At 34.5% G+C, this 62,172-nt stretch overlaps 2 protein-coding genes across 5 annotated transcripts; both read left to right on the top strand.

The window, feature by feature from the left end:
• Positions 1–7,001: 7,001 nt before the first annotated feature.
• Positions 7,002–20,681, top strand: LOC125672815 (galactoside alpha-(1,2)-fucosyltransferase 2-like). Of its 3 annotated transcripts, none has more exons than XM_048909027.2 (3): positions 7,002–7,155; positions 15,002–15,058; positions 18,653–20,681. In XM_048909027.2, exons 1-3 carry the CDS (start codon positions 7,146–7,148, stop codon positions 19,585–19,587), a joined length of 1,002 nt encoding a protein of 333 aa, XP_048764984.2. In that variant the 5' UTR covers positions 7,002–7,145; the 3' UTR covers positions 19,588–20,681. The 3 variants fall into 3 exon arrangements, with proteins under 3 accessions (XP_048764984.2, XP_048764985.1, XP_048764981.2); XM_048909028.2 differs by lacking the exon at positions 7,002–7,155 and adding an exon at positions 7,674–7,697; XM_048909024.2 differs by lacking the exon at positions 7,002–7,155 and adding an exon at positions 9,267–9,446.
• An 8,550-nt stretch (positions 20,682–29,231) lies between these two features.
• LOC125672822 (galactoside alpha-(1,2)-fucosyltransferase 2-like) lies at positions 29,232–50,232 on the top strand. Of its 2 annotated transcripts, none has more exons than XM_048909037.2 (3): positions 29,232–29,346; positions 47,619–47,675; positions 48,013–50,232. In XM_048909037.2, the coding sequence occupies exons 2-3, from the start codon at positions 47,630–47,632 to the stop codon at positions 48,954–48,956; spliced, it is 990 nt and encodes a 329-aa protein (XP_048764994.2). In that variant the 5' UTR covers positions 29,232–29,346; positions 47,619–47,629; the 3' UTR covers positions 48,957–50,232. The 2 variants fall into 2 exon arrangements, with proteins under 2 accessions (XP_048764994.2, XP_048764993.2); XM_048909036.2 differs by lacking the exon at positions 29,232–29,346 and adding an exon at positions 37,636–37,868.
• The last annotated feature ends 11,940 nt before the right edge of the window (positions 50,233–62,172 follow it).

The raw sequence follows: 62,172 nt of genomic DNA, 5'->3' as shown, positions 1-62,172 counted from the left end.
TCAATGAATTTTAAAATAGAGCAATGAATAAATAAAGTTGACTAATAAATATTCCATGATGATACAATCTATGCATCTTTTTCCTTTATTTCCGAAGTTAAAAACTATTCATTTCCTTGATTTGATTTGATTTGAACATATTTTATTGTCTGGATGTTATTACAAACGGATTGAGCACAAGTTCTTAAAACTTAGAACGCCCTCTCCTATATTACAATTAATTACATATATGATAATGTTCAAGAAATGAAACACAAAGGTATATCAAAGGTCAAAAATGATTAGCTTTCATAAAGCAATTATATTAATAATTATATCTGTAGATATACATGTATAAGAACAATTGATTAATATATACATGTATGTACAATTGATTAATATATGCATGTAGTACGTACAAAGTAATCGCTATGTAAATTCCATCAACTAAAAACGAGCAGATCTCTTTATAAATAACTGAACATAGGAAAATAATTCTTCATTTTCTGTGGTACTGATTGCGTCATCTCCCTATAATAATACATGCGTGTCTACTATATGCAAATTATCCATTCTAAAAATAGCATTAAATAGGTCATTTCTTGGGGCGGTGTAGTTTGCACATGAGAAAAAGAAATGGTAAGCATCTTCTACTTTACCACAAGTACACAAAGGACTGTCAGTGATGTTACATCTAAATAAATATATATCCAATACACATTTGTGTCTTAGTCTCGTATGGATTACGTTCCATTAGCGTTCTCCGAAAGAAAAAAAGGATGGAAGGTGCGATTTTTGAAGGCGTAATTTTTTTTAAAACGAGCTTAGTGTCGTAGATTGCCTTGTTCCTAGGGGCAAGGAATTCCATTCACGTACCCCTCTTGATACAAAAGATGATTTATAGATGTTTAATCTGCATAGGAATGCCATGATAATTTTGCGATTGTCTTGTAACCTAATTTGATTCATGTGAACGAATATTTGGTAAAATTTCTTTCAGATACTCGGTACCATATTGTGATAAATTTTGTACATAGTTTCTCTTAATTTTGTCAATCTTCTAACAAGAAGTGGTTCCCACCCAGTTTCGAAATATAGAGATTCCAGAGTAACCAATCTTGCTGTTGCTAACTGTAGTTTTTCAGAATCTTGATTTGAACACCCATCCCATACTTCAGATGCATATTCTAGAGGAGGTCTAATGAAAGTAGTATATAAAATAGCTAAAGTTTTCGAACTGACCTTGAACTGTAATTTGTTAAGTAGTCCAAGTTTTTTTTTATAAGCATTGGCTAACAGCGAATCAATGTAAGCTGACCATATGAGATCATGTGAGGAAGTGATACCTAGGTGTTTATGTGTTGTCAGTGTTGATACAAAATCTAAATTGCAATTTTGAAAATGTAGACAAGGGAAACATGTATTTTTCTGTGTACGAAAGAAGACGGCTTTTGTTTTCGAAGGATTAAAATTTAACAGCCATTGTTTAGACCATCGTTCAAGCCGAAGTAAATCATTATTCAGCACGCATTGGATATCATAGATATTGGTAGAACAGTTCTGCAAAGAATTATCATCAGCGTAAAGCCTACATAAACTTGACATATTTTCAGCAACATCATTGACATATATCAAAAATAAAAGAGGACCTAATACGGACCCTTGAGGGACTCCAACATGTAAAGGTTTGAAATTAGACATTACATTTCTATGCAATACCCTTTGAGTTCTGAAATTTAAATAGCTTTGAAACCATTGTAATAAGTTACCACTCACTCCATAAGTTTGTAGCTTAAAAAGAAGTCCCTTATGCCATACACGATCAAAGGCCTTTGACAAATCACAAAACACCATACAGCAACATTTGCCCTCATCTATGGATTTCACTATATGATCATATGTTTCAATAAGCTGATAGGCAGTTGAATGACCAGGTAAAAAACCAGCTTGGTATTTGTAAAAAAGATCATTTGAGTGAAAATAATTGTATACATATTTAAAAATAACACGTTCCATAATTTTACCAACACAACTCAACAATGATACAGGTCTATAATTTGACAATACTGATGGGTCACCTTTTTCAAACAAAGGAAGTACGTTAGCTACCTTCCATTATTTAGGAAATGCACATTCTTTTAAAGACCGATTAAACAGAAAACACGACGGGGTTGAGACACTAAAGATTGTATGGCTTATTTTATCTGGCCCTACAGCCTTGTTGACCTGGCGAATAGAAATTATGTCAATAATATCTTGTTCCACAATTTTAATGCTGTTGAATACATTATTACAAAATAAAGAAAAAAACTGGAAGTGTAGGTTCATCTTCGTGTACTGATGAAATCGACGCAAAAAAATTATTCAACGCTTCAACCTTGTCGGTATCGCTGTATGTAATATATGTACATGTATATGTACATCGCCATTTTCTTTGATATCCTAAATCGGTGATATTTCGGTCCTGGGTTTAGTTTTAAATATATCTTTCAGAAGTTTCCAATATATTTTAGAACTTTTGATACCTGCATCAGTAAGATTGACTTCTATATTATTATGATAGTTTGATATCGCTATTTTTTTCATATTGTTAACTTTGTTACGTAGTTTTAAAAAAAAATATCCCAATCAGAATTGTTTTTTGTTTTGAGCGCTTTACTTCTCGCACGGTTTCTTAGACGAATTATTTTCCGCAGTGCTGAATCGAACCATGGTTTATCTTTAGGTCTGATGGTGATTGTTTTTTCCGGAATGTATTGTTTTACATGGTTAAAGAAAGTTGTAGAAAAATTTCTTTCCGCCTGATCTATATTTTTCGCGTCATTGATAAGTTTGTTCCAATCTGAATTATGTAAGAGTGTATTTAGTGTATCAAAATCTGCATTTTTGTATAACCAAACTTTACGCTCATATGACTGGTTTTGGAGTGAATGTGATTTAAGATAGATGTATGTGCCTTTGTGGTCACTAAGAGTGTTTTCTACAGCTATTGTCCCTGAGTTCAATACATCGTCTTGTATAGCTTCACTAACAAGAATTAAGTCTATGAGAGTAACCGTGTTTTGCGTGATTCTTGCAGCTTCTTGGATCGTGTTTTCTAAGGAATATTTTAGAAGGATTTCATTAACTATGTCTGTATTTGAGAGATTTAAGAAATTTACATTTACGTCACTAGAATTATGATTTTATCCGATAATTCAGCAGCCTTTTCAATGGACCATTCGAGTTTTTTCCAAAATGAATTTTCGGCGCTCGAAGGACGATATACACAACATAGAAGAATATTACAGGTAGGATCACCTATTTCTAAACACATGCATTCGGTATCCGTAGGTTCTAGATCATAACGTCTATCAATGCGAAATGAATCGGGTGCATATACATGTATAATTACACCGCCACCGTGTGAATTCCTATCTTTTCGAAAAATTGATTTAAATCCATCTATATAAATATCATCGTTCATAACTGAAGCGTCCAGGTGCGTTTCTGTGAAACATAAAATATCATAGTCTAACACGAAGCTCAAAAACTTGTCGAACTTATTTCTAATGCTTCTTACGTTCAAGTGGAAAATATCCAGTGTAAATTGTGTTACATGAAATGGCCCTGGGTTTGTTTCAACATCCCCCGATAAAAACAAAAGTATATTTATAATTTGAAACACGTAATTCATAAACAATACCTCTTGCACACCTTTTGACATTAAACAGTTAAACGTATGATTTTCCAAAAGATATAATTTTTAAGACACTCTTTTAGAAAATAGACAAAATCATTAACTAATGACATGCGAAATAACTGCGATTTGGTTGTACATCTACATTTACAGTAATATAGTCCAATTGCGGTTCGATATTGTTCAATTGTATTACCCATTATCAAATAAAAAATCATACATTGTATTGTCATGGAACCTACCGCAACGAAACCTATGGTATATTCACATACTGCATTTACATTTTCAATGTGACCTTTGATATCGATTAAAAAAGAAAGAACAAAGTAAAAAAGGTAAACAAACAGCAACAAAAGAAAACAGTGACTGTGTTCATCCCTAGGCAAAATCAAAAGCCTGTTGGTAGCATCTAGGTTAAATAACAAAAAAGTTATGTACAAATATACATTTTCTGGTAGGAACAGCATACTTTGGAAGGAAAAATGAGGGTTACAATGTTTTTGTAATGAGTACATATATATCAGTAAAAAGATGCATGTACAGGTGTACGTATATATACAATGCAAAATGGAACTAATAATAATAATAATATAATGGTAGTGATAATAACACAATTGCATGCTAAATCAAAGTGCGACTGTGATAATGAATACGTATGGAGGTCCATATTAATCAGATCCTGGCCTTGACACAATGTGGTAAAGGTCATTGAAGGAGCGGATCAGGTGTTTTGGCCCCTCTCTTCAAATTTCACAAAGATGCTCCCGTCATTCGTCCAGTATGAGTTCACTTCACCTTCGCGTTTTGCTTTGGCCAATTCCTGAATCATTTCCTGCCGGTACTTCGTTAGGTCCTCTGTCAAGAATATTTTAGTGTTTTTGAGTTTCCGTTTTTCTGAGTATACTCTGTTTTTGATTTTCCAATTTTTGAATTTGCAGATTATCTGTATATTTCCACTTTTGTTGGGTGTGCCGATTGGATAGGATCGGGAAATGTCATCGTCTGTCAGATCGATATTCATCTTCTTCCACAGCTCTGTAACTATCGCGTCGGTGTCTACACGATTTCGATGATGTTGCTGATGTTGTTGGCTAGGCACTGGACAGTTGTGGAACCTTAAGGAGTTTCTCCTGCCATACATATTCATTTCCTTTTATTCCAACGTGTTCGTAAGTCATCAAACTATTCCTTGTTTAAACTAACCCCAGGACGAAACATATATTGCCGAAAAAAAATCAAAGCGTGCAGGTTATGCCTAGTGTTTCGTGCAGACCGTTCACAACCCTCTTTCCGCCCCAAAATATTTCAATCTTTCCTGACGAGACTTTTCTTTATATCATTTTGTCTGTTTTCATATGCGTACACATGTGTAGGTTTATTCACAGGTCTTTAGGAAGAGGCCTGGAAAATACAAATTGCAAATGTATTTTAACGACACTCAGAATGAATGTACAAAAATAGCGGAACAAACGCGACCATTTCATACTCAGTTTCAATGAATTTTATAGAGCAATGAATCAATAAAATTTGATTAATCAATATTCCGTGATGATATGATTTTGTTTTCATTCCAACGTGATTGATCTAATAAGCAAAAATTAAATTTACCGCGTCGTACATGAGCAATCATTTTAAAATTAATCATTATCATTTCTTTCTCAACTTTTTTTTAAATATCTAGAATACTGCAATTATATTGAAATCGTGCAGACCGTTCACAAAGCGTGCAAGCCACGCCTACAAAGTGGTCAGCGTTTCGTGCAAAGCGTTTCGTGCGAACCGTTCACCGTTCCGTGCAGACCGTTCAGCGTTTCGTGCAAACCGTTCACCGTTCCGTGCAAGAATCGTTTCGTACCGTTCCATGCAAGTGGTGTAGTAGTACGCTTCAGTGACAGTTGGTCAAACAATGTGTAATAGGCAAAAATAACTAATGCATGGCGATCAACAATGCCTCCCTGGCCTATTGTAGGGTAAGACCACTGGTATTCCGTGTAAATCGAATTAGAAAAAAATTAACGCTTCCTTTTTCGTTGAGGACTCTGTTATTATTTTGAAAATTCAACGGAAAGTGTCCGTTGCTTTTTTCTGACAGTGTCCGTTTCAACAGAAAGTGTCTTTTATGTCTCAACACCGTGTGAATGGGAAAATGACATATCCTCAAAGACTTGCAATTATAGCTCTCTTACACACAAGAAAAGAAAAAAATGATGTCAACAGGCCAATTCTCACTAAAACGGACTATAAGATGATAGATAGCTTTCATTTCTGCACAAAGGTACTCATGCAGCAAAATGCAGCCATGCCATGCATGGTTTAGTAGATAAATTATCGTAGAAGAGAACAGTACGAGTTTTTAAATACATTGGCATCGCACATTCGCTGGAAGCTCAGAAGGCTGACAGACGGATTTTTAAGGACATGCGGGACGATGTGGCCAAAAATAACTAGTCAATAAATATTTTTTCTTTTTTTCTTGAAGCACCATCAGGGTGTCCTTTACAATGTGTATGCATTTCATGACCACTTCCTAGGTATACAAGGGAGATAATAAGCTTTAAATTACACCCACCCACCCTTTTCGAAAATTGTGAATTTTACAAGATTATTCCGATTTTCAATTCAAAAAATATAATTTCATGGAATTTTTATCTATATCTTTTACAATAATCTTTAGAATATATGCAAAATATAAAATGTATAATAATAACAAGCTTAAACAAAACCATATAATAAGAAATTGGGAAAAATTAAGGATTTGGGGTGGAAATTAGTCCTCAAACCAGGGTAGTCCAGATACTAAATGAATGTCTTCAATCTCTACCCAGAGTTGTCGTTTCTTGCTTTCGCTTGCATATGGTTACAGACTACGCAAGTAGTGCCAATTTATAAATAGAGGTTTTTTCTTAAAAATTCTTGGGGATGTCTGTGGGGTGGAATTGGTTATTCTAGGGCATAGATGGAAAGGAGAGGGTCTGGAAAAAAAAAATATAATAATGGGAAATTCTGCTCTGAAGTGTATAGTAGGAAGGGTGTAAATAGGCCATTGTTTACCTGCTTCTCAAAGGGAAAGGGAAATATGCAGGGTAGGGGTTACTTGCGGTGTCATAACAGGACTTGTGTGCGGTGGATTTTCCTGAGATTCACAAATATTTTTGGACTTGAATTGCTCTAAGTCTGTGCCACATTTCAGGTAAGTTGAGGTGGTGGAATTTTTTATATTAATTTTTATGTTATAAAGGAATGTATAGGAAAATAATTGGTAGTCTGTGTCCATATGTGAGTGTAAGGAACGATAACTCTGGGTAGAGTGTTACATATATGCATCGGGTTCGAACATTCCTCTGTGACGGGCTCGGCATTTGTAAGAAGTAAATACGAGTAGAAACAATGCCGTTAGTACGTAAGTCCTCAAAGCTCGCGCATACTTCACAGTTACCGTTACGAAGGTCAACTTTAAGACTAGTTAACAAATGCATATTAGACTACTATGTCCATGGGTGAGTTTACTTAAGAAATAAATTCCATGTTTTGAAAAAGCAAGTATTGCGATGCTTTATGTCAGAATACTACATACTTTCTGAACTGAAGCACTTCCTGAAAAGTATGTTGGAGTGCACGTAAAGGCTGACTCACGCCCTCATGTATTTTCAAAATCACGTTTTGATATATGTTTGTAAATATTCCATAGTCGATTCAAAAGCTTATCAAGGATTGCTCCCAAATTGTAAACTTAACTTTAGCTTAAAGTTAGGGGAGGGCAGGGTTCGACCCTCGTCAAAATCACAGGCACCTGAAGTGTGGATAGCTTATGTACATACCCCCCCTCCCTCTTCTAGAATGAAATTATTTTTATACAGAACCAATTATTCATCCAAAATATGTTACTTCCACACCGATCACCCTCATAAGTTGTTCTGAATAGTCAGTTTCTACCTTCTTTAAGCTTTCGAGATGACCACTTGTGAGATACTAATTTATAAATGTAAAGGTGTTTTACAAATCATGAAAACTCACAGGGGGCTACCTGCTTGATTCACAGGTAATAAACCAACTTTATCGAAGGAATTTCTGCAAATATCTTCTTGTCAGGCTAATGTAGTTCTACTTATGTCTTTCATCTAAATCCCATGCCATCTGTTTTATTTGTTGTATTCTGCCATTTATTTCATCGTACCCGAGCTTTTACGTTCATTGACAGCCTTAAAGGAGGTTGTGACATCACAGATAGATATATATATGTGTGTGTTTACCCATAACTATCAATTTTGTAATTGCTTATAGGAGTTATGAGATGGATCACTTTTCGTTATCTTCACCTTTCATATGTATGTATATATATATATATATATATATATTATTGTTTAAACGTCCCTCTCTCGAATCTTTCACTCATATGGAGACGTCACCATTGCTTGTGAAGAGCTACAAAATTTAGGCCTATGCTCGGTGTTTATGACCTTTGAGCAAGGAGGGACCTTCCTATTAAAACGGTATTATAGTGGCACTGTCCCACTGAAATGCTTAATAAAGTAGAACTAAATGCTCCTCCTACACAGAAGAGCTTTTATATCAAAAGGCTAATTGGATTCCTCAAAGAATCACAAACTTAATTTTGAGTTTTCTTTCATTTAACTAGTCAAAATTTGAGTAAAATCTCAAACTTAATTCCAAATTTCACCTTAAAGGGGCATGGACAAAAATTTGAGATGAAAATTTTCAAAATTTATTTTAGATTTTTATTGTCTACAATGCTTAATAACTCAAGTATTTTTAATGGTTAACCAAAATTTTAATATCAGTTGTTGAGTTACAAGTGAGAATCAGATACAACACGCACAATTCTTTATTATGTAAACAAGGCTTGTGCCATGGTTTTGTTTACATATTAGATTGCTGAATAAAAAATAGCATGTTTAGTACAAAATGAGATGTGTCAAACACTAGAAACTATTTGACTGTGTTCAGAATTAACTTGTATAAATTGAAAAAATCTGCTTTAACCAAACCTGGTTTTCTTCCGCTTTTTAGCGGAATTCCGCTCTAAAAAATTTGTGCAATCCATTTACAAATTTGTATTCCGCTTTTTTAAAATAGATATACATAACCATTTTTGTCCAGTGAATCTATTTTAGATCCTTTTATACTAACTTTCATCATTGGACGTAACACACAATTTTATTGGTTCTTGGAAGCTAGTAGTGTATGTTTAAGGAGGTATGCTACCCTAGAGAAATTTGATATGGGTGAAAAGTGGAGGATATGTACAACAATATTTTGAAATTGAATACTTTCAAATCTACTTTATTTAGTCAAAAAATGCAGTTTTAGTTGCTAACAATTTGAGAATAATTTAAAACCCCTGCTGGACTCGAACCCGCGATCTACAGTTCAGCAGTCGATGTGCTAACCTACTTAGCTACTCAACTAAGCAATGATTTTTTAAATGAATAGGCAAATATTGCTGATATTTATATTTTTATCCATATTTTAAAAGTAGGTCAGCCATTATGATGATGTAGAGTACCCCCTTAACCAATCGTTGGTAGTTTAACTGAGAACGTTGGTCGTGGTAAAATCCATAATGAATGCCAAAATTCTACGACATGGGTTGGAGAATAAAAGAGAAAAGATGAATGATGATTAATGTTAACAGGAAGGGCTTTTGCCAATTATGCCACGAAGAAATCAATTACTCGTCACATAGATGGTTGGCACTGCATGGAACAGAACATCATGCATCAACAAGAAAATTGCATGAAATCTGGTAGAGCCAATCAAAGCTTTTCTGGTAACTACAAAATAATATAATTCCATCGATTTACGATAACAATAAACAGGGATTTATCAGTACCTTCTCGCAGGAACCAAAGTTATTAAGTCTTATTTTTACCTTCGATAAGTGTACAGTACCTTTCATGAGAAAGCAAAGTAAAACCGTCATCCGTAATTCCCCCTTGTTCACCTCATTTAGCAATACTTCATGACTGATATGTTAAAAAGGCACTATGTAAACATCTCCCAACTTTTATAACCCAAATTTTCTTAATTTCCTCTGTTATGGTAATTGCAAAGAACTTAGAAGATAGCTCATGATATTATTTTACTTTCTCAGTTAACTTAAGAGTTATCTAAACCAAGAGGATCCTTATAAGGCTAAGAAACTCTATGACAAAGCTGCAAAAAACTTGAAAGGCTAGACTGACTCACATCAAACATGACAGATCAGTGTGCTGACAGTAGCTAAAATTAGGAAACAAAATAGAAAGTGAATTAAGAGTCAGAATGCTGCAAGAATTGATACACGTATAAATTTGTAAATGCATGTAAATTGTTGGGTCTATGTAATGAGGTATATTGATTAAAATCCTCTTGTACATTGATACATGAATTCATATTAATTATCATTGCTATTATAACTTAGGGGTAAAGATTTAACGTATGTAAGAATTAAGAAAGTACATGTAACATAAAAGTTTTGTATAAGAAATAGACATAAAAGTTTTGTATAAGAAATAGACAAATTGAAAGTGAAAAAGAAGTGCCAGGAAATGCTCAGAATGCAGGATTTTGCACCATTTACCCCAGACCCCCGGCCTATTAGGGGTTATCTTTAAATCAGCTTTTTATGCCCCGAAGATCGGGGGGGGGGGGGGGGGGGGGGGGGGGCATATTGTTTTTGTCCTGTCTGTCATTTTCTAATTCTGTCATTCTGTCTGAAACTTTAACATTGCTAATAACTTTTGAACAGTAAGTGATAGAGCTTTGATATTTCACTTGAGTATTCCTTGTGACAAGACCTTTCCTTGGGTACCAACATTTTTGACCCCGTGACCTTGACCTTGGAATTTGACCTACTTTTTGAAAACGTTAACCTTGCTAATAACTTTTGAACAGTAAGTGATAGAGCTTTGATATTTCACTTGAATATTCCTTGTGACAAGACCTTTCCGTGGGTACCAACATTTTTTACCCCGTGACTTTGACGTTTGACCTACTTTTTGAAAACTTTAACCTTGCTAATACCTTTTGAACAGTAAGTGATAGAGCTTTGATATTTTACTTGAGTATTCCTTGTGACAAGACCTTTCCGTGGGTACCAACATTTTTGACCCCGTGACCTTGACATTTGACCTACTTTTTGAAAACTTTAACCTTGCTAATAACTTTTGAACAGTAAGTGATAGAGCTTTGATATTTTACTTGAGTATTCCTTGTGACAAGACCTTTCCGTGGGTACCAACATTTTTGACCCCGTGACCTTGACGTTTGACCTACTTTTTGAAAACTTTAACCTTGCAAATACCTTATGAACAGTAAGTGATAGAGCTTTGATATTTCACATGAGTATTCCTTGTGACAAGACCTTTCCGTGGGTACCAACATTTTTTACCCTTGACCTTGGAATTTGACCTACTTTTTGAAAACTTTAAGCTTGCTAATAACTTTTGAACAGTAAGAGATAGAGTTTTGATATTTCACATGAGTATTCCTTGTTACAAGATCTTTCCGTTGGTATTGAACCTTTTGACCTTGACATTTGACCTACTTTAAATTTTTTTTTTACATTGGTCATTAACTTCTAAATGGTAAATATTAGAGCTTTCATATTGTACATGAGCATTTCTTTTGACAAGATCTTTCTACTGGTACCAAGATATTTGCCCTTGTGACCTTGGCCATCTTCGGAATTGGCCATTATCGGGGGCATTTGTGTTTCACAAACACATCTTGTTTTTTTTATATCATTGCACAATCAGGTCTGTTTAACAGAACTTTTACTAGTATATTTAACCTATGTAAAGAAAAAGATGGCACATAAGCCTTGTTTACATAAAGAATTGTGAGCTCTCCCATATTCCTCGAGAATTAACATTCAAATTTTTGCTGACCATCAGAAATACTTTAGTTAGGCATTCTAAACATTAAAAATTAAAAAATCGATGAAGGGGAAAAGCCTACTAAATATTTCTGTTCCTTAGAATCTAGAAATTATATTTGTAAACAAATACCTAGAATAGAAAAAGAGAATGGATCAATTATTTGTAAACAGGAGAAAATTCTTGAGGAACTAAAAGATTTTTATGAAACCCTCTATAAAAAACCAGCTGATTTAGAAAGCGATAACTTCTCTAATAATCTTAATAAATATAATGATATTCCTAAACTGACTTATGATGAAGCACAAAGCATAGAAGGTATGTTAACTGAGAAAAAGGTGCTTGACTTTCTTAAAAAAATGAAAAATGATAAAACCCCAGGCCCTGATGGATTCACATGTGAATTTTTAAAAATTTTCTGGAAAGATATCAGTTCTTTTGTTACTCGAGCAATAAATAACTCCTTTGAGAGGCACAATATTTCTGAATGTAACAAGTTAGGGGTGATCACCTGTATTCCGAAAGCCGGAAAACCGAAACAGTTTCTAAAAAATTGGAGACCCATCTCTCTTTTGAATGTTGTTTATAAACTAGCATCAGGGTGTATTGCAGAAAGAATAAAAAAATTTCCTAGATAAATTAATACATACAGATCAAACTGGATTTATTAAAGGTAGATATATTGGTGAGAATATAAGATTAATTTATGATATCATGCATTATACAGAATCCAAACAAATACCGGGGCTTCTGATGCTTATCGATTTTGAAAAGGCTTTCGATACTGTCTCCTGGAAATTTATTCAAGAAACATTATGTTTTTTTAATTTTGGTATTTCTATTCAAAACTGGATAAAATTATTTTACAATCAAATAAAGTCATGTGTCATTCAAAATGGAATTGTGTCACAATACTTCAGTCCAGAACGGGGCTGTAGACAGGGCGATCCCATATCTCCTTACTTATTTCTTCTATGTGCTGAAATACTTGGTATTCTAATACGCAAAAACAAAGATATTAAAGGCATTACTATTGATGGGGAAGAATATAAAATATCTCAATATGCAGATGACACCTCACTTATTTTAGATGGGTCTCCCACTTCCATGGATGGCATTATTAGAGTCCTAGATTACTTTGCAATAATTTCAGGTCTAAAGATAAATTTTTTAAAGACAAAAATGATTTGGATAGGTAGCAAAAAATTTTCAAAGGACGTTTTCCATCACACAAGGTGGAAATTTGATTGGAACAATAAAACATTTGATTTATTAGGAATAAAATTTAGTATCAATTTACAAGAAATGGTAGAACTGAATTATAAGACTAAACTGAAGGAAATAAAAAAAGTTATGATGCAGTGGAATGATAGAAGTCTTACTCCTTTAGGACGGTTAACAGTAATAAAAACATTACTGATACCAAAATTAAATCATTTGATACTTACAATTCCAAATCCTAAAGATGAAACCATTTGTGCTTTTGAAAGTGATTTATATAACTTTCTTTGGAATAACAAAACTCATAAAGTAAAGAAAAATGTCATAATTCAAGAATATGCTAGTGGGGGTATTAAAATGGTTGACTATAAAGAATTTATCACTGCTCTTAAAGCAACATGGATTCGACGTATTCTACATTCAAATGCAAAATGGACAAAACTACTGGGGGCAGAACTAATGACTTGTATAGAAAAGATATGGGTATTTGGAATAGATTTTATCAATAATTTAAGGGTAAAAATAACCAACAGTTTTTGGATAGATGTGTTTCAGAGCTGGTCAAATATAAATTCTGCAAAAGATAAAATCAACCCAGATTTTTATTGTGAACATATTTGTTATAATCCAAATATTACTATTGGTGGAAGATCAGTATTGTTTAAAAGTCTGCATGATTTAGGGATTATATTTATTTATGATCTTCTTGATGAAAATAGTAACTTGTACAGCTTTGATTATGTGCAAAATGTTTTGAAAGTTAAAATGAATTTTGTAGAATATGCAGGACTAAAGAAAGCAATCCAACAAAGACAATTTAAGTTCTTATACAAGACAATACAAGAACTACAAAACCACTTTTGCCTATTATTCCCTCTACTATATCAATATATTTCAAAGATAAAAAAGGTTGTAAAGATATGTATAAGCAATTGATAAGCCATAAAGCAACCAAAATTAAATCTATATCAAAATGGGAAGAAACAGAAGAAGGTTTTTCAGAGCTAGAATGGAAAAATATATTTGAACTTCCTTTTAAAACAACTCAAGAATCTAAATGGCAATGGTTACAGTTTCAAATCTTACACAGAATATTTCCATGCAACTATAACTATTTACATAAACTTAGAATTGTTGATTCCCTAATTTGCACATTTTGCAAGAGGGATTTTGAAACTATTGATCACATATTTGTAGAATGTCCATGTGTGAAAGAGATCTGGTACGGAATTGAAGAATGGCTTTGCGAAAAACTGGACAGGCATATTAGTTTTGATAGACAAGCAATTCTTTTTGGAAAATTTGCTAATAAGAATGTACACAAGGTGGAAGATTTGATAATTCTGATGATAAAGCAATATATTTATATTAGTAAATTCTCAAGTATAAGCAAATTAAGTATTGATGCATCCAAAAAAATTATCATTGATAGAATTACAGTTGAAAAACTTTTGTTGTTGAAAAACTGCAGGTATAGGGAGTTGAGAGATACTGGCAAAATATTTATGATAAATTATGATTGTATTAAAAAGTTGTTTTTTGTTTTTTTTGTTTTTGTTTTTTTTTTAAACCTAAGATTGTGTTCCATGCCCCTTCGTTTTATATGTTTTCTTTCTTTCTTTCTTTCTCTCTTTCTATTTATGAAATGTCTTTTGCATATGAATATTGATGATATTATTGTGTAGATTAAATTACATATATGTATATAATGTAAAAGTCAAATAAAAAATCAAACAATAAAAAAAAAAAAAATTATAAAAAATTAAATTTGAAAATTTTCAGTTCAAATCATGTCCATGCCCCTTTAAATTTAATTTGAGAAATCCATGCAGGCCTGAATGCACATGGATAGTGGGTTTTCCTTGGAATCCCTGCTCATACTCTATGTCCCTTCAAGTGATGCCATAACTGAGATTATGCTGATATCACTCATATAGGATTATAAAATTATTGTGTTACTTTCACTCTATAAGATATCTACTGCTACATAGTTCAAAGCTGGTTTTGTTTCCATTACATTCAGTATTGAATCATTAGGGAAAGGGGGGGGGGGGAGACAGGACTTATGCACCTTTGCTTTGGTACGTGTATGTATAAACTTTATCAAAAAGGTTATTTTGTGGACCAAAGTCTCATTAAAGTTTACAGTTTCCCATCTGAAAAAGTGTCCCATGCACTGCCCCTCTTGTATCTACTGGATCATTAAGATATACATGCATATACATCTTTTCCCCATTTGTTGCAGGTAGAAGCATCATGAAAAATCTGAAGAATTCAATTCTAATATTTTTTAATCGTAAAGGTAAGTTACAATATTTTGTATTATTATAGTTTTGCTAACATACATATACATTACAGAATTATTGACATTTTGAGGTCAATATGATGTTTTAGCCACCCAAGATGTTCATTGAGCTCGTAGGGCAAGATGGCTAAAGATTAATTTTGTATTGATCAAGAAAATGTCATTAATTGTTTTATTTTATAATCAATAATTTAAAGGGGAAGGCAACCCAAAAATTTTTACATGATAAATGATATGGGATTAATTATATGATAAATATTTGTCATACTATTCTGTTGATATACGGCCTAGATAAACTTCAGTACTAATTTGAAAACGTTAAAAATTGAAATTCCCACCATCTATAGAGGCTGCCATGATGTGGAACTCTTTTGTATTCAAGAACACAAAAATCAATAATTTTGATGACACACCGTCTATTTGGGTTTCGTGAGATTCTAAGATTATCAAAGATGTGCATGTGGTAGATTTTACATTCAAATAGATAGGTGGATGTCTTCCTGTCAAGCTGTTATTTGCACTGATGCAAAGGGGAGGTGTAAAATAGTTTTTTCGAAATTCCTGAGCCAACCAATCATCTGGAAAGAAAAGACTACATGTAAACTGTGAATCCATCATTTGTGTAAATATGACAAGTTGAGGTTCGAGACATTTGTATGAAGAAACATGTACTGTCTGCCTGGTCTGCGACTCGACTGAACGTCTTCTTTTCTCAATTTCTTCTTTCAAAAGAATGCATGGGCTCAAATCTATACAGCTCGAAACTTAACTATCCATGACTTGTCATGTTTACAGTGCTGCTGGCGGAATAAACCGAACAAATGGCATGGTGTCATATATTAAACTTTAATGGCTGCTCTTTTAGCGGCAGGTAATTGAAAATATATGATAGATTAATATTGATTTAATTGTTATGCAAAGATTTTTGTTAAAGACTGTCATTTTCGATATCAGTAAGTAAAACTTTATTCATAAAAGCAACGATGTGGTTAGGGTTACCTTTCCCTTTAATGATTCAGAATTCAAATGTATTTGATTTGAAACTTTCTACAAAAGTCCATGACAACAGGATTGGTAATGAGTTGATTTTTAACTATTTCCCTTAAAATTTACATTGTTGTAATTGAATGTAAAATTTGGTTAATTATTTATTGTAAAATGTGGCAAATTAAAGTTGATACAAAAAATTGAATATTGCTTTGTGAGGTTCAAAATTGGGAGAAAGTCTTTTTTCCACTGAATAGTTTCAAAATATTTTCATTGCCTTTTGAGCGTTTTTTCTGCATCTTTATCATTGAGAAGCACTCAAATTGTAAGTTGTCTAGTGATGCAAATCTCACCATGCTTTACTTACCTTTCTAACCTTGTTTACGTCGCCTGCAAGACCTACCACAAGAACATCATTCGATCTTTTCCGTTTCATCGTGACTATTTTTTGTTGGACCTCAGCCAATTAAAGAGCTCGAAATTATTTGATCATATAATTATTTTTGTGTGCAATATTTATAGTAATTGGTACATGAAATAGAAATACAAGGCATCAAACCCATAATAGAACTAGGTTATATTTCTTTATTATAATGGCAGATTGGTATCATATTTTAAGGACGTAATGATACAATATTTTTAGCTCAACTTTAAATTAGCTGAAAGCTGAATTAAACTTAACACCTTTTGTCTGTCGTCTGTCTGTAAACTTTTCACATAAAATTTTCATCTTCTTCTCCAGAACTACTGGGTCAATTTCAGTCAAATTTGGTACAAATCATCCTTGGGGATTCAAGTTGTCAAAAACTGAAGGATTTAAAGGGGAGATAATTACAAAAATGCAAAACCACATGGCCAGAAAAGTTGAAAGTTACAAGAAACCTTCCTGACATAGTGCAGATTTAAGTTTGTTAGCATTGTGACCCCCTGGGGGTAGGGTGGGGTCAGGTTGATATCCAAGATGGGGGGGGGGGGATTGTTTTTGTCCTGCATGTCATTCTGTTTGAAACTTTAACCTTGCAAATAACTTTTTGAACAGTAAGTGCTAGAGCTTTGATATTTCACATGAGTATTCCTTGTGACAAGACCTTTCCGTGGGTACCAACATTTTGGACCCTGTGACCTTGACCTTGGAGTTTAACCTACTTTTTAAAAACTTTAACCTTGCTAATAACTTTTGAACAGTGAGTGCTAGAGCTTTGATATTTCACATGAATATTTCTTATGCCAAGACCTTTTTGTGGGTACCAACATATTGGACCCTGTGACCTTGACCTTGGAATATGACCTACTTTTTAAAAACTTTAACGTTACTAATAACTTTTGAACAATAAATGCTAGAGCTTTGATATTTCACATGAGTATTCTTTTGTCATGACCTTTCCGTGGGTACTAAACCATTTGACCTACCTTTAAAAAAATTGACATTGGTCATAACTTTTAAATGGTAAATATTAGAGCTTTCATATTGCACATGAACATTTTTTGTGACAATTAGATCTTTCTACTGGTACCAAGATATTTGACCTTGGCCATCTTTGGAATTGGCCATTATCGGGGACATTTGTGTTTCACAAACACATTTTGTTATTTTTCTGTGTTCAGAAGTTAAATATTTGCATTAATACAATGAAGGATTTGTTTGGGGGGGGGGGGGGGGGGGGGGTAACCATTACAATTTCATAAAGTCATGGAAAGTTCAACCATAATTATTGCATAATGTTGGATTTTAAGGATGTATGCTACACCAGAGAAATTTGATATGGATAGATGAAAACTTAAAACTTTCAAATTTATGTTATTTAGTCAAAAAATGCAATTTTAGTAGAAACCAATCTGAAAATTTTTTTTAAAACCCTGCTGGACACGAACCTGCGATCTTCAGTTCAGCAGTTGACGTGCTAACCTACTGAGCTATTCAGCTAAGTGATGATTTTTGAAACGAATAGACAAATATTGCTGGTATCTATATTTTCTTCCATGATTTAAAAGGAAGTCAGTCATTATGACAATGCAGAGTACCTCCTTAAGGGGTTTGATGACTTTGATTCCTTAATTTTCATTACGAAAAAATATTTAGATATGTATATTAATATACATGTAGATTGAAGAGGAAATTGTCATTTTGACTCTCTCTGTACCTGTATACCATCTACTTATACAAGCCAGAGGTGCATTTTTCGAAAGAACTTACAACTTACGACCAACTTTACATACCATCTGGAATTTTCCAGCTTATTGTAAGGTCATTCACTCCAAATGCAAAATATCTTTTTTTTTTTTTTACAAATGTGAAAAATTAAGCCTTAGAAAAGTTTTACTTCATTCATTGAAAGTAATAACTGTGTAATACAATTTAAGACTTGTGACTTTGTCACAAGTTGTTTTGTAAAAGGGGCCCCAGAATCACTTCAGAATAAGCGTTTTATTTATAGAAAAGCCTAGCAAATATTACATCTTATAGGATTTTAATAGGGTCGATTCCTAAACCAAGGCTTGTTAGGAGAAATGCATATTTTGATAAGCATTTGTGAAACAGAAAATGAGTAGGTATTCAAAAATCTGTATCAATTTTGAATCAGTCCTTTTTTCTCTTTATTTTAGGTAAACTATCATTGAAAATCCTTGCAGCAGTATTTCTCATCCTCGTCTTATTTTGGAAAAGTTATTGCTTTATCTTCAAGCTGGACAATGTGGTCTGTGTTTTAATCCAAGGACGTCTAGCTAATGCCATGTTCCAAGAAGCGTTTGTGTACACATTTGCCAAAAAGAAAAACAAAGCAGCTGTTGTTTTCAGTGGGGAAAATCCTCTTGCAAACATTTTTACTCTAGAAGGTTTGAACTGGACATATGATAATACTAAATCATGTTCATGTTACTCAATGTATGAGGATAAATGGGACTGTGCATTTGATGATACATTTGAAAATCTGCACCTTCATGATAAGCAAACAGTTCGAGTCCTCGGATATTTTCAATCGTGGAAATATTTCAAAGGTCACGAAAAAGAAATCCGCAGACTGTTTACATTTAAACAGAATATAGAAGAAAAAACTCATTCAATATTGCTGTCAATTATTAGTTCACTCAAGTATAAAGGTGTAACGGACAAGACCGTTCTTGTGGGAGTTCATATAAGGAGAGGAGACTACGTTTCAAACAAAGTCTTCGTGGACTTTGGTTACAATGTGGCTTCTGAGATCTACATGCATAATGCAGTCAAGTTTTACCAGAGACGATACTCCGACCTTCTGTTCATTGTATGTGGAAATGATATTCCTTGGGCAAGACAGGTTCTACAGGAGTATGACAGAGTCTATTTTGTTGAAGGAAACACTGCATCAGAAGACATGGCCCTGCTGGCTGGGACCCACCACACCCTAATGACAGTGGGTACATTTGGGTGGTGGATAGGGTGGCTCACTAATGGCACCACCGTGTATTACAAACACAATTTTCGAGAGGGCACAGATTTCATGCGTCAGTTCCATGGTAGTACCAAAGAACATTTTCCACCACATTGGATTGGGTTAGAATGATGTAGCTTTATTTAATATGCAACTTCCGAGATATCAGCTCTTTTGTGATGGAGGTACGTTCAGTGTTCTGTTGAACGCTTGGGTGGGTACAAGATGTATACATATGCTACAGACTACACTGTAGCTATGTTAATACGAATAAAAGTAATGAAAGTGTAAATTCTGTTTATATCAGCTGTTGGTATACATTAAACTGACCATATCAAGAATAATATTTGATTGAATTAGGCCATTAAATTAGATATAAAATTATATTTTATTTCCTCTTCTGCGCAAGTGATATTTTAATCAAAGAAAAATGGTGATTATCGATTTTTGTTTGAGCTATTTTATTATCAAATACTAATAAACTTACTAATATTGTGTGTCCCTGCAGTTTGGGTGGTTGCATGATGTCTGATAATTAGCGTTTAGGCAATATATCATTGCAGCGATAAGCATTTACAAGTACCCACCGCATATGGACGACAGTATGTTTTGCTTCTCACTGTGCGTAAGAGTTCCACAAAGGGAAAGAACTATTGGGCAACTTGGAAATTGCATATTCAGCTCAATGTTTTTATGTCACCAGGATCACTCAGATTATTTTAGGGAACAGAACTTTTGGATATACAATGTATATGGGCTTTTGATTTTTCAAAGTTAGTGGTTCCATATTGTGATCCACGAGTTCACATTATATTGATGAAAAATGAAAGAATTTGTATCATTTTTACAAATCATTTATTTGAATAATTATTAGTCTCTCTCTTAATATTTCAGTTTGTTTCCTCTCATTTAATAACTACTCATGATGTATTCCTATTTAGGGGCTTAGAAATCCTTAATAAATCACCTCATGTTGATTGCAGAAGAAACATTTTCTCTATAATCCAAAATATCAAGTTTCCTAGAGTTTTACTGATTTTGACATTTCTTGTGTTGAAAAACATCAGAGCTGCTTTACATTTATATGATTATATAATATGAAAACATTTTTCACAAGAATTCATCATTTGAGCTATTATGTAAGGACATCTAAAATGTGTGATATAAACTAATAAAGTATATACATCTCTCCTTCCCAGCAGGGGGACATATTGTTTTAGTGTGAATTCTTCTTCCGCTTCTTCCTTTTCATACAAATTTGTCAGAGCCATGATTATTTTTTGTCTGTTGACATAAGCCATTGGTATTTGGGTATACCATAATAAGACAGTGTGTTGTGTGGCATTTTTACGATCTTTGACCTTTTATGTAAAGGTCAAATAATAGAGTTTTGGGGGCATTTCTGTTGTCCGGACCATAATTTTTTTGTCTTTTGACGTTGACCTTTTATGTTTGGTATGTGAATGAACCATGATAAGACAGTGTGTTGTGTGCTATTTATGATGTCCTTTGATCTTGGCCTTTTATGTAAAGGTCAAATAATAGAATTTTTGGGGCTAGGCCTCTGATATTTGGTTTAGCATAATAAGATGGTGTGCCATGTGCCATTTTTGATTACCTTGACATTTTATGTAAAGCTCAAAGAATAGAATTTTTGGAGTATTTTTTTTTTTTGCCTGGACCATAACTTTTTTGCCTTTTGACATAAACCTTTTATATTCGGTACATTGGTAAGTTTAATTTACTATCATATGTTCACAACACTGTTCCTTGTTTGAAGCATGTATAGGTGACTGTTGTGTACCATAACTCTTAATTTTCCACTCATAACATGATCTCTTAAAAATGTTTCTTAAAAAACTGTGGAAACATCAGTTTTAGTGTGTCAAAACCATTCTTCCTTTTCTTTTTCAAAGTTGAATTACGATATTCTTTGTCAGGAAACATTTATTGTACCTCCAATACACTAATATTACATGTGCAAAAATACCCTTGAAATAACACACACACCCCAACCCCCACAAATTTTTGTAAAACATATATGCCCCCCACAGGCACTTGTTTCTGTAAATAACTTACGACCTCTGTATACTAATAATAACACATTAGTATACAGAGGTCGCAAGTTATTTACAGAAACAAGTGCCTGTGATGCCCCCTCCCCCTGTGGTGCAAAATTGAAAAGGGTTATACACAGTCATACCTGTACATCATTTAATTGATAGTAGTGCCAAAATAATTCAAGATATTTTCCGCAAACATCCGTGCATTAAAAGACCCCATTAGAACTGAGCTTCCATGAGTTATCCTTGGTAGTTATGTTTGTATGTATGTATATACCGAATAAACAATTTTTTTTTAAATTTCCTATGTCCAGAATGGATTGACCCTTGGTCTTTAACAATGCAAACAATATCTTCCAATGTCCAGAGTGGGTTGACCTTTGAGCAGGTAACCTCGAAATCAATATGGGTCATCTACTCATTGAAATGTACAAGTGTACAAAGTTTGATGTCTATCAAGCAAAGGGTTCTTAAGATATTCGTACTCAGTAAGGTGCAAAACCGTGAATTTGTTTACACGCGGGAGTGGGACAGATATTCATCACTGCATAAGTGAATCTGCTCAGTAAGTTTATCATACGTAGTTTCATCACCCAATTTCGACTGATACACAAACTAAGTAAATGGTTAAGTATTCAAGAAGTAATTAAATACTTAGAATTCTTATTATATCACATTATTTTGTTGCTCCTACCTATCATATCCAGGATATTGCTTGGAAATATGGCATTGTATTTATGTTTCCACTTTAGTAAAACATTTCTTTTGATAGTATTTTATATTTCCTACATCAAGTATTTTAAAATAAGTCAGTTTTTATACATTTTATCGTCTTTCTCACTGACTGTAGTACCACTCTGTCCCACCTAAGCATTCAAAGTTCCACTAAATGCACCTCCTACACAGGAGAGCTCTAATCTCGAAACTGGCGTATTGAGTGGTTCTCAAGATATTGAGTCGACATGTGGTCTACCGACCGACAGGTGCAAGATCAACATGCAATCGATTTATCAATCCATCAATCAAACAATTTCACAATCAATATACCAATCAATCTGACAATAAAATTTCCATCAATGATTGTATTTGAGTGAATCCATCATTTTGTCAATTAGAATAAAGCCAATGATGTTATGGATGCAATGGTTTTCGTTTTGCTGAAAGGGATGGCGTTTAACTTCCAATGCGATAACCTATTAGCACTCACTTTTTAATACAAAGTACAAAAATACCAGTTTTTTTTATCAACACGAAAAATACAGAGTATTTGATCAAATAGTTTTCCACCAAACTCGGTGAATTTACTTCTATTCACTTACTCTAAATTTTAACCAATTTTCCCCCCAACAACGAAACAAGTTGCTCAAAATTTAAATGAAATATGGCAGTATTTAAACTGAAATGAATGATTTGTCAAATCTGCCACTGTCCGATTGATTCTCGACGAAATCCCTCTACATTCCGGACCAATGTATGTTTCCTATTTCTAGCTGAATTTTTGTCATCAGCAGCTTTCGGCGTTGGCGGATCCAATACTTCTGCTCGCACTCTCAGCGACATATGTACCTCCGGGCATACGCACCGCTCTCTGCAACGTGTAACCTGTTCTATCCACAATGGCTTGTTCTGAGTTCATCCATTCCAGTGTTGTACATGTATAACTGACTAGCACACTTCCGCTTTCCACTGTGGTTAGTGAGGTTTCCTGCGTGACCCCTCCTCTTACAGCTGATTGTTATCTTGTTCACGCCAACATCGGATAAGGTTTACCGCAAGCGGACGTCTTTAAAACTCATCATCATGTCCTTACTGACTAGTTTTTTAACACATCCAGATACTGTTGGAAATAGTAGGCTATACATCGACCTCCAATAAAAAAATGTTTTGTAAGTCACAAACATAAATTGTATTTAACATGTAGGGATTTTCTTTTAACGCTCTCTTAATGACAAATATGAAATACATATGCTACTTGACATACCTGGTTGGCGAAGGTCCTTACTCTGAAGAGATAGGTAGTTGAGTCCTCCCTTGGAAGTCTAGTCTGACACCACCCACCCACCCACCCACCCCCAATGAAGGTATTTCCCTCGTTCATCCTCACCAGTGCTCACGTTCGCGCAAGTCAGATTTCTGTGCTCACCGAAGTCCGATGAGCTTTCTGTAAAAACAAAAACCACACAGTCAATATATTGCAAAGTTTCTGCAGACTTGTCACCCAGTATTTCTTTTTCCTATATGCAGTAGTTCTTCATCTTCTTGCGTAATATGATGACCTTCTTAACTTTGGTTCCAAGACCTTTGGACAAAAGATTTCATTTTAGCGTCAAGTGTTTTTCTGAAATCTGCAAATCCGATATGTTGGAGAAGAGGTTACTATCGTGTCTTTTGTTGTAGCACTGATACCTCGATAATCCATATACACAGGTAAAATTAAAACAGGAAAGGTGAAGATAACGAACAGCGATCAATCTCATAACTCCTATAAGCAATACAAAATAGAGAGTTGGGCAAACACGCACTCCTGGACACACCAGAGGTGAGATCAGGTGCCTAGGAGGAGTAAGCATATCCTGTCGACCGGTCACTCTCGTCGTGAGCCCTACATCCTGATCAGGTAAACGGAGTTATCCGCAGTCAAAATCAGTGTGCCAAGAACGGCCTAACAATCGGTATGAAACACGTCAGACAGCATTTGACCTAATGATAGGTTGTATTGACGGACTAGATCGTTATAACGACCATAGAATTTGCGAAATGCTGACTTTGAACAATCGAGACTGTTGAAACCCCTGTACCGTCAACTTGTTTGTCAGTAGCTTGCCTTGATTTAAAAACTGACTATACGCAGAACAAGCTCTTGCGTATCGAATCAGTTGAGAGATATAAAACCATATGCAGGTGATAATGGAATATTGCTACATAAATATGGGAAGTTGACGGTGAAAAAGCTGAAATCATCCCATTTGTCATACAGTTGAGTTATGTGTAACATATGATTGGATATTCATATGTTAAACATACCAGTATACTACATTTAGATACTGTGTCACATTTAAAGTCCAAACTGCTTTCCGTTCATCCATAACCAAATCTGTGTTCAGGTAAATAGATAAATTTTATCCCCAACTTTCACCCATACGTTTAAATCAGGTTTGAAATTGTCGACTAAGCAAGGTATATTTTTAAGCGCTAAGCGTAGCTTAAGCGCTTATTGCCGCCAGTTGGATTTTGCTTTCGTCATCATGTTTCCGGTTCATCGCCACCTATAGGCGAATTTATGCATCGCTGTAGTCAAGTCGTGTTTAAAGTAGTCGTAATTTTGCAACCGATCTAGCACGGGGATTACATTCATATCTGCAGTTGGATTTCCCCCCCCGGAAATACAGTTCGTTGAACAGTGAATAAAATATGTATAAAAAGGGTGATATTTTTGTCCTCATTCTTGGGGAAAGTGAGACACAGATGCAGGTCATTCTTCAGTTAAAATTCCCATTTGAATCTGCGTCTGTAATAATTAAAGTGATTCAAAATCTAAAATTGAATAAGAATATGTATATGAAACCGTTTTAGCTAGGGTGCCTTTGCATTGTTACCTTCGCATGAAGCTTAAAGGCCAGGAAAATCAATTTGCATGGTGCAATCTATATTTAGAAGCCACGTCATTAAGCTGTACACGAATCAGGAGGGTTTCCCACGTGTGTTTTGGCAGCTGTTCCGACTCAGTAAAATTTTTGTCCGACGCAGCAAAAATGTGTGCAACACAGTAAAAAATTAACTGATCCGCGTCCATTGTGAACGAGAAAGAATTTGTGCACGATTATGCTTTGACAGCGAAGGACAGAGATCGGTGTCTCAGAAGGATGATATTGCGTAACTGCTTACACCTTCCCCGATCATATATGTAAGTCGGTCATGCAGAAATTTAGAGGATGCAACGGTGTAACTTAAGCTTAATTTATTATTTCTAAACGACCAAGATATTCTTCAGAATCATCGTCAACACAATCAAATTTGATTTCGTGATTTAGTTTCAAAAATGAGACTAAAAATATTAGTCTTGGGGCAAGGAAAAGATAAAAGGTACAACATTATATTATATTATATTATATTATGGAAGACAATACCCCGGTTTCAAGTATTCAAAACACCGCGTGGAATTTTACGAGGGCTGTATACTGAAATACATATGTTTAGAACAAGTGTTAGATAAACATTGCCATTGTGTCAAGCATGAATGTGAAATGGTTTGCGGTCCAAAGCACGCTACATACAACGAAAAGTAATCGTGTTTTCAATTTCTTTGTACTTCAAACAAACAATTGACAATGACATGCATATGCTACCTGTATTTCCGAACGTACAAATGATGAAGAAGGGAGAGGGGCATGGATGTACTGTCGTTGTTCCCTGTCCCCACATTTTGTTTTCGCTGAACGATCTTTTCATATAAAAAAGATGCATTTAGTTTTTTGGTGAGATGCCTCTTCATTATTTCTAACAGCGGTTTGAACATTACCGTTTGAAAATTACTTTTGTAACTTTTCAGTGCCTAGTTTGGGATTCTCATTTAGCTACATTTACATGTTGTAAATTTTGCATATTTATTGCGAGTCACTTCTGTTACGCGTTTTTTTTTGTTTTTTTTCATATTAGAACTCCTACACAAGCTTCGAATCTTATGCTTTTTTGCTAAGGTTATTAGCATTTTCATATAAAGAACTGTTTTATAAAATTAAAACAATAGCAATGTATATTATGTCTCATTCAGACAAACGGATGAGTCTCCTTTGCAATATGAATATGCGCTTTTACACAAGAAGTGTAATACACACAAGTTGATGAATACAGCGTTTAATGTTACCTGTGTACAAACTCTTGGTTTTTTTTTTTTGGTTTTTTTTTTTTAGATTTACGTATAACAAACAATCACTACAATTGCTAAATGTAAATCCATGCTTATATGTTAGTCTAATTCATCATCATATTTGAATTAATATATCCTCTTGCACTAACTTTCATGTTAAAAATGAGCTATCTCCACTCTTGTTGATGACGCAGTATTCAGTTTCAAAGTAATATTGCACATGTATCATGAACATCTTTTCTAAATAACTTCCTAAATTGTGTTTTCAGTTATACACGTATTTATCGGACTTATTTGGATTCAGATTCTCTCCAACCTGATTTTGAATTGAAAATAACTTCATTATTGATTACAAAAAATAATTCCACTTTCATGGTTTGATTGCTATTTACAGATAATTATGCACTGGATTCTGTAGTACAAGTCATACAGATGCATGTTTATGTGTGTATTTAAATGATTTCTGGTAAGGTAATGAAATGGATGTAAAGCGTTTCATAATCCTGCATTATTGGTGTGTTTTGACATGTGGCATTTGTTAGTGTATGTGGTTATGTGTAATTTTCTTTTTTTGTCCAGTTTGTTTGTTCCTTTCTATTATAAGTGACTTACATATATGTATCAAACTATTGATTTGTTTCATTTCAGTTGTATTCTAAAAATATTTCATACACTATTTAGGGCCTCCGTGGCCGAGTGGTTAGAGCATTGCGCTCAAAATCACACGGCCTCTCACCAATCCCGCTCGCGCCGGTAAGTGAGAAAGTTTCCCAGTTTACTTTCGGAAGGTCGGTGGTCTCTTCCCAGGTACATTGTATCTGGGTTCTCTCTTCCACCAATAAAAACTGGGCGCCACCATATAACTGAAAAATTGTTGAGTGTGGCAGAAAACATCGAAACAAACAAATCATACACTATTTAACTGGAACACAACAGCGAGTTAGTTGCGTAATAACAATTGAACATTTATACCGAAAATACCATTACAACTGTTTTCACATTTTCTACCAAAAATGTTCTCTATAACATCACATCTGTAAGAGAAAAGAATGCATGGACATGTAGAGCATTTAATGATCCAGGGACCGGAGCAGAGCGGATCAGAAACCCTTGCCTTGGGAAGATGGGTGGGAGCTAAACAGGGTATAAAGTGTTCATTTGTCAAATATTTGAATAACATAGCCTTAAATGCTATTGATTGATTATATCTTGTTTAACGTTCTTCTCAATAATTTTTAATTCATATGGAGACGTCACCAAGACCGGTGAAGGGCTTCAAATTTAGGCCTATGCTCGGCACTTACGGCCATTGAGCAGTGAGGGTTCTTTAGCGTGCCACACCTACTGTGACACGGGGCATCCGTTTTAAAGGCCATCTCCGAGGACCCGTGACATTCACACCTGATGCCGAGAGTTTGGTGATGGAACTGTCACTACCTGTTTAACGAACTAGGTCTGTCGCGGCCGGGATTCGAACCCCGACCGCCCGCATACAGAGCGAGCACTTTACCTCTGGACCACCGCAGCGGTGGTAATGCTATTGATACTAAATTCTGATTATAGATATTTAATAAGAACAGGTGTCCTTTACCAAAATTGTAAATTTCATGATCGAAGGACAGGGTTTTAGTTTAGTGTGGGATCAAAATTATCATAGTGACCATTGTTTTAACATCATACAAAATTTATATTTCAACTGTTGAAAAGTTTCAGGACATTGCTTCCAATCCATATTTGTTATTTTCTTACAGAAAATGTACTACTTAGTTATGCGAAAATAAAGAATAATGCATAAACCCTTTTTTAATGTTGTTCCTGCTCATTAACATTACATACAGAATTCATGAAGTCAGCTTAGCGCGTTTCAGTACTTTGATTAAATCCTAGTATTCGAACTGGTTTGCGGTGTATGCTTTGGTAAGTTTGGGAATAGCAGGCACGAGTAACGGACGTCAAAAGTAACTCGAAATTCTTAACATTGTTAGATATTCAGTTTGTCATATTACTTCAGGAAGGTTCCACTATAGCACCTCTGAGGTAAGCTTATCTACTTCATTATTGATATTAATTTCATTTCAGTTTTTTTTTTTTTTATAAAACTTCCAAATTTCTTCACTTGCAGTTTATTGTTGACTTTGTTGTGTAAAGTTGGTTCAAGTTTGCATATTGTTAATTTTGCAAGTACTGTGTATAGTTTTAAGTATAGAGTATGTGTAAAACTCTCATGAGTACACAAGTAAATGTGAAAAAAACATTGTCAAGTATCATACACCAGTATGTGTATTGTGTAGTAAGTAAAGTACATGCACAAATATATGTATATTGAGTATTGAGTAATAACATATGAAGTAATTAGTAGAGTAAAAGTACATACATGAATATATACAGTGTATCGTAGTTGTAGTACAAAAAAATGTACAGTGTAGTAGTGATGCGTACACATGCGCACTAGATTATGGTACATGTGCAATGTGAGATAACAATATGTATATTTGAAATGTGCAACTTGATTTTATAGATCCTTTTAAATTAGCTACAAATTAAAAGAAATCAAGAAGTAGGAAGTAAGAGTGGGAGCCAGAGGAAACGTATTAATATTCCAAACGGAGCCACCATTCCAACTGGACCCAAAGTGTACAGTTATTGAAACAACCGCAGTGCCATTACAGTGACAATCACAAGACTGAGTTTTTAATTATATTTCATTTATTTTTGGTATAATCAGAGATAAAATTGATGTAAATATAATAAACATGTAAAGTGTACCATTATCTGTTATATTTCCTGACAACAAAACGTGACATACTGACTTGGGTGGGTATTCACCGCCGTCCTTTGTACGAGCATCACATCACTGATCGTTGTATTCACCTCTCATACAGCATGAGACAAAGAGACTGTCACCGTGTTTAGGAGTTCTAAGTCTCTTTTCTTGCAGATCCATACTTTGTGTTTGTACCGGTATGTATACATTATACATGTAACTGAAGTCCTGATAAATATAGATGTATGTAGCTCTATGATCACAAAGTGTATACAGTACATTATATGGGTAACTTTTAAGATACCATAATTTTGCACTTGGTTTGTTTTCACCATTAATGATAATTCGATGTATACGGGTAACATTACTGTTATTATTGTGGGTTCTTGTGATATTTGATAGTCTACAGCAGTTCATGATTGTGTGGATTTCGTGCAAAATATTTAGTGTTAAAAAGTCAATATTTAAGTAACAAAGTAGAACTATGTTATTGGAGTGGAGATATCACTGAGAAATTGCTTGGACTTCATTTTCGTAATTTGTGGGGAGGGGTGGGGGGTACGTGTGTTATTAGAGTTCGCTGCTATTCTAGTATGAGTGCCTAAAAAATAATTCCCTCCTCGCTTGATTTGTGGAGGAGGGGGTTGGGATCGTTCTACTATAACAGGACTTTCAAGCTTACTTTCTTCTCATTCTCTACTACTGTTAAATATATATATAGTGTTGATCAAGATGAATATGAAAAAGAAAAAAACCTTTTTAGATGCATACATCGTATACTGAATGTTTGGTTTTTCATTATACATGTAAAGTCATTGAATTACATCTAAACATACCAATTGAGTTCTTTCTACGAATTAAAAATATTAAAATATATGTAATAAACATTGACAATCATTGTATATTTCCTCTCCTAAAATAGGCCTATGATGTGACAAAACTGAACAGTCACTCCCGCATTAAAAATTATAATTTGAAAAATAAAATTTGGTACACGAGGAATCGAAAAAAGTCGGCAATGTATGACACTTATTGGCAGATTTGGACAAGCCGCCAATTGGGCATTCGAATGTGTTGATAGTAATCAACTGTCACAAAGTTGACAATAAACATCTTATTTCTTTAAATCTTTAACCACCTGACCTAAATATTCAAACGTTACAAGTAAACCAGTCTGTCAAATCGTATCTCCGCGAAAATGTCAAAAATCACTGAGCAACTTTCCGAGGAGAAATTAGCGGCGATCCAACCTTTTTAGCCCATTTGATCTGAGATTTTCTTATTACATTTTGTCTGTATGTTCGTAAACTTTTCACATTTTTATCTTCTCCAGAAACACTGGGCCAATTTCAATCAAATATGGCATAAAGTATCCTTCGGTAAAGGGTATTCCATTTTGTTCAAATGATGGTCCATGCAACCTTCAATGGGGCGATAATTATACGAAAGGGGAAAAATAGAGTGTAGTCATTTAAAAGTTTTCTCTAGAACCACTGGGCCAAAAAAGTGGAAAATTGCATGAAAGCTTTCTAACATAGTGCAGATTCAAGTTTGTTAAAATAATGGCCCTTGAGGGGTAGGATGGTGCTACAATAGGGGATCAAAGTACATAAGCATGTATAGGGAAGGTCTTTTTCTTAAGATTTAACCACTTAGTCAGAAAAGTGGAATTGTACATGAAAGCTTCCTGACATAGTGCAGATTCAAGTTGTTGAGTCGGCTCGCGATAGCAAGAAGACCCTTGTTATCACCGGCGCTGCACTTCGGATTTTGAGTACAAGCCTTTGTTGATACATACGCGAGATAATGCAAATTGTACGTTTTTCAATCTCTACCCAGAGTTATCGTTCCTTACACTCACGTTAGCAGTATCATTCCACATGTAAATCCATTATTCTAGGCCTAACAGAACTGACGAAAATATATCTGAAATGAAGTAACGAATTCTATATTTGCTTTGTTTAAATAGATAAACAACGAACGTGTTAACATCATTTACATTTCATGTAAAAAGAATGAAGGAAGAGGCGATCAAGACATTCGAAGACTTCAAGAGAATAATTTGTATCGATACCTGCTACAAATTGTGTCCGGGCTGTTCCTGTTTTGTCTTTTGCGGTAGACTTTTGATATTTGACATACATGTACAAGTACCGATAAATGATCATCTCATGTAGATGTGCTTCGTACCATGGATATATATATGTAGTGACCTTTGATCTTGAACTTTTATGTTCACACAATTTTTGAAGCTTTGATGGGTGAGTTCCTCAAGCCGATGTGTCGTGTTCCTAGTTGTTGACATTGCATTTCCATAGATATATATAAAGTTATAAGCATAATACGCATATTTTACCATACTTTAAAGATTCAGAGTTAAAGTTTATAAGACGGTACTGTATAGCCACATTAATTGTTGGAGATCGCGGGCGAGTCGACTCTGGGGCCTTTAATTTAAAATCATTGATCCCTGGGGCAGGATGGGGCTACAATAGAAGATTAAAGTGTCACATGCAAATATACCGGTATATGGACACCTTTAAAGAACCACTGGGCCAGAAAAGTGAAAATTTACGTAAAAGCTTCCTGACATAATACAGCTTCAAGTTTGTTAAAATCATAGCCTCCGGAGGTAGGATGAAGCCACATGCAATAGGGGATCAAAGTTTTACACGTTGATATATGGGGAAAATCTATAAGAAAGATATTCTTCTTCAAAAAACCACTGGGCTAGAAAAGTGGAAATTTGCATGAAAGCTTCCTAACAGAGTAGATCCAAGTTTGTGCAAACTGTGATCCCGGGGGTGGAGTGGGGTCACAATAAGGGATCAAAGTTTCGCATGCTGATATAGGGGGGAATCTTTTAAAATCTTCTTCTCAAAAACCACTTGGCCAGAAAAGTGGAAATTTACATAAAAGCTCCCTGACATAGTAGGTGAAAGTTTGTTTAATTTCCCGGGGGTACCTGCCAAAAAGATCAGACAGATTTTGAATTGAATAAGTGTCACCTTATGAAGGAGATTATAGAGGTTAAGTACGACGAAGTACCTACATTTCGCGATACACTTCGTAAAGCCAAAAAGTCAGCATTATTCGTTGAAACAACCTACGATGATTTCTGGGCTTCCGGGCTTGATAGAGCTGGTGCAATCCATACTCGCCCTTCGGCGTGGCCATGGCAAAATAAGCTAGGGGAAATACTAGCTAACGTTGCAGCTTCTCGCTCAACCGCTGAGCGCTCACAGCGATCTGTCTCCGCCCCTAGACCGTCAAAAGAAGCAGCTCAACTCAACAGGATTCCAAGGAGATCATATGGAGAAAGGAGTAAAAAATATACAACACGCTGATGATATGACTTTAACTCTGAAAGATATAGAATCAGTTAATCAGGCTTTGTACACAATAACAATTTTTGCATTCATGCAGGCTCCAAGATAGACATTAATAAAACTGAATATATTCTTCTTGGTCCTTTAAAAATTCTTTTTACAGAAATAATGGGAATAAATGTAACAAATGGGGTAGTCAAATGCCGATGTATTTACGTTGGCCATGACAAAATAGAATGCTATAACAAAAATTGGATGAAAGTCTATCACGATATAGACACCTTATTTGAATCTTGGAAAAGAAGAAAATTAACATTATTTGGAAAATGTACCGTTACAAACACACTAGGTTTAACAAAACTTATTTATTTAGCAAGTATTTTGGAATCGCCTGATAGAGACTATATAAAAAAACTGAATAGGCTAATATTTAATTTCATATGGAACAAAACTGATAGAATAAAACGGAATACCATGATTGGAATTGTTAAAGATGGAGGATTGGGTATAACAGATGTTGAATCGAAGATTAAAGCCCCAAAGGCTTCATGGGTCCACAAATTGAAAGAGACAAAACATTGTATATTGAACTACATAAATAGTTATCTTACTCTTAATAACATAGATATAAATTATCTGACAAAGACTACGGAAAACAGAATAGAAAACTACGAAATAATACGGACAATGCCTTTTAAAAAAACCAAACAATATTCTATTATGTACATGTATAATACATAAAAGGATTGGACAACAGGCGTTGCCTATATAAACCCTCTCCATACAAATACATGGTCAAGGTCATACAGATATAGTTATTATATAATGATAATGAAGCAATATAATATTTTAAAATACATTGATATGTTTAACAGTTTCCATTTCTATTATAATTTACAGCTTGATGTCTGACTGACAAATATAATTTAGGTATGGATATAGAAATTTACTACACAGGAAAAAGATATCAACAAGTTGGTTCTGTGGTTTGAAAATGAAAAAGTTTAAGAAATTAAACAAATCTATTTGTAGACAAGATAAATTCATGAACAATTTTGAAAATTGTAACATTTTGGTTATAACTGAGATTATTGTCAACATACAAAATAAGTTCTAAGGATAAAGGTAATTGTAATTGTAGATCATTAAAACTTTGTATCAGTATTTGTCTTTGTGTACAATATTTTGGACACTTCAGAAAAAAGTGAAGTGTGGTTTCAGGACTATTTTGATACAAGTCACAATTAGGATTTTCCCCAAGAAAGTGCTTAAATAAATCAGCATTAAGATTACTAGCTTTATTTCTCAATTGACAATGCATTATATTTGCTTTTCGATTGCCATAGTTAAAATAATTTTTAGGTTTGATGCAATATATACTTTTGATGGCACGCTTGAAAGATATTAGTGTTGGAAGACTTCGAATACTCAAGGGTAGGTCATTCCACAATTTTATAGTCGAAGGGATAAAGCTATTCATATACGAAGTTGTGTTCGCTATTGGAATGTTAAATTTTAGAATATCCTGGTTTCTTAATGAATAAGAGTTAGGAGGTAAAGTACATGGCCAAAGTAAGTTCTGCAAATATTGAGGGGGGGGGGGTCAATCCATGAACTATCTTGTAGAATAGCACAAGTTTATGAATTTTCCTTCTTATTGCTAAGATATCCCATCCAAGTTCATTATAAAGTACCGATCTTGATGAATTTACCCTTAAACCTGAAATTATTCGTGCTGCTGCAACTTGAACATCTTCAAGTAAATTAGCATCTCTCTCTGTACAATTATCCCAAACAATATTTGAGTATTCAAAGATGGGCCGAACATAAGAAAAATAAATTTTTATCAATGAATCCCTTTTAAGTTGATACTTTAACACTCTTAAGACATTTAATCGTTGACATGCTTTGGCATGTATATGAAGTATATGCTTTTTCCAACTTCCAACTTTCTGGAATATTATTCCCATGTGAGTATGAGTTTCAACATTTTGAATAAATGGCCCATGCTGACCAAATTTTACCTTAGGATGAGAAATATTTTTCCTACTAAAATCCATATTGACTGTTTTGATTGGGTTAAATTGAACTGCCCATTTACTAGACCACTGGTGATTTTTTTCAAGATCAATAGTCAACGAATTTGCAGAATTGACAATGTCATCATTGACTATTCTATAAAGAGAAGTATCATCTGCAAAGAGTCTTAAAGGGTTTCTTATGTCTATAGAGATATCATTAATAAACATAAGGAAAAGAAAGGGTCCTAAGACTGACCCTTGAGGGACTCCTGAATTGATGTGTCTAGGGGTTGATGAAAAAACATCCAATAATACCTTTTGAGTTCTATCAGATAGATAACTTTCAATCCATCTAATCAATTGTTCTGAAATACCATAATGCTATAATTTATGTAAAATACCTATGTGCCATACTCTATACTTTACCAAGTAAAAGAGAGAAACTGAATGCCTTTGTTCTATAAACAAGGATTTACATGCTTTAATGCGTGTAAACAAATACACGGCAATCACAATAATGAACAATTTCTTACACAACCAATATGGTCAAATGAAAAAATTTCATATAAAGGCAAAACAATCTTCTTTCCTAATTGGTCGAAAAGTAATATACTTTATGCAAGGTGAAGATAACGAACAGTGATCAATCTCATAACTCCTACAAGCAATACAAAATAGATAGTTGGGCAAACACGGACCCCTGGACACACCAGAGGTGGGATCAGGATTTATTCTCAGATAACGGGCTTCTTAAGCCACCTGAGGATATAATGGAATTATTAGTAAAAAAGAATAATTGGCTTTGTGAATATAAAATAATAATATCAATTTTCAAGAAATACTAACAAAAGTACGACTTCACCATACGCAGACATCTAAAGATCTCAACAAACAAACATAAAAGCTCCCTGACATAGTAGATAAAAGTTTGTTTAATTTCCCGGGGGTACCTGTTTTTGTATTCCTATGAAGCATAATGACAATCTGCAAGACTTCAGCTTCTCCATTGTCAACATCCCATATTCATTTAGCCATATTTCAATATGTACACTAACAATGTTTTTGCCCGTGATATGTAGTGATAAAATGATTTCCTCACGATACGACCCTGAACGCGAAGCATAGGTCTAAATTTGTAGTACTTCACCTACAGCTGGTGACATCTCAATATGCGTGAAAAATTCTCAAAAGGGTGTGAAACAGACAAGCAAAGCATTTCTTCATGAACACACTTTCGTTGTAAACAATGTGCGTATGAATATTGATAAATATAGTGCGTCTATTCTAACAAATTGGAATTACAACAGAAATGGAGGTAAAATGCATGTGCGCTTTATAAAGTATGCTGGCGTGAAACATAGCAGTTCATGTACCATGATGTGCGCTTTATAAAGTATGCTGGCGTGAAACATAGCAGTTCATGTACCATGATGTGCGCTTTGTAAAGTATGCTGGCGTGAAACATAGCAGTTCATGTACCATGATGTATTTTCAAATATGATTTTTTTTTTAAATTATCACCTGTGTCTTTCAAATAATTCGATATACCAGCGTATGCTTGGTGTGTAATTGATTCCTAAATCGAGGCAGCTACTGGCAGTTAAGTTAATCTTACAGAGGTTTCAACAGTCTAGTTTAAAGGCAGCATTTCGAAAATTCTATAGAGGGTGCTTTTTGCATGCAAATGTATAATTTGGTAAAATGTAATTTTTATTTGTTGTCATTTGTATACTCTTGATGACTCACATCGATTTAATGCGATACTTCTATATACCTGTATGTGGTAAACTTACGGTTGTACATTATATGGCAGTTATACTTTAAACTGTACTTGGTCTCAAGGAATGGGTTTGATTTTCACGTGTTAATTTTGATATACACAGCTTGTAATAAACAATATTTCTCAACAAATATTGGGCGTCGTTTTATAGTATACTAAGGTATAGTGTTTTGAAAGAGGAAGCATAGAATGATTTATTTTGCAAACAATGGTATGACCTGTTATCAAATCGAATGCTGTTTGACGTGATTCGTGCCAATGGGATACATATTACCCCCGAACACATGCAAGAGCTATGTACATAGTGAGAGAAAAGCGCAGCTGCATGTACCATTTATCATAGCCTTGGAATCGGTAAATACTACTTTATTTAGCATTGAAAAAAAATCCTTGCTTGATATTGTGAACTTCGTTCATGTACATGTTCTCCTCACGAAAACATTAACTGCTGTGAAGGAGAATTCCATGTATTGGTCATGTTGCCTCAAATGAGGCGTGACGTCATAGGTCAAAAGTTCACTCGATGTTGACTGAGCAGTCCAACGTTAAAAAAAGGACCGGTCAACATTTTACTGTAAGAACATTTGCATCATTGGACTTTTTATTGTATTGATTAATATAGGAAGTAATTTATAAAAGTATAACAACAAACTATTTACTGTTGTGGGGAAGAAACTCCAAAAATATCGACTGCTGTGAAGAACTCCAGAAAATATTGACTGCTGTTAAAAGGAGAACTCTAAAAATTATTGACTGCTGTGAAAGAAAAACTCCAGAAAATATTGACTGCTGTAAAAGGAGAACTCCAAAAATTATTGACTGCTGTGAAAGAAAAACTCCAGAAAATATTGACTGCTGTGAAAGAAAAACTCCAGAAAATATTGAGTGCTGTGGAGGATAAACTCCAGAAAATATTGACTGCTATGAAAGAAAAACTCCAGAAAATATTGACTGTTGTGGAGGATAAACTCCAGAAAATTATTATTGATGTCTGTGAAGGAGAAACTTCAGGCGTGTGAAGTGGTGTAAATCAAATGTGGATTCTCGAAAAATCCAAAGAACTTTTAGTAAACTTGAAATTACAAAACTCTTCCAAAATCAACAGCATTAGAACGTACGATTCTTCAACAATTTACATTACCATTCCCCACGACATCTTAGACAACTGCTTCTTCAATAAAAATGGGAGTCGGAAATCTGTTTTCTGATCACTTTCTTCATTCTTGTACTAATATCATAATGTCGTGAAATCGTTGGAATTTAAATGTCCGTGTGTCGTACTACCTGATGATTGGACCGTGACACACGCAATGATCAATATGTCTATTTAAATATTTTCATGTTCTTGTTTGAATCATTTATTTCGAAATTTTGTAATTATCCTCTCTGAAAGGATTTTGTTTTGGAACGGGATTTTCTTTACCGTTCATTGTATTTTGAGGTGAACAGCACTTCATATTGGGTGGAAATTTGCTGAACTACATTTTGTAAGCGTGTTATAGAAAATGTAGAAAAGGCAACTCAACAGATCGGCTGTCAGACCCTTGGATGCATTTTGGAAAATTTTACATCGCCATCAACGAAATAAGGTAAACGAGTAATTTATTAATATCTCTTTGACGCGCTCACACTATGGAGGACATAGATTACCCCTTCCCATATTAAACTGGAATTCTCTTCCTTTGGAAGTAAAAAATATAGCTAATAGAGCTAGTTTTAAATCTGCTGTCAAGTTGCATCTTGCAGAAGCTCGTAGGAGGGAAGAAAGCATTTATATATAATGTTTTTTATAGTGTATAATGATATATTTTAAAAAATATTTTGTATTAATATATAATCAAACAATGTACATAGGGTTACTTAATTTGGGCTAGGAAAATTATCTAATGCTCAATCTTATTTTTGTCTGTGCTGTCTTAGTCATACATAATTTATGATTATCTTATAACATCTTAAGACCCCATTGGAAATAAGCAAGATTTATAAATTGCTTTCATGGGTTATCCTAGGCAAAGATATATTCAAAGTATATAATTTATATTGTCTGTGATAAGACCTGGTACTGTGATAAGCATGTATTTTGATAATGATGTTTTTGGTGGCTATAGCTGTGATAATATCTGGAGTGCTATTGTGTACATATGATAACAATGTGCCAAACATTCATTTGTGATCCCTAATTGACATTATTCATGTATTTTACAATGTATATGGTTAAGATTTGTAATTTATCTGATGCTTTGCCTGAATAAACATAATAATAATAAAAACAAATTGTTATAGACTCGTGTAAAACTCTTCGTAAACGTTTTGATATGGTTGAAAACCCATATTTATAATAAGATTTTCCAGAAGCCACCTTTATTATTGCATTATGCACAAATCTTTACTTGAAAATTTAAATGGAAAAACATTACCTAAAAATTAAAATCTTCAAAAACGTCACTTTAATGGTGCATTTCATGTATTGCTGCCCGATTTCACTGTTGTTTGATTTAGTAATAGAAAAGTCCACATAAATACAGCGAAATCCTACTTCATTTAGTGCGTCCAAAATCTTGGGTGTCTTATGACCTTAAACAAATTGCGCGCGTCGTTGTGTACATAAGGCTATATTAATTCCACGATGAATCTGTTCTGAAATATTAATCCACCGGGGTTCAGTGATTACTAGTCCATGACCAAGGTAGACGAAATGTTAAAACTCGTGCTGTCAAAAACGGGGTATTTCACATTCCCTAGTGTTGTGCATGTATACAGTCAAACGGTTGTGAACAATAGCATGATAAATTAAGTGAAACCGATTTTACAACTGTTTCGTCACCGATACTAATTTATAGATGGTGAATAATGTGAAGAATTAATGAAAAATAAGTAAAGTAAGTAAAATAAGAAATTCCAATGCAAGAGTTTATAACATTTCCAATGTTTTTGCGTTTGCTGTCCCTACAAATTTTAATGATAGCTATTTCCTCATGCGTGAAAGATATGAAGAAATATATATGTTATGCAGAAAAAAGTATCATTTAAAGCTCGAAAAACGTCTCTCGAACCTAGAAATATATATCTTTCATTTGGATAAATATCTATTCATCTTTAGAGATCACCCTTTATGTAAAAGAGACCCACCCAAAGAAAAAAGACGCATACAGGCCTTATTTCATCACTAGCCCTAGGGGCTATGTGATCTTTGATAATATTCCTGTTCTGGTTGTTAAAAACCTTAAAAACCCGTGCATGTTTATTTTAAAGATATACGAATTAGTCTGTTCTCCTAACACACAACTTCAATTTTTTGTACATATGTATATATTTCACTTTGTTTATTTGCATACCTATATACATTCCTCTGACGTTACTTGTATTGATACATGAACTTTCTGTATTGTACCTCATGTACCATTTCCATTGTGGTTTGAGCGAATAAAATGAATGAATGAATGTATGCCTAGGCCAAATCAGTAAAAAACAAAACACAAATGATATAGAACATACATCACAATATATTCAACATACATCACAAGATATTCAACATACTTCACAAGATATTGAACATACATCACAAGATATAGAACATACATCACAAGATATTAGACATACATCACAAGATATAGAATATACATAACAAGATATTAGACATACATCACAAGATATTGAACATACATCACAAGATATTCAACATACATCACAAGATATTGAACATACATCACAAGATATTAGACATACATCACAAGATATAGAATATACATAACAAGATATTCAACATACATCACAAGATATTGAACATACATCACGAGATATTGAACATACATCACAAGATATAGAACATACATCACAAGATATTGAACATACATCACAAGATATTGAACATATATCACAAGATATTGAATATATATCACAAGATATAGAATATGCATCACAAGATATAGAATATACATTACAAGATATAAAACATACTTCACAAGATATTGAACATACATCACAAGATATTGAACATACATCACAAGATATTGAACATACATCACAAGATATTGAACATGCATCACAAGATATTGAACATGCATCACAAGATATTGAACATACATCACAAGATATTGAACACATATCACAAGATATTGAATATACATCACAAGATATTCAACATGCATCACAAGATATTGAACATACATCACAAGATATTGAACATACATCACAAGATTATCGAATAAAGCAACGTTTTACATGATCAGGATATAGGTTGTCAGAAAAATGCGCTATTGCTGTTCTCGGACTTAAATGTAGTTTTAACTTGCTTCTTCTTAATATATATGTACATTTCAAATTTTATGTCGAGATTTTTTTAAAATTCATTGAAGAAATATAAATGCATGCTTCGTGCTTCATGAAGCGTTAAACGTTACTGTTCATACCCTCATGTAATTCATTTTTCATATTTACATTCAATTTGTATTGTCGTCGGAGAATTCCCAGCCGTTAGAATAGTTGTACTATATTAATCAAGATTCATGCGCACATCATTCACATTCATGAGGAAATGACTATCTATTCAATTGGTAAATATTTCGAAGGCAATATCATTGGAAATGGAAGTAAATGATAATGAATCACATTGGTGAATATTAAATTGTGCAATTTGCCCTATCAAGAGAACAAAAACCCCACTTTCATCAAATTTCTTTAACCTTTATACAATTCTAACACGTGTTTGGTCAGGTGATTTTCATTTTCAGCATTAAACAAACTATCAGTGTCGCATACTGGTACTCTCTGTTTGTAATACCCACTCTGTCCTCAGACACCTAGGACTAATGGATGTTGGTTATGTTAATAGCTCTCGCGCTTGTACAGATTAAATCTGGCTGTATCCTATATTTTCTATAATGATTTCTCTGATCTAAAAGGATACGTAGAGGCGTATTATTCGATGTCTGTTGCGAGATCCATTTTCTAGTACGTCGATACAGGCACTATGATGGGTGGACTCTACCAATAGTCGGATTAGATTATTTGAGAAACCGATTTATTTTGTTTGTATGGGTTTTCACTTGTAATCCTTTCAAAACAGCAATCCCTTCATTGACTACCTAGATATTAGTCATGTAATGTTATACTATTCTTGTCCTTTTAAACTAGTTCATTTAAACTCAATGAAGTCTTGCAGGGTATATTTGATTTATATCACAATTTCAACTATACATTGTACATGTAAATAAGGCAAACATCTAATGTTTTTCCAATGACAGCTTTTCGCAGGGTCAGTTCACACTTCATTAACTTAAATGTACATGTGCTGTATTAAATAGTATTTTTTCGATGTTAAAAACGAGACCAAATTTGCCAATATGGCTAGCTATGTAAATCAATAAAATCTGATAATCTCTACACATTGATTGGTGTTAACAAAGTACTGCTGTATTTAATGCACGGTCAAAACTGGGTTTTTTAAATGCATATTTATCAATGGTTGACGTTGATGGTGGATGTGCGCAAGCGCTCGAGAAAAGTATTAACTAAAAACACCACTTAGGAAGAGGACTTCGTTTACCATATTGGTCGTATAAAATAATGCTAGTAAACTCCATATGCAATTTAAAGTAATAGCCAACTATTTTGTATTAATCCTGAAAATTAATCACCCCCCTTTTTCACACGTCTATCGCTCGAAGTGATTCCCCTACCCCGTTTTTTAATTGTTGACTGTTATCCGCCTACAGCCTGCAGGTCATCACTGTAACTCTCGTTCCGACCAAGGATTCAATCTGTGGGACGCGAAATTGTCATTTTTCACTCTACCTCGAGCGATGGAAGGTGTCACCACTTATCTGATATATCCTAATAACTGTTCAGAAAATGAAAGAGGAGAATGAGGAAACAGGCTAGCCAAAGTCGTTCCTATGTATGACGAGGCAGTATCTGATACGCTTATAAATACAGTAAACACAGTTCTTAAGGTCTAGCTTCTAGTGTTTGATAGATGTAACCATTCCCTGTCAGATGAGACAGCAGCTAGATACAGTACGGCCAGCGCGGATCCCGTATTAGACCGCGCTCCCCCCGCGGTATGTTAATCCTTCCCGCGCTATCCCGCCGAGGGATTTCATCGCGGGGCAGAGTTACACCGCCGCGGTGTGAAGTACTGTTGTTTACCTGTTAGGGCTATCTACCTGTACAATAGTTGTTTTATTCATCGGCAGAAAATGATTATGGCTTGATTATCGTCAGCTTTCTGGCATTACATACCGGCATATTAAATAAATCATTTAACAAAAAATAAAAAATAAAATCGGGAACGTTTATTTGTCCTTACTAAAACCAGATACAAATGTACTTAGGATTTACATGTATCATATCTAATACACCTCAACGTTTTTATTCTAAAAAAAAATCCGTTATTTGATTTTGTTTTTTTAGTATTTTATCCTCCATATAATGATAATGTACCTTGGATAAGAAGCTATGTGCTTGCTAATAATATTTACAGTGAAAAAAAGGAAAGATTTACAAATGACCGTATAAGATTAATATGTTTCGTCTGTTTTAATGGCGTTTACATATGTATGTAGACTTTGAGAATTGATTAAAAAATTTATTTATAACAAAATATCATTTTGTGTTTTTTAGGAATAAAGAAATGTCAATTTTTATATTTTGCTAAAAGATTTTGTCTTCCCATTTCAATCGAACTTCGTTTATATGTACACCTATTGGCTCTGTGCTGCAACACACGGGGGAGAAGTGGACATGATACAAATCTGGTGTGTATATGTTCAATGCGTTGCATAAAGGACGTGAAAATTGTAATGTCTCAACCCAAGGATATGCAATCTGCTTTCTTAATTCTTTTGATTAGGGTACGAATGTGAGCAACATCAAAACATACTCTCTAATTGCATACATGTATGTTTAATCAAAATCCAACATATTTTGTAGACTAATCGCACATGCATAAGGCGGGTGGCGTATACCCCCCAAAGTGCGTTTTACTTGTTATCAACTTTGTGTTATTATATTATATGATATAATTGCCGTCTTATATTCCAATCTCTCACTCTCTCTCTCAAATTAAAGCCTCAACAATGTAAATTAAATTGAACAATTTGACAAGCGTGCGCTGATTGTTGTCTGGGGCGTTGAAGCAGACAGGAAGCGTTATGTAACAGATATACACATACCTCGTACCTAGATATACACGTACCTGAAGCCTGTTCAGTAGAGCGGGCGCACACGAATATTAGGAATGTTCGCAACCGCCCGCTCTGCTGAACAGGCTTCTGTTTTCATAGATGTAAGGGATACAAGACGAAGATGGTCTATTATGTCAGATACGGGACTGACACGAGCCGCGTAGCGGCGAGTGATCAGTCCCGTATCTGACACAATAGACCATCGAGTCTTGTATCTTACTTAAAACATTGTTCTATCTAAAAACAAATGCATTTAAACGCACACAAAAAAAACCCACGTACAAATAATCATTGGTATAGACAAATATATTTACACCTTTCGTTTCTGATTTGTTTTTAATAATTTTGATATATCAGGAATTCATAAACTTTAATGGCACACAAGGTCAAATCTTGTCTTTAATTCACAAAAAACTGTTAGCTCATCATTTCAATTGTCATAATACGGTACTCCTCAAAACAGGGTTTTGTTCTTCATGGAAAGCAATTCGAACGCTTCTATTGTCTGAAGACTGTACTCAACAAAACAGGTTTTCTTTTTTGGGTGAATGAGGGGACGTAAAGGGTGTTCGGAAAGAATGTTTTAGATAAAACAAAACATTGATTTCCTACGTTCCTTTCTGGAAACCCTCATAATATGATACTGACACGTAGGCTTATAACTGGTATAAAAACAGAAGCCGCATCCCTCTTTTAGCATTTAGTCCGGGTGCCTTGAAGAAATGGGCTCAGATGATGACTACCCTCTTACTCAAAATAAATTTCGCGATACTACTACGGATTTAGCAGACGAGAATTCTGATGCTATTTTGAATGATATTCTGGATTTAGAGGAAGAAAGAAACCAAATTTTAAATTGAACTTTGACCTTAAAAGTGACTGTTTTTCTGATATATCAGATGCAGACAATGACCTCTTAGTTCAGGCCTCACAGGAAATAGAGAAAGTGGACAATTTCGAGCGATTTGCATTGCCTTTTCAGGAACACGATGTACAAGACTTTGTTTTGAACTCCAAACCTGTCAATACCATTAACAAGACACGTTGGGCAGTGAGCGTCTTTAATTCTTGGGAAAACGCGCGGAAATGGCACGGCGAACTTCTGACTATGTCAAATGAACATTTGAATTCGGCATTGAAATTCTTTATTCTTGAAGTACGAAATAAGGCAGGAAAAGAGTACTATATCACTGCAGCATCATTTGAGAGCAAATAAAAGATTCGTCAGGTCATCTGCGATTCGCAACTACAAACGCACCTCCGATGATCAATTACAGAGTGTTAGTGATTTAATTCAGAAACCGTCCACAGTGTCCCCGCCGGAGCCGAAAAAAGTGAAGCTCAATGAAAGTGTTTCCTTTGGATCGAGAAAAGAAATAAACATCACTGCCGGGGATGTAACAGTGAATTTGCGACTTTAATGTGCATGTGTTTAAATGAATGATTGTGACATGGATTTATAACTGTGGTGCCTTAACGATTTCATATCCGGATTATATCGGATTATTCAAGAAACACTCATTTCGTATAATTTACTGGAATATTTCATGCCTTGAATATTGTATTTGATAAATAATAAATATGTTTTCTCGAACAACAAAAAGTGGTCTTTGTTCCTGGTTTTTACTGTCAGTCCAGTATTTCTCATAACATTGGCCTGCTCTTAATAATACTGGACTGCTCTTAATAATACTGGACTATGTTCAGTACAGTATGAAAAATAGAGTACTGTCAAAACAATGAACTGACGTCACAACAATGTTTTAAATACACAGTATGCATGTACTAATATTTTGAAATTTTACCATTTGTTATTCTAAGAGGAAAATCAGATTTAAAAAACAGCTGGAGTTTTTTTCTTTTCTGTTGAAAATTATTCACAGCAATCATCAATGTTACAAAAAAAATTGAGGAAATATTGGAAAAAAAAGTTGATAACAAAATATTATTTGTATGTTTTAAGAATAAAAAAAAATCTAAATTTCATATGCTAAAAGAAAGATTTTTGTTTTCCCATTTCAACCGAACATCGTTTATATGTACATATACACCTGTTGGGTCCCTGCTGCACGTATTCTTATACCTACATGTATCAGTTTCACACTTTGTCCATCATTAGGATGACACGTGGGCAACTTTTGACAATAATTACAATTCAGATTGTATGAAAGGTGAATATCACGAACAGTGATCAATCTCATAACTCATATAAGCAATGCAATGCAGAATAAAGAGTTGGGGAAACACAGACCCCTGGACACACCAGAGGTGGGATCTGGTGCCTAGGAGATAGAGTTTACTAGCATCTACCTATTCATTGAATGAAGGAAATTTACATGTATATCAATTCAAAGTTTTCTTCGGTGTTTTTATTGATGATGATGTTTGTAAGATGATTGCCCTGGCTGCCACATCATCACTAATTTGAGAAATCGTGCCTTTCAATAGAATTACCAGATATTCAGGTCCCAATGAAGATAAATGGTGTGTAGTTATTAAACATAATTGTCATGAAGAAGGAAAATGGTAAGGCGGAGTTTTAATCATCTTCCCAAGTCAAGGGTTTCTGATATGTAGAGCGGATCGGATCAGAAACCCTTGACTTGGGAAGATAAGTTTAAATACACATTTTTAGCTCACCTGAGCTGAAAGCTCAATTGAGCTTTTCTGAGCTTTTCTGATCACCCGTATTCCGGCGTCCATCCGTCTGTCCGTCCGTCTGTCCGTCTGTAAACTTTTCACATTTTCAACTTCTTCTCAACAACCACTGGGCCAATTTCAACCAAAGTTGGCACAAAACATCCTTAGGTAAAGGAAATTCTAAATTGTTAAAATAAAGGTCCAGGTCACCTTCCAAGGGGAGATAATCAAGAAAAGGTAAAAATAGGGTAGGGTCATTAAAAATTCTTCTTCTCAAGAACCACTGAGCCAGAAAAGATGAAATTTATAGATAAGCTTTATTAGGTAGTGCAGATTCTAAATTGTTAAAATCATGGCCCCCGGGGGTCGGATGGGGCCACAATAGGGGATCAAAGTTTTACATACAAATATATAGGAAACATCTTTAAAAATCTTCTTCCCAAGAACCACTGAGCCAGAAAAGCTGAGATTTACATGAAAGCTTCCTGATATAGTACAGATTCTAAATTGTTAAAATCATGGCCCCGGGGATCGGTGGTCTCAGTTTTTTTTTTTTGTTGTTTTTTTTTTTTCGGTTTTTTTTATTTTTTGATATAGTGCAGATTCAAGTTTGTTAAAATCATGGACCCCGGGAATTGAATGGGGCCTCAAGGGGGTCATCAAAGTTTTACATACAAATTTATAGGAAAAATCTTTTAAAATCTTCTTCTCAAGAACCACTGAGCCAGAAAAGCTGAGATTTATATGAAAGCTTCCTGATATAGTGCAGATTCTAAATTGTTAAGATCATGGCCCCCGGGGGTCGGATGGGGCCACAATAGGGGGTCAAAGTTTTACATACAAATATATAGGAAAAATCTTTAAAAATCTTCTTCCCAGAACCACTAAGCCAGAAAAGCTGAGATTTATATGAAAGCTTTCTGATATAGTGCAGATTCTAAATTATTAAAATCATGGCCCCCTGGGGTAGGATAGGGCCACAATAGGGGTTCAAAGATTTACATACAAATAAATAGGGAAAATCTTTAAAAATCTTCTTCTCAAGAACCATTGGGCCAAAGAAGTTCACATTTACATGAAAGCTTTCTGACATAGTGTAGATTCAAGTTTGCAAAAACCATGGCCTCCAGGGGTAGGTTTGGGGCCATAATAGGGACTACGGTTTTACATGCAAATAGATATGGAAAATCTTCTGATATGGACCAAGGTGACTCAGGTGAGCGATGTGGCCCATGGGCCTCTTGTTTCTTTTGTCCACTTTCTTTTATGACTGACAGGATTGGGAAGTATTTATGCATTGATAAGTTACAGGATATCTGTTTAATATTTAGTCAGTTTTCAACATTGTTTTAGCCATCACTAACCTCTATATCTGCAATCATACACAACGTGTTGTGTATTCACCTGTGAAGGAAATCGAGCTTCGGTTTCTGAACATTATGATGGTGTAATTTTCTTTCTGAGGAACGGTGATCTTTCTTTCTCTGCTAAAGTTTATTTTCTGATCTGTTGCAGGTGAAGTCAGTATGAAAAATCTGAAGACTTCAATCCATATATTTTTTCATCGTAAGGGTAAGCTTCAGTTATTTGAAGACATTGTCTTTTTGAAAGTACTCATTCACTACACTAGGTATAATTCGTGACGTAGCCCAAACTTAATATTTGTAATTCTAACACTATTTTTCTCGTGAAAATTTGCATCATTTCGCAGGATATATAAGTATTTTATGAAATAATTGAGAGAAGTTAAATTTTTTGGAGGTTAGATCTGGCTTCTAAACTTCAATGAAATGATATGATTATGTTCTTAAACTTTTATTCATTTAGAAGAACCATTTCGTCTAACTTGCGCATCTATGAAAGATATCATCTAGTTCTAAATATGTAGATTTTTTTCTTTACATTACAGGGAAAGCATTGCTAAAACTCTTTGCTGCTCTAGTTATCCTTTATTTTCTGTACTGGAAATTGCATTGCATGATCTTCACCCTGGACAATGTGCTCTGTGTTTCCGTCACTGGACGCCTAGGTAACATCATGTTCCAAGAAGCCTTTGTATATGCATTTGCCAAACAGAAAAGCAAACCTACAATTGTGTTCAATAGTGACAACCCACTGGTCGATACGTTTACACTGGAGGGTTTGAACTGGAGGTATGACAGTACATACTCCTGCTCTTGTTACTCCCTGTATCAAGATAGATGGAATTGTGCATTTGATGATACGTTTGAAAATCTAGTTCCTTCCAAACAAACATTTCAAGTTTTTGGATATTTTCAGTCATGGAGATATTTTATAGGTCATGAGGAAGAAATTCGGAGAATGTTTACGTTTAAACCACATATAAAAGCGAAAGTCAATGAACAACTGCGGTCTATTGTTAGTTCATTCAGTGACAGAGGGGTGACGGACAAGACCGTTCTCGTAGGAGTCCACATAAGAAGAGGAGATCTCGTCAACAAAAAAGTCTATCTAGGACTCTTTAGAGAATTTGGTTATAATGTGGCACCCGAGTCGTACATACATAACGCTGTCAAATTTTATCAAGCAAAGTTTCCAGATGTCCTGTTCATTGTGTGTGGAAATGATATAAGGTGGGCCAGAGAAGTTATGCAGAAATATGACAGAGTCTACTTTCGTGAGGAAAACACTCCCCCAGAAGACATGGCCCTGCTGACTGGGACCCACCACACCCTAATGACAGTGGGTACATTTGGGTGGTGGATAGGGTGGCTCACTAATGGCACCACCGTGTACTACAAACATACTTATCAAGAGGGCACAGATTTCGGTTTTGAATTTCATGGAAGTACAAAAGATCACTTTCCACCAAACTGGGTCGGCTTAGAATAATCCGGCAAATCGGATTGAGATATTTTTTTTTTTGTATATGTTAAAGCTACATGTTTGTCTTTCTAATGTATTCTTTTTCTCGATAAAGGTGCTGCCCTTTCAACATGATATAATCAATGTATACAAATTAGAAGAATACAAGGATTGAAAGATAATATATTATGGAAGTATGGAGATATTTCTACATAATCGGCTTTGCAGACAGAATTAAGCGAGATGCCGTTGTAGCCAAAGAATAAGACAGGGGAATGGGATTAAGTTGATATCGATTTGAAATTAATTATAAAGGCCTCAAAGTCACCATGGGTCGCATCGGACTTAGTGATGAATCATGTATACTAAACGAAGTCTTAAATGGATACCTTAAAAAATGAAGATAGGTATACATGTAAATTATTTGCTCGTATTATCTGAAAGATAATTGGAAACATTTTACAATCATATCTCATTACCTATTTTCTGTACAGACATATATTGTTATTTCAATGACAGTAGATCTAGATGTATCAAATATTAAGTTGACACAACAACCACTGCGAAATGAGAAAATGTTTCAATACAAGTGTAAGACAATTTGTCTTTTAAAAAACTGGATTGTCAGGAATATTTTGTATACAACAGATCTGCGAGTATGGTAGATTTGAAACACGGCAAGATCTTTCCAAAAATTGGTAAATAAATTAAATGGCTTTGTAAGTATTGCATTTTTGGGGAAAGGTAATAGTGAAGCTGAGTATACTACCAGTATTTGATATGAAGTGTTGTGTTTTTATTAAGACGAACCCCGTAAGTACTTATGATTTCAATACTGGTGTCCATTGTCTTTCAGGTTTAAAAAAAATGCAAATTATATTACGAAAATAACATAAATATCCACATTCAGTAGGATTTTGTTTGTGAAAAAAAAAAGAATACTGGCCCAATGATTATACAAATAAGATGAAATATATTTATGACAAACGTCTTGGTGAATTCAATTACAAATTGCTGAATAATGAATAGCATATGTTGTAACTGCTTTTTATTAAAATTAAACGCTAAATGTGATTATTGTGATGATAACAATGAAATTATTACACATGTGATAATGTAAAATATGTGTGGCTCAAGATGAATTCGGTTCATATTTGATGTATAAAATATATCAATTCAAAATGACTTGTAGAATACAAAATAATTTACAGTGTACAAGAAAACTTAATGCTAGACCAATTTATCAAATATTCATTAAAAAACCAAGGATATAAATTTCATGCATCGACTGATCAGAAAGATATTTGTGGTGTTTTTTGTTTGTTTGTTTGTTTTTGCCATTTTAAGATGCAATCACCTATGGTACCTAAGTCAATTTTCATTAGGGTTACAATATAGACCCTCTACAACTGAAAACTTGTGTGTCTACCTCCGAAAGGAGAACTTTAGACAAATTAATGGATTGTTTTGACCATATTTTTGTGTTTGTTGGATGGCTTGGGTAACGTGAACCTCGAGTTCATCAGAAATACCGATTAAATGGTTTTCACCTGAACTAACTGACGACAATATTGATGATGTCATGACTGCTGCTGGTCAGCTAAATAAGAATAGTGTCACTGTCATTGACTCAGGGGGCTGGACGTCAAAGGAGCGAATCGTTTCCTGTTTAGTCCGGAGTGGGTCTGGAGAGGAAACTATGACTAGGCTACTTCAACGCCTGTGGAAGTAATGGCAGAGGTGTAGGATCCGCCTCTGTTCTGACAAACAGGTGAAGGGGGGATTTTATTTTTATTTTACACCGCAACATTACCGCAATTTGATGATCGTATCATTACTGGATGGAGAGGAAAATTGAAGATATAGGTTACTGTACATTGAATGTTGGGTTCTAGTTTAAGTAAATTTAGGATAATTATCAGCACGTGTGTATTACGGGGATAAAACCCGTAAATTGAGGATGGGTAAAACCTGGAATATTTACGATAATGATGCAAGAGTTATCCTTCATAAATTTCGAAACGACTTAACTCGTAATAAGTTAATAAATATTTTATGTTTGAACTTGGGTTTGGAAGAATTTATCCTAACACAACAGTAAATTTATCCTAACACAACACGCCTCTGGTCGGCGCGGGTTCGAATCCCGCCCGCGCCGGTAAGTGAGAAAGTTTCCCAGTTTACTTTCGGAAGGTCGGTGGTCTCTTCCCAGGTACATTGTATCTGGGTTCTCTCTTCCACCAACAAATACTGGGCGCAACCAGATAGCTGAAAAATTGTTGAGTGTGGAGGAAAACAGCAAAACAATCAATCAATCTAACACAACAAAGCAGAATCACAACGTGAATGTATGATAAAAAGAAAAGAAACCATTTGAACTAGTAAGAATACAACAGAATTGTAAAGCCACACTGAAACTTATGAATTCAATATGATGAAATCGTTAACAAAACATCAATGCTGGATAACAGTTTTTCCTCATAATATTGGTATATGATCATTAGTACAAAGTTTGTGATTACCGATAATTAGGAAAATGAGGAAACGATACTTCCTAATGGGACAAATGTCAGGCATAACTCATCAGGATGGAGGAGAACGAAACGGAAAAATAAAGATAAAGTAACAATTCACCATTCAATTGACAAATCAGATCAGAGTGTGAGACTGTATGACAGGACTAAGACAACACAGATACTGGAAATTCCCAAACAGCAAAATCAGATAGAGTCAACGGGAGAAGAACCATTAGTAGGAGAAGGTTCAGTCAAAGAGAAGAAAGAAGAAACCAAAACGTCTTTGTTATACCTCAACCAATGGAGGTTGAGGAACTGGGAGAAAGAGCAGAGGGTTTTTTAAAAAAATCTTTTATTAAAATGCATGTCATACATCAGAAAAATTCATTTCATCGATCATAATGCAATTCACTGTGCCAGATGATGGGTTAAATATGAAAAAGAACTTGATACATTGTCAGAATGGATTAAAAGTATAAGAGGAATATTAAAATCCTCCCGCATTAGACATATTAAAACAAAAGTACGTATCATCTACCCTTCTGTGTTTAGTAAACCAGAAGTGATAAAAGAATTAGATAGGTTACATGAGCAATATGTTTAGGTTCCAGCTGACAAAGCTTGTAACAACATTGTCTTTGTTTGTAAGGCTCATTATTACAACTGTATTTTAAACGAATTTGGCATTAATTACACCTTTGGTAACCGTACATATACTCCAACTGCCCTTTCAAAAGATGAAATTCTTCAAAACCATGCTTCAGTTTTAGGCACATTTGGTATACCAGTCGGTGGGCGAATGAATATGAATTACCGTACCTATACTAGATTCCTAAACTACATAAAACCCCTTACAAACAAATATACATCGCTGGATCCAGTAAGTGCTCCACCAAGCCTCTGTCAATGCTCCTCACGAAAATATTAACAGCTGTGAAGGAGAGACTTCAAACTTACAGTGCGACTACATATGCCAGAAGTGGTGTAAATCAAATACGGATTCTAAAAAAAATTTAAGAACTTTTAGCTAACTTGAAATCGCAAAACTTTTCTCAGATCAACAACATCAAAGCCTATGACTTTTCAACACTTTACACGACCATTTCTCACGACAAATTAAAGACTAAACTTTTTCAATCTTTTTTCAACAAAAATGGCAAAAGAAAATATTCATATCTAGTGATCAATCATCCTAAAAACAACTTTGTTAAACACCACTCTGATTCCACGCACAAGTATTCTGAAGTTGAAATAAAAAATGTGCTAGGATTCCTCAATGACAATATCTTTGTGGTCTTTGCTGATCAGGTCTTCCAACAGTCTGTCGGAATTCCCTTGCACACGATTTGTGCTCCTTTGTTAGCTGACCTGTTTTTGTATTCATATGAAGCAGAATTTATTCAGAAACTTCTAAGTTGAGATGTTAGTTTGCCACTTATATCTATTTTCAATAAAATATCTAAGTAGGAAGCAAAAGTGGACGACTTTATGGTGTCTTTTATTTCGAGTTCACATATTGATTTATTCATTTCAACTCGAATTTTACATTAAAGTCTATGGAAAGAGCATGTTTTATTAAAACATTTTAAAAAGAAATTGTATTTTCATAAAAACTCTCAGTAAAAAGTTGCATTAACTTTCTCTTTCTTTGAATATTAGATCTCTTTTTTTTTTGGTGAAAAAAAAATCCAATAATGATGTTACATATTTTATCAATAATACATTAATGCTAATGAAGCAATGCATATATAAAGTTCGTTGTCAGAATACCTGTCCACCTGCCATGGTCTGGTATTCTATAATTTTTATTTCAGTATACATGTATCTTAATACTGATCCCTTGAAGGTGCACTGCAATCACATTTTTTCCCATCTTACACCCTATAAATCTATCTTTACGTTTGTTCTTTCTTTCTCTTTCGTTCTTAAAAACTTAGAACTACAATGAAACATGAAATATTGAACAAATTATCAATGTGTACTGACCGTGAAGGTACATAGATTACTTAGATTTATCATATGCATACTTGAACTTTTGGAATAAGATAGCATTGTTAAAATTAATCATTTACCTGAATTGTTTTTAGAAAAGTAGGTTTTTTTCTATTTTTTATCAGGAGCTTGTAACTCTTAAAAAACATTGAGGGTCAAAGAGATCGGCTTCTAATCATTTACCGGTCATGTGAATATGAAGTATTTCACTTTAATTATTCAACAATGCCCATTTATTATCCCCTCACGCAACTAGTTGCGGAAGGGAATACAGCATCGCTAATATGCGCGTGTGTGTCCTTACAGCTTGTGGACAAAATTTAAAGATAAACCTTACACTAAGGATTATCAAACTTTGCATTCTTCTGTTGTATTATAAGAGGATGAGCCCTAATTATTTGCAAGTAAATCGGTGAAACATTTTTTCATAAAATATTGCGTCATCACTACTACAATGTAGTTAACAACACATACTTCCAGACAAAGAGAAGGTAAAGTTAGAATAGTAAGGCCTAGTTGAATCGTCAACTATAGTATCTAGAGTTAAAACAACGTGCGATCGAACTGCCTTTGGTCAAAACCGGAAAGGGTGTCAATGCGCATGCCGGGTCTACCACACAGCAACAGCAACAACTTACAGAGACCTAGTTCGATTATCAACCATAGTAGATGTACAGTTGACTTCCGAAACTTAATCGCGCATGCCTAGCTTGCTTCTGGACCTTCAGTGCGCATGTCTAGTTGCTAAAGTTTAACCATTCTGTAAGCATAGGTGTTTGGTAGACCACACATGCGCAGTAACACTTCTTCCGGTTTCGACAATAGACAGTTCGATCGTACGATGGTTCAACTCTAGATTCTACAGTTGATGATCGAACTAGGCCAGAATGGTTGAACTTTAGTCACCAGACATGCGCACTGAAGGTCCGGAAGCAAGCTAAGCATGTGCAATGAAGTTTCAGAGGTCAACTATAAGCTATAACTATGACCGAATTAGGCCAAGAGAATAGGTAAAGTGTTAAACTATTATGACCTCCGGTATAATGGCAGCGTGCATGAATTCGGGTAAGTTGGTGAACTATCTTTGTGTTTATGTGTTGCCATATTATTAAACGTCAGCGTCTACAAATCTTGAGACGTTATGGATGAATCAAAAATGCCATTTGTCAGAGAGGTTTGCATGCCAATAAATCCCGTCCGTTCTGAATATTGTGTAAACTCTGGCTTCAATAAAACCACATTACATGCTGATTAAAAGTAGCCGTCACTTATTTCGTAATTACGGTCACTGATTTATAACGGTTTTCCTACATCGGATATTTCGGTAAGATATTCTTGGTATGAGTAATTAAAAATAAATTGATAAACACATTTCTATGAAGATCACGTTTTCATTACTACGCGTGTCCGTCAACAATATAGAATTAATCTGTGAGGGATTCGGAAGTACGAAATTCTTGAAAGAAAAAAAGACATTTGACAAGCTTCAGCGATCTCTCATCACCGGGATATCATTGTCCTGTTTCATTAGTCCAGGGAGGATAACCCAAGCTGATGACAAATAGGAGTAATGACCTCGTGAAGCGAGGTTACCTCACGGTCGTCAGTATGGACATCAAATTTTGAAGATTGAACAATTATGAACCAAACAATGTTAGAATTCTACATGACAAGATTGGGATTCGTCGATCCCTTACATAACCCATGTTCATTCTAACATTTAGTTGTACCATAGTAATCATCTGTATATAATGCAAAACCTTGTGAATACCAGTTTCAGAATAAAATTAGCTATTTAGTTTTGTGACAATTTCTTCAAGTTTCACAAAACTCTTTTCAAAATATTACAATGGAAAACATGTAGAAAATGCACTCACATAAATGATAATGATTAACATTGTATTATACACATTTATTCCACATCTTAGTTCAACATCTTATAAGTTGCGTCCCTTGGGTATCCACGTTAGAATAGGTCCTCAGTACCCCCTTTTTGTCGTAAGAGTCGACTAAATGGAGCGGTCCTTCGGATGAGATCGTAAAAACTGAGGTCCCGTGTCACAGCAGGTGTGGCACGATAAAGATCCCTCCCTGCTCAAAGGCCGTAAGCGACGAGCATAGGCCTAGAGTTTGCAGCCCTTCACCGGCAGCGGTGACATCTCCATATGAGTGAAAGATTCTCGAGAGGGACGTTAAACAATATTCAATCAATCAATCAATATTATAAGTAGCACTTTTACATTGTTTTAAAAGTGATGGATTACAATTGTAGGCTCCTTCACCAGTGCTGGTCATGTGTGTTTTGTGTATTATCGAGGAACTCGGTGTTTTTGCATTCCTCTCAATTTTTTGTCACAAGACTAAATGTTCCTTCACATTCAACATTTGAATGAAATATGACAAGGATGGTAAGCATAAAAGAAGCAAGATTTCCATGTCGTTGCATCTTTTATTTGGCTTAAAAGATGCCACTAAACATCTTGTCTTTCCTTAGAAAGAATTTCTTCAGAAAGTGTATCAACTTGATATTCTATAAACTCCATTTCCAAGTCATCGTTTGACTTCTTCTTAGCAAAATGTTTTGAGAGTAACTTAAAGCGTTTCAGAAATAATTCTACAGAGGAAAATGAAAGGTGAAGATAACGAACAGTGATCAATCCCATAACTCCTATAAGCAATACAAAATAGATAGTTGGGCAAACACAGACCCCTGGACATACCAGAGGTGGGATCAGGTGATTAGGAGGAGTAAGCATCCCCTGTCGACCGATCACACCCGCCGTGAGCCCAAATACAAAGGAATATCTTCTACTTATATCTGATATGGATGCATTCTTTAAGACCTCATCATCAGAAAGAAACTGCTTTCTCATATAGGAACAGATGGACTCTTAACAAACTCTGACATGATTATAAAATTTTGTAACGTCCAAGACTTCTCCGTATTTTCCGAATATTCTCTGCCTTCTGCACCAATATTGAAATTAGCATAATCTTTCTTATTAGCTCTATCTAAGAAGTCAACAGACAGAATTGGTTCTACTGAAGTCACAACTCCTGGTTTAGCAAAGCTGCATAACAATTTTTCAAACAATTTCAGCAACAAATCATGAAGAATGTGGATACATGGTTTATCATTCTGTAGAAGCTTATTTGACAAATCAAACATACCCACATTAGCAAGGACAAACAAAGAAACAATACAGTTTCATTGTTTTGCTTCTTAACATGCCATAAACATGCCATATACTAGTACTTTCTCAACCTCTTTATTACCAGGTGACAGCTCCTTACAGTAACTGAACATCCAGAACTCTTTGAAATACTTGAGGTAATTATATTGCTTAGTTGTTTGTGCCAGAGGCATTACTATTATGTAGTTGTTTGTCCTTGTTAATGGCCAGATAACTGCCTGTGCCTTTACTTGCAGAACTACTACTTGTTTTTGCTAGATTGCTTGCTTTTTCCTTTTCCATTGTTGTGTGATTTTTATTGATTGTTTCCTTGTGGACATCTTGTGACCTTTTAAACTTTTCATATGTTTCTCTGAAAAAGTCTTGCAATGAAGCCCACTGATTTAATAATCTTTCAAGAAGCAGAGCCAAAGACAGTCAACGAGTTGAACCATTCTTTAAATATAGTTTGCACTTCCTTGTCATGTAAACTTTGGAATTCATTTAGATCATGTTTCCAATTTACACTTTTATCGACGAAACAAAAGATGTTCACAAGCAGGTCATCTATGGTTACAGGTAAACTTTTACCACCTTTTTCAGCAACTAGATTTATTAAATGGGTTGCACAGCCTGAATAATAGCAAAACATTACATGTATTCAGCATTACATATCATCATTAATTAAATGTTTTAATGTCAGTCAGAAATCCACAGGAACTAGAATACCGTATGATATACTTGACTCATTATAACACTTGTTGTTTTCTCTTAATGAAAGAATTGCTACCCTGTTACCTGTCATTAAGTGGATTCTATACCACAAAATCTATATCCTTTTTTTTTTTTTTATCAAAGGCAGGAAAATCTTGCTTTCATGTAAATCCTATCTATAATTGAATTATTAATATATTTATAATTGAGCATCCATTGTAGATATAGTGCATGATATATTTTAGGATTTTGTTATCTAACCAACAAAGTGAACATCTTCATTATTTTTCTTGTCAACTGCAATCACACCTTTTTTTTTTTACTTCCACTCATAATTGAGGCATAGTCGGCAGCAAAACTCATTCAATTATCCCAAGATATCAGTCGTTTCTCACATTCTGCATTGTTCAGACTGGAATAAAAGTAATTGCATTATTTCTTTAAAAGAAAATCATAGATTTTTAAGAACGTGCAGATGATTATGTTTTATATCTGTGTAAATATATGTCCTCAGTCATGTTTGATGTATATTTTTGAAGTTGAAAATATGGAAATCAGACTTTTAAAAAAAATTCATTTGACTTACTTGAAAACATTTTCTCCAGTAGATACATAAAGCACTGGAATTGTCAAACAATTGGTTAAGATCCGTCTTGTGAACTGTATTATCATATTATCGTATAACTATTGGATACAACTTTTTGTCAGATGTGTCATTATAACTATCAAATCCAGCACTAAGTAGTTGTTCCCTAAGTTAGGTGCTATGCTCACTTTATAATCATGTCGTGATAATTCGTGTACAATAATAGTGGTCGTAGTTCTTCCACGTCCACGTTGTTTTCCTATATTGGAGTCTGGAAGCATATGCTTGAACATTTTGTCAGCATTGTCTGTTAGAGACAGAGGAAACTTGTTTTGAATGAAAGGTGAATATAACGAACAGTGATCAATCTCATAACTCCTAAAGGCAATACAAAATAGATAGTTGGGCAAACACGGACCCCTGGACACACCAGAGGTGGGATCAGGTGCCTAGAAGGAATAAGTATCTGCTGTCGATCGGTCACACCCGCTGTAAGCCCTACATCCTGATCAGGTAAACGGAGTTATCCGTAGTCAATATCAGTGTGCCAAGAACGGTCTAACGATCGGTATGAAACACGTCAGACAGCAGTTGACCCAACGATAGGTTGTATTAACGAATTAGATCGTGATAACGACTTTAGAATTTGCGAAATGTTGACTTCAATCGAGACTGTTGAAACCCCTGTACCATCATCTTGTTTGTCAGTAGCTTGCCTCGATTTTAAAACTGACTATACACAGAACAAGCTATTGCGTATCGAATCAGTTGAGATATATAAACACCATATGCAGGTGATAAAGGAATATTCCTACATAAATATGGGAAGTTGACGATGGAGAAGCTGAAATCATCCCTACAGTTGAGTTGTCAGTTTGTCATTAATGTCTACTTTCAATAAAGTATCTAAGTATGAAGCAGAAGTGGACGACTCTGTGGTGTCTTTTATTTCGAGCTTACAGGGATATATCGAATCGACATATTAATGAAAGTTATTATTGTTAATAGACAAAACGTCGTCGATAAATCTAAATGTCCAATTGAAGGCCACAGCAAGAAATTTTTTCTTCTCATGTAGAAGCTTTTTGATAAATTCTGCTTCATATGCGTCGAGGCCTCTGCTGGTGGACTGTTAGTCCCCGAGGGTCTCTACAACCCAGTAGCTAAGTACTTCATTACTAGCTTGAAAATACGGATGTATATTTAATTGCTGTTATTAAATTCAGAAATTTAATTCAAAATTAAGGATTATCTCCCTCATGCATAGCTCTAATCCTTGGACGAATTTGGCTCCACTTTTTTTTTTTGGCATGCTGTTTTTGGCTATATTTAGCTCTAAAACTTCATAGTTATTTCGGATTTCAAACATTTCGGTTGAGCATAACTGAAGAGACATTATTTGTCGAAATGCGCATATGGTGCATCAAAATTGGTACCGTATTAGTTTTACATGAATATAGAAACAGGTCAGCTAACAAAGGAGCACAATTCGTGCCCATGGAAATTCAAACAGACTACAACGACATTGCCAATGAGGAACCATAGCATATCTAATTTTAATCTAATTCACAGCTCAATTATGTTAGTCTGACTCAAAATCACACGACTTTCTTGTTTCACATACATGTGTTTCATGTTTGCAAAGGTTCATGGATTCCAATCCGAATTTTTTTGCAGCACTGTACAATTGTATATTATGTCCTAAAATAACAAAGACAAATCCCTGGCGGCAGGTGAGTTATCAACGGATATGAATTTTTCATTAATGCTTTTAAAATAATTGGGAAAAAATCACATATTGAAGAACAGCGCAGATAATCTTTTACACTTTGTGAAACACGTTTCCTTTCGATTGGCGTGCATTCGGATTTGACAGCATGATTTTCTTGTACCCCAAGAGAAATGTTTGGATGTCGATGTATTGAACTAATCTTTATCTCATTTTTGAAACCATTGAAACGAATGATTACAAGTATACAGTTACTATGCTAATTCGAAGTAAACTAATGCGCATTAAAACATCCGGGTGAACACGGTTCAGGTTTTTAAAGGGACTGATTCACGATTTTCTCCAAAATTTTAATTTTCACTTTTAATAATTAAAATCTACTGTGTAATATGTTTAAAAGATTTCACATAAAAATTAAGGTTGTACATTATCACGGAATCTCATTTTATAGAGATCATTATTTGTTTTGTAAACAAAGATTGTGGTATGTTATTGTTTACGTAATTTTCAAAAGAAATGGATATCGATCTAAGTTGATTATAACTTTCACATTTCAAATATTCTTCGGATAAAATGTTTCATCTAAAAGTTAAAATGTGCGACTATGCAAAATCAAGATGTTTTATATTACAACATTGATATGTCACTTATTTGTTTGTATACATAAAAAGACTCGAGTCTTTGTTTACATAACGCATATTTAAGGCTAAAATATAACTTTTATTCTTGCATTCAGAAGGTTAAAATTTTGGTTGTCAACATAAAATGATTTATACTTTTAATATTAAACATCAAAAATAAAAACTAATTTGTTCAAAAATCGTGAACCAGTCCCTTTAAAATGCGCAGTGACTTGCGTTTAACAGTTTAATGCGAATTAAATTCTTCGTGTGAACAGGACATAAGATTGTTAAAGGAAAACAATAGTGGTGTAGATATTCAGAATATTTAACACACCAGGAAATGCAATTACTTTGCATACCCTTAAGCTGCAATGAATGTATCGAACTTTCCACAAAAAGATTCTGCTGATAAGGGTAAACAAACATAGACGTAAAAACTTGTCGTTGATGGTCGTTAAGTAGTTTAACATAAAATAGCCATGGTCACTGGTAATCTAGGTCAGCTTTGTCAATTCACCTGCACACACATGTTGCGTGAAGGTTTGAGCTGAATTACGAACGTGGTATAGAGCATATTCAAGAATGAAGATCAAACAGACATAGTTAACCTAGGTTTTTAAGGCGAAAGCTATACATTAGGGGGAGGGGCTTTGTAAATTACTCAGATTAGATTTTAGTTTTGCATCGCGTCTGTGAGACCACGAGTTAACATTGCATCTTGCTAAGTTCCGGAAGCTGATTGATTGACTCAGCAGTAATGCAGGCCTGTATCATATTTAAAACTGTTCCTTTTACGTATGCATTCAAAGATTGGATCCCGTGGGCATCCGGGTTAGAATAGGTCCTCAGTTCCCCCTTGCTTGTCGTAATAGGCGACTAAATGGGGCGGTCCTTCAGATGAGACCACAAAAACCAAGGTCTCGTGTCACAGCAGGTATGGCATGATAAAGATCCCACCCTGCTCAATGGCCATAAGCGCTAAGCATAGGCCTAAATTTTGCAGCCCTTCACCGGCAGTGGTGACGTCTCCATATGAGTGAAATATTCTCTAGAGGGGCGTTAAACAATATTCAATCAATCAATCAAAGATTGGAATGACTGAATTCAAAATATTTTTATCAGCCGTATTCACTGTCTTATATCAATCTCCCTTCTTTTAGATTAATAGAATTGATGATCAAGCTGCATGATATTAAAATTAACACGTAATCCAACTTGTCAATGTTTCATTCGTTCCGATCTTCTGTCTCATCGTGTAGGCATAACAACATACGGGTATTTCAGGTTATTGGTATTTTTTAATGCTTTTTCGCCGACAGACTTTAATCTTTCTTTTGGATTTTTAAATAACAATCTCGTATGTGTTTAGGGTTCTATACTGTACAATTAGAGTCGAAATCTTTGGCAGTGTTTTGCCATTTCTGGTTCTTGCAGATCATTTGGCTTTTGTTTGTGGTTTTCATCAAAATCTTTAACTGTTGATGTTCTTTCTTTTTTATCACATCACCGGGTGTAAGCAGTTAACAGGATATGTTTCCTTCCAGGCACTTGATCCCACCTCTAGTACAGGTATGTCGTTTCCAGGGGTCCTTGTTTGCCCTACTCTCAATTTTGTATTCTTAGTGGGATTTATGAGATTGATCACTGTTTGTTATCTTCACTCTTTCATTCAATACATTATAAGATTTCTTCTTAGTAGCTGCGATTACTGTAGAAAAAGAAAGACCCGTTAAACTCAGCTGTACTCGGGTAAAAGATGATTGAATCACCCGTTAGTAATGTTACTACTTGTCGCCCGGGTTCAACTTTATCGCTACACCAAAAATCTTATCTAAATTTAAGAAATATCAACAAATAGTGTTTTTGATTTTCATAAATATTTATTCACAAATTAGAACGTCTTACTTTGT

This window comes from Ostrea edulis, chromosome 9 (genome assembly GCF_947568905.1).
Source record: "Ostrea edulis chromosome 9, xbOstEdul1.1, whole genome shotgun sequence".
Classification (NCBI taxonomy): Eukaryota; Metazoa; Mollusca; class Bivalvia; order Ostreida; family Ostreidae; genus Ostrea; species Ostrea edulis.
The sequence above is the reverse complement of the archived record's forward strand: the minus strand, read 5'-3'. Positions and strand labels throughout refer to the sequence as shown.

Coding starts and splice junctions, on each gene's coding strand:
- LOC125672822 (XM_048909037.2), top strand. CDS start 47,630: ATGAAAAATCTGAAGACTTCAATCCATATATTTTTTCATCGTAAGG. Junction 47,676..48,012: donor TATATTTTTTCATCGTAAGG/GTAAGCTTCAGT, acceptor TTTACATTACAG/GGAAAGCATTGCTAAAACTC.
- LOC125672815 (XM_048909024.2), top strand. CDS start 9,302: ATGTTAACAGGAAGGGCTTTTGCCAATTATGCCACGAAGAAATCAATT. Junction 9,447..15,001: donor AGCCAATCAAAGCTTTTCTG/GTAACTACAAAA, acceptor CATTTGTTGCAG/GTAGAAGCATCATGAAAAAT. Junction 15,059..18,652: donor AATATTTTTTAATCGTAAAG/GTAAGTTACAAT, acceptor TCTTTATTTTAG/GTAAACTATCATTGAAAATC.